General features: G+C 49.1%; 2 protein-coding genes across 2 annotated transcripts in view; one reads left to right on the forward strand and one right to left on the reverse strand.

The window, feature by feature from the left end:
• The first annotated feature begins 17,075 nt into the window (after positions 1 to 17,075).
• LOC143288235 (uncharacterized) lies at positions 17,076 to 54,635 on the forward strand. Its single transcript, XM_076596585.1, has 8 exons — positions 17,076 to 18,050; positions 32,898 to 34,796; positions 41,313 to 41,493; positions 44,453 to 44,645; positions 45,897 to 46,030; positions 48,366 to 48,469; positions 49,294 to 49,480; positions 54,343 to 54,635. The coding sequence occupies exons 2-8, from the start codon at positions 33,966 to 33,968 to the stop codon at positions 54,501 to 54,503; spliced, it is 1,791 nt and encodes a 596-aa protein (XP_076452700.1). The 5' UTR covers positions 17,076 to 18,050; positions 32,898 to 33,965; the 3' UTR covers positions 54,504 to 54,635.
• A 15,843-nt stretch (positions 54,636 to 70,478) lies between these two features.
• The window catches only part of LOC143288309 (RING-type E3 ubiquitin-protein ligase PPIL2-like), a 46,053-nt gene continuing 45,029 nt past the window's right edge, over positions 70,479 to 71,502 (reverse strand). Inside the window, exon 19 of the mRNA XM_076596664.1 lies at positions 70,479 to 71,502. This exon is cut by the window's right edge and continues 376 nt beyond it. The gene's annotated coding sequence lies outside the window, so the exon portion shown is untranslated.

Genomic DNA, 71,502 nt, shown 5'->3' on the forward strand with positions numbered 1-71,502 from the left:
TTTTTCTTCCCGTTCGTCAGATGGACACCCCAATCTCCACGATGAAGGCAGCTGTACACTGCAGGTCCTCCACACTGCTGTACACTGTACACTGCAAGTCCTCCACACTGCTGTATACTGTACACTGCAGGTCCTCCACACAGCTGTACACTGCAGGTCCTCCACACTGCTGTACACTGCAGGTCCTCCACACAGCTGTACACTGCAGGTCCTCCACACAGCTGTATACTGTACACTGCAGGTCCTCCACACAGCTGTATACTGTACACTGCAGGTCCTCCACACAGCTGTACACTGCAGGTCCTCCACACTGCTGTACACTGCAGGTCCTCCACACAGCTGTACACTGCAGGTCCTCCACACTGCTGTACACTGCAGGTCCTCCACACAGCTGTACACTGTACACTGCAGGTCCTCCACACTGCTGTACACTGCAGGTCCTCCACACAGCTGTACACTGCACACTGCAGGTCCTCCACACAGCTGTACACTGCAGGTCCTCCACACAGCTGTACACTGCAGGTCCTCCACACAGCTGTACACTGCACACTGCAGGTCCTCCACACAGCTGTACACTGCAGGTCCTCCACACAGCTGTACACTGCAGGTCCTCCACACAGCCATAGAGCTTCCGGGTCACTGGAGTTGGGTGGGGCCAGTACCTCTTCCTGAGCAACTCATGGAGGGGGCAGGACTGCAGCAGGTGATGTGTTGTCTGGCTGCCAGTCCTACAGGGGCACCGTGCTGAGTGACCAATGCAGGATTCAGTGTATAAGTGGTGGTTGACCAATGCAGGATTCAGTGTATAAGTGATGGTTGACCAATGCAGGATTCAGTGTATAAGTGGTGGTTGACCAATACAGGATTCAGTGTATAAGTGGTGGTTGACCAATACAGGATTCAGTGTATAAGTGGTGGTTGACCAATACAGGATTCAGTGTATAAGTGATGGTTGACCAATGCAGGATTCAGTGTATAAGTGATGGTTGACCAATGCAGGATTCAGTGTATAAGTGATGGTTGACCAATGCAGGATTCAGTGTATAAGTGATGGTTGACCAATGCAGGATTCAGTGTATAAGTGATGGTTGACCAATGCAGGATTCAGTGTATAAGTGATGGTTGACAGGATTCAGTGTATAAGTGGTGGTTGACCAGTGCAGGATTCAGTGTATAAGTGGTGGTTGACCAATGCAGGATTCAGTGTATAAGTGATGGTTGACCAATGCAGGATTCAGTGTATAAGTGATGGTTGACCAATGCAGGATTCAGTGTATAAGTGGTGGTTGACCAATGCAGGATTCAGTGTATAAGTGATGGTTGACCAATGCAGGATTCAGTGTATAAGTGGTGGTTGACCAATGCAGGATTCAGTGTATAAGTGATGGTTGACCAATGCAGGATTCAGTGTATAAGTGATGGTTGACCAATGCAGGATTCAGTGTATAAGTGGTGGTTGACCAATGCAGGATTCAGTGTATAAGTGGTGGTTGACCAATGCAGGATTCAGTGTATAAGTGATGGTTGACAGGATTCAGTGTATAAGTGATGGTTGACCAATGCAGGATTCAGTGTATAAGTGGTGGTTGACCAATGCAGGATTCAGTGTATAAGTGATGGTTGACCAATGCAGGATTCAGTGTATAAGTGGTGGTTGACCAATGCAGGATTCAGTGTATAAGTGATGGTTGACCAATGCAGGATTCAGTGTATAAGTGGTGGTTGACCAATGCAGGATTCAGTGTATAAGTGGTGGTTGACCAATGCAGGATTCAGTGTATAAGTGATGGTTGACCAATGCAGGATTCAGTGTATAAGTGGTGGTTGACCAATGCAGGATTCAGTGTATAAGTGATGGTTGACCAATGCAGGATTCAGTGTATAAGTGGTGGTTGACCAATGCAGGATTCAGTGTATAAGTGGTGGTTGACCAATGCAGGATTCAGTGTATAAGTGGTGGTTGACCAATGCAGGATTCAGTGTATAAGTGGTGGTTGACCAATGCAGGATTCAGTGTATAAGTGATGGTTGACCAATGCAGGATTCAGTGTATAAGTGATGGTTGACCAATGCAGGATTCAGTGTATAAGTGGTGGTTGACCAATGCAGGATTCAGTGTATAAGTGATGGTTGACAGGATTCAGTGTATAAGTGGTGGTTGACAGGATTCAGTGTATAAGTGGTGGTTGACGGGATTCAGTGTATAAGTGATGGTTGACAGGATTCAGTGTATAAGTGGTGGTTGACAGGATTCAGTGTATAAGTGATGGTTGACAGGATTCAGTGTATAAGTGGTGGTTGACAGGATTCAGTGTATAAGTGATGGTTGACCAGTGCAGGATTCAGTGTATAAGTGGTGGTTGACCAATGCAGGATTCAGTGTATAAGTGATGGTTGACAGGATTCAGTGTATAAGTGGTGGTTGACAGGATTCAGTGTATAAGTGATGGTTGACAGGATTCAGTGTATAAGTGGTGGTTGACCAGTGCAGGATTCAGTGTATAAGTGATGGTTGACAGGATTCAGTGTATAAGTGGTGGTTGACCAGTGCAGGATTCAGTGTATAAGTGATGGTTGACCAGTGCAGGATTCAGTGTATAAGTGGTGGTTGACAGGATTCAGTGTATAAGTGGTGGTTGACAGGATTCAGTGTATAAGTGATGGTTGACGGGATTCAGTGTATAAGTGATGGTTGACAGGATTCAGTGTATAAGTGGTGGTTGACAGGATTCAGTGTATAAGTGATGGTTGACAGGATTCAGTGAATAAGTGATGGTTGACAGGATTCAGTGTATAAGTGGTGGTTGACAGGATTCAGTGTATAAGTGGTGGTTGACCAGTGCAGGATTCAGTGTATAAGTGGTGGTTGACAGGATTCAGTGTATAAGTGGTGGTTGACCAGTGCAGGATTCAGTGTATAAGTGGTGGTTGACAGGATTCAGTGTATAAGTGATGGTTTACAGGATTCAGTGTATAAGTGGTGGTTGACAGGATTAAGTGTATAAGTGATGGTTGACAGGATTCAGTGTATAAGTGATGGTTGACAGGATTCAGTGTATAAGTGATGGTTGACAGGATTCAGTGTATAAGTGATGGTTGACAGGATTCAGTGTATAAGTGGTGGTTGACAGGATTCAGTGTATAAGTGGTGGTTGACCAGTGCAGGATTCAGTGTATAAGTGATGGTTGACAGGATTCAGTGTATAAGTGATGGTTGACAGGATTCAGTGTATAAGTGGTGGTTGACCAGTGCAGGATTCAGTGTATAAGTGGTGGTTGACAGGATTCAGTGTATAAGTGATGGTTTACAGGATTCAGTGTATAAGTGGTGGTTGACAGGATTCAGTGTATAAGTGATGGTTGACAGGATTCAGTGTATAAGTGATCGTTGACAGGATTCAGTGTATAAGTGGTGGTTGACCAATGCAGGATTCAGTGTATAAGTGATGGTTGACAGGATTCAGTGTATAAGTGGTGGTTGACCAGTGCAGGATTCAGTGTATAAGTGATGGTTGACAGGATTCAGTGTATAAGTGATGGTTGACAGGATTCAGTGTATAAGTGATGGTTGACCAGTGCAGGATTCAGTGTATAAGTGATGGTTGACAGAATTCAGTGTATAAGTGATGGTTGACAGGATTCAGTGTATAAGTGGTGGTTGACCAGTGCAGGATTCAGTGTATAAGTGATGGTTGACAGGATTCAGTGTATAAGTGATGGTTGACAGGATTCAGTGTATAAGTGATGGTTGACCAGTGCAGGATTCAGTGTATAAGTGATGGTTGACAGGATTCAGTGTATAAGTGATGGTTGACAGGATTCAGTGTATAAGTGATAAGTGATGGTTGACCAATGCAGGATTTACACACACACACTCACCCCCCCCCCCCCCACCCCCCACCCACCCCCCCACACACACACGCCTTTCGGACGCGACGTCAAGTGTTAATCGCTGAGGGACAAGCGACGTTTTAAGGACCCCGCCTCCCTGCAGGACCTCCCAGTGAAGTGTTGACGACAATCGAGGCACGCTGAAAGGCTCTGGTTCGTAGGAAACTGTTAGAATGGTGCGACGGGACAATTTAGATAGAAGGAAATTGCTTATTTCAGTAATTACAGGTGTTCGGGGGTGCGTGCACGCGCACAGACACATACATACACACACAGTCACACTCATCCACATGAACAGACACACACACACACACACACACACACACACACACACACACACACACACGCACCTTACGAACCAGAGCCCTTCAACCTTGTCACCCACCTTGAGGAAGCCCAAGTGGGACGACACCTCGCCACAGGCTGCAACACACGACACATGTTTCCCTGCACTGCACACCCCTGCACACAGAGAGAGAGAGAGAGAGAGAGGAGGGGGGAGGGGGCGAGAGAGAGGGGGGGGGGGGGGGGGAGCCGTGGGTGTCGACAGTTGGTGAATACCCGGGGTGCACGCACCCTGAGGGAGTTGGAGGGTGGGGGCTGGGGGTGGGAAGGACGTGGGGGTGGGTGGGGTGGAGAGCCTGCGTGTGTCCCAGATCCGCTCAGAAAGCGTTCACGAGTCAAACAGCGTGTCCCTCGTGTGTTAGTTTGGGGAAAAAAAAAGAGTAAATAAGTGGCGACTCTAGGCTGGACGAGAGTCAAAACAGTGTGAAGGCGTGTCCTCCCAGACGTAACCGACGTAACAGTGTGAAGGCGTGTCCTCCCAGACGTAACCGACGTAACAGTGTGAAGGCGTGTCCTCCCAGACGTTACCGACGTAACAGTGTGAAGGCGTGTCCTCCCAGACGTTACCGACGTAACAGTGTGAAGGCGTGTCCTCCCAGACGTTACCGACGTAACAGTGTGAAGGCGTGTCCTCCCAGACGTTACCGACGTAACAGTGTGAAGGCGTGTCCTCCCAGACGTTACCGACGTAACAGTGTGAAGGCGTGTCCTCCCAGACGTTACCGACGTAACAGTGTGAAGGCGTGTCCTCCCAGACGTTACCGACGTAACAGTGTGAAGGCGTGTCCTCCCAGACGTTACCGACGTAACAGTGAGTGGGCGTGTCCTCCAGACGTTACTGACGTAACAGTGTGAAGGCGTGTCCTCCCAGACGTTACCGACGTAACAGTGAGTGGGCGTGTCCTCCAGACGTTACTGACGTAACAGTGTGAAGGCGTGTCCTCCCAGACGTTACCGACGTAACAGCCATGGACAGGACGACGGTCTAACGAAAGGTATGGTTGTGGGCAGTGTGAGGGTGGGGGTAGGTGTTGTATGGGAGGAGGGAGGGGGGAGGGGACTGTAGTGTTGCATTGTTTTTTTGTTTGTGTGTGTGTGTGTGTGTGTGTGCACGCGCGTGTATGAGTGCGCCCGCATGTGTGTGTGTGTGTGTGCGTGTGCGCGCGCGTGTATGTGTGAGTGCGCCCGCATGTGTGTGTGTGTGTGTGTGTGTGAGTAAGCGCGCCCACATGTGTGTGTGTGTGTGTGTGTGTGTGTGTGTGTTGTGTGTGTGTGTGTGTGTGTGAGTGTGTGACGATGTTCACTCCATTGTGTTACTTCCTGGTCACGGCAGATCACTCTGTTCAGCACTGGGAAGTGTATGCCTCAGTACAATGCTTTCTTCTTCTGCGTGATCAACGTCGTTATCAGCGCCTCCTCCTCCTCCTCCTCCTTCTTCTTCTTCTGCATGATCAACGTCGTTATCAGCGCCTCCTTCTCCTCCTCCTCCTCTTTCTTCTTCTTCTGCATGATCAACGTCGTTATCAACACCTCCTCCTCCTCCTTCTTCTTCTACATGATCAACGTCGTTATCAACACCACCTCCTCCTCCTTCTTCTTCTGCATGATCAACGTCGTTATAAACACCCTCCTCCTCCTTTTTCTGCTGATCAACGTCGTTATCAACACCACCTCCTCCTCCTCCTCCTTCTTCTTTTCTGCATGATCAACGCGTTATCAACACCTTCCTCCTCCTTCTTCTTCTGCAGACACGTCGTTATCAACATCTCCTCCTCCTCCTTCTTCTGCATATCAACGTCGTTACCCAACACCACCTCCTCCTCCTTTCCCCCTTTCTTCTCATGATCAACGTCGTTATCAACACCACCTCCCCCCCTTTCCCTTTCTGCATATCAACGTCGTTATCAACACCCTCCTCCTCCTCCTTCTTCTGCATGATCAACGTCGTTATCAACACCACCTCCTCCTCCTCCCTCCTCTTCTTCTGCATGATCAACGTCTTTTATCAACACCACCTCCTCCCCCTTTCCTTCTTTTTCTGCATGATCAACGTCGTTATCAACACCACCTCCTCCTCCTCCTTCTTCTTCTGCATGATCAACGTCGTTATCAACACCACCTCCTCCTCCTCCTTCTTCTTCTGCATGATCAACGTCGTTATCAACACCTCCTCCTCCTCCTTCTTCTACATGATCAACGTCGTTATCAACACCTCCTCCTCCTCCTTCTTCTGCATGATCAACGTCGTTATCAACACCACCTCCTCCTCCTCCTCCTTCTTCTTCTACATGATCAACGTCGTTATCAACACCACCTCCTCCTCCTTCTTCTGCATGATCAACGTCGTTATCAACACCACCTCCTCCTCCTCCTCCTCCTTCTTCTGCATGATCAACGTCGTTATCAACACCTCCTCCTCCTCCTTCTTCTGCATGATCAACGTCGTTATCAACACCACCTCCTCCTCCTCCTTCTTCTTCTTCTGCATGATCAACGTCGTTATCAACACCTCCTCCTCCTCCTCCTTCTTCTTCTGCATGATCAACGTCGTTATCAACACTACCTTCTCCTCCACCTCCTCCTCCTTCTTCTGCATGATCAACGTCGTTATCAACACCACCTCCTCCTCCTCCTCCTTCTTCTGCATGATCAACGTCGTTATCAACACTACCTTCTTCTCCTCCTCCTCTTCTTCTATTCAGAGCCCAGTCTTGATTTTTGTAAACCATTAGCATAGGAAGGGCATAAAACCGTGAGATAAAACCAACAACAAAGGTTATGACATTGATATTCGTCATGTGCACATGTACGCCAGGAATCGTGAAAAAATGACGTCACTGGCAGACTGGTGGAATTATGATGTTGCGAGACTGCAAAGCATCTCTCTCTCTCTCTCTCTCTCTCTCTCGTTACAGACACAGGAAACCCAATGATAATGATTTGATTTGCCCTTTACGCCATAGGGAAAAAGAAGATGAAGTACATTTTGTGCTGAGCTGTCCAGCTCTGGGAGAGATGAAAGAAAAACAGGCACACACACACACACACACACACACACACAGAGACGCACATGCCGAGGTATTCACAAGAACGTGTAACTGGTGCCAGGAGCTGTGATTTGACTTCAACAAACCTCTGTGTGTGTCTGTGGACAGATGTAATATGCGTCATGTGTGTTTAGAAAGAGAAATGTCAGTGCTGGTGTCTATTTATGTGTTTGTTTATTTATGTATGTACATAAATTATGTATGTACGTATATATGTATCTATCTATCTATCTATGTATCTATCTGTCTATTTATTGATACACTCACAAATGTAGCTGCTCACACCAGGAACACACTGTGCCGGCCTCAAGGGCCAAAAAGCCTAGACTTCTTTCTTTCTTTTCAGTTATATCCTTTCCTTTTCCTCCCTCCCCCTCCCTCCTCTCTCCTCCCTCTCTCCTCACTCCTCCTCCCTCCCTTCCTTCCTTCCTTCTCTCCCTCCTCTCTCCTCACTCCTCCTCCCTCCCTTCCTTCCTTCCTTCTCTCCCTCCTCTCTCCTCACTCCTCCTCCCTCCCTTCCTTCCTTCCTTCTCTCCCTCCTCTCTCCTCACTCCTCCTCCCTCCCTTCCTTCCTTCCTTCTCTCCCTCCTCTCTCCTCACTCCTCCTCCCTCCCTTCCTTCCTTCCTTCCTTCTCTCCCTCCTCTCTCCTCCCTCCTCCCTCCCTTCCTTCCTTCTCTCCCTCCTCTCTCCTCCCTCTCCCTCCCTCCCTTCATTCCTTCTCTCCCTCCTCTCTCCTCCCTCTCTCCCTCCCTCCTTCTCTCCCTCCTCTCTCCTCCCTCCTCCCTCCCTTCCTTCCTTCTCTCCCTCCTCTCTCCTCCCTCTCCCTCCCTCCCTTCATTCCTTCTCTCCCTCCTCTCTCCTCCCTCCCTCCTCTCTCCCCCCTTCTCCCTCCCTCCCTTCATTCCTTCTCTCCCTCCTCTCTCCTCCCTCCCTCCTCTCTCCCTCCCTCCCTCCTCTCTCCTCCCTCCTCCTCTCTCCTCCCCCTCTCCCTCCCTCCCTCCTCTCTCCTCCCTCCTCCCTCCCTCCTCTCTCCTCCCACTCTCCCTCCCTCCCTCCTCTCTCCTCCCTCCTCCCTCCCTCCCTTCATTCCTTCTCCCTCTCTCCCTCCCTCCCTCCTCTCCTCCCTCTCTCCCTCTCTCCCTCCCTCCTCTCTCCTCCCTCCTCCCTCCCTCCATTCCTTCTCTCCCTCCTCTCTCCCTCCCTCCCTCCTCTCTCCTCCCTCCTCCCTCCCTCCCTCCTCTCTCCTCCCTCTCTCCCTCCCTCCTCTCTCCTCCCTCCTCCATCCCTCCCTTCATTCCTTCTCTCCCTCCTCTCTCCTCCCTCTCTCCCTCCCTCCCTCCTCTTTCCTCCCTCCCTCCCTCCTCTCTCCTCCCTCTCTCCCTCCCTCCCTCCTCTCTCCTCCCTCCTCCCTCCCTCCCTCCTCTCTCCTCCCTCTCTCCCTCCCTCCTCTCTCCTCCCTCTCTCCCTCCCTCCCTACTCTCTCCTGCCTCCTCCCTCCCTCCCTTCATTCCTTCTCTCCCTCCCTCCCTCCTCTCTCCTCCCTCTCTCCTCGCTCCCTCCTCTCTCCTCCCTACTCCCTCCCTCCCTTCATTCCTTCTCTCCTCCCTCCCTCCCTTCATTCCTTCTCTCCTCCCTCTCTCCCTCCCTCCCTCCTCTCTCCTCCTCTCACCCTCTCTCCCTCCCTCCCTCCCTTCATTCCTTCTCTCCTCCCTCCCTCCCTCCTCTCTCCTCCCTCCTCCCTCCCTCCCTCCTCTCTCCTCCCTCTCCCTCTCTCCCTCCCTCCCTCCTCTCTCCTCCCTCCCCCTCCCTCCTCCCTCCCTCCTCCCTCCTCTCTCCCCCTCCCTCCCTCCTCCTCCCTCCCCCTCCCTCCCTCCCTCCTCCCTCCCTCTCTTCATTCCTTCTCTCTTCCCTCTCTCCCTCCCTCCCTCCTGTCTCCTCCCTCTCTCCCTCCCTCCCTTCCTTCTCTCCTTCCTTCTCTCCTTCCTACCTCCTCCTCCCTTCCTTCTTCCCTCCCTCCCTTCCTACCTCCTCCTCCCTCCCTCCCTCCCTTCCTTCCTCCCTCCCTCCCTCCCTCCCTCCCTTCCTACCTCCTCCTTCCTTCCTTCCTTCCTCCCTTCCTTCCTCCCTCCCTCCCTCCCTCCCTTCCTTCCTCCCTCCTCCTTCCCTTCCTCCCTCCCTCCCTCCCTTCCTTCCTTCCTCCCTCCCTTCCTTCCATCCTTCCTCCCTCCCTCCTTCCCTTCCTTCCTTCCTCCCTCCCTCTGTTCCTTCCTTCCTTCCTAGCTTCCTCCTTCCCTTCCTTCCTCCCTCCCTCCTTCCCTTCCTTCCTCCCTCCCTCCCTTCCTCCCTCCTTCCCTTCCTTCCTCCCTCCCTCCCTCCTCCTTCCTCCCTCCCTCCCTTCCTACCTCCTCCTCCCTTCCTTCCTCCCTGCCTTCCTCCCTCCCTCCTCCTTCCTTCCTCCTTCCCTTCCTTCCTCCCTCCCTCCCTTCCTCCCTCCTTCCCTTCCTTCCTCCCTCCCTTCCTACCTCCTCCTTCCTTCCTTCCTTCCTTCCTCCCTTCCTCCTTCCTCCCTCCCTCCCTTCCTTCCTTCCTTCCTCCCTCCCTTCCTACCTCCTCCTTCCTTCCTTCCTCCCTTCCTTCCTCCCTCCCTCCCTCCATTCCTTCCTCCCTCCCTTCCTACCTCCCTTCCTTCCTTCCTTCCTCCTCCTTCCCTTCCTTCCTTCCTCCCTTCCTACCTCCCTTCCTCCCTTCCTACCTCCTCCTCCTTCCTTCCTTCCTCCCTTCCTCCCTTCCTACCTCCTCCTTCCCTTCCTTCCTCCCTTCCTTCCTCCCTCCCTCCCTTCCTACCTCCTCCTCCCTTCCTTCCTCCCTTCCTTCCTCCCTCCTTCCCTTCCTTCCTCCTTCCCTTCCTCCCTCCCTCCCTCCCTTCCTTCCTTCCTTCCTCCCTCCCTCCCTTCCTTCCTCCCTCCCTCCGTTCCTTCCTTCCTTCCTCCCTCCCTCCTTCCCTTCCTTCCTCCCTCCCTCCTTCCCTTCCTTCCTCCTCCTTCCTCCCTCCCTTCCTTCCTCCCTCCCTTCCTTCCTCCCTCCTTCCCTCCTTCCCTTCCTCCTTCCTTCCTCCCTCCCTCCCTCCTACCTCCTCCTCCCTTCCTTCCTCCCTTCCTTCCTCCCTCCTTCCCTTCCTTTCCTCCTTCCCTTCCTCCCTCCCTCCCTCCCTCCCTCCCTTCCTTCCTTCCTTCCTTCCTCCCTCCCTCCCTTCCTTCCTCCCTTCCTACCTCCTCCTCCCTTCCTTCCTCCCTCCCTCCTCCTTCCTCCCTCCCTTCCTCCTCCTTCCTTCCTCCCTTCCTCCCTCCCTCCTCCTTCCTTCCTCCTTCCCTTCCTTCCTTCCTCCCTTCCTCTCTCCTTCCCTTCCTTCCTCCCTCCCTCCTCCTTCCTTCCTCCTTCCCTTCCTTCCTCCCTCCTCCTTCCTCCCTTCCTACCTCCTCCTCCCTTCCTTACTTCCTCCTCCTTCCTTCCTCCCTTCCTCCCTCCCTCCTCCTTCCTCCCTCCCTCCCTTCCTTCCTCCCTCCTCCCTCCTCCTTCCTCCCTCCCTTCCTACCTCCTTCCCTCCCTTCCTCCTCCTTCCTTCCTCCCTCCCTTCCTTTCTTCCTCCCTCCCTTCCTTCCTTCCTCCCTCCTCCCTTCTCCCTCCCTTCCTACCTCCTTCCCTCCCTTCCTCCTCCCTTCCTTCCTTCCTTCCTCCTCCCTTCCTTCCTCCCTCCCTCCCTTCCTACCTACTCCTTCCTTCCTTGCTCCCTCTCTTCCTCCCTCCTCCTCCCTTCCTTCCTACCTCCTTCCCTCCCTTCCTCCTCCCTTCCTCCCTCCTCCTCCCTTCCTTCCTACCTCCCTCCCTTCCTACCTCCTCCCTTCCTCCCTCCCTCCCTCCCTCCTCCTTCCTCCCTCCCTCCCTCCCTTCCTCCCTCCCTCCTCCTTCCTTCCTCCCTCCCTCCCTCCTTCCCTTCCTTCCTTCTTTCCTCCCCCTTAGCATTTAAAAAACAACAAAAAACAACAAAACAAACAAACAAACAATTTCAAACACATGTTCATTATTATACAGGACATTTCTAAGGAAGCAGATGGAACTGCAGATTTTGTAAATGACGCAGGTAAATATGGTTTTAACTGTTCACAAATATAGATGATATGCACGGGGGTAATTTCATTGCCGCAAATGCAAGTCTCATTTGAAGTATATTTTGTTTTCATGGCATCCATTCGTAGTCTGTATATTAGACTGGTGAGCCTTCTGCTACTGTGATGTCTTTTTGTTTTAAAAGAAAACATGCGATCAATTTTTCGCGAGCTATTGTCAGTATTTTCTATGTCAGGATCAGACTCCTGTTTTAGTTTTTTGACATGGTTCCAGCAAGTTTTCTCCAGCAGAGAATAACCTTCTTCTAATGACTATGGAATACGAATTTCTATGGCATTGTAAATGTTCATTGCGCCTTCTTTCGCACAACGATCCACCCGCTCATTTCCCACGATCCCTTTGAAGGGATCCAACAAAAATTAATCTGTGTACCACGGATGATCAAAACATGAATTATATGACGAATTTCTGTTACGAGTTCTCCTCTTGTCTTAAGATCTTAATGTTTGTAATACAGATTTAGAATCGACACAAAATAACACTTGAAATATGGTAATGGGAAGATCTAGTAAGTGATTTAATCCCATCAATGTAGCCATAAGTTCTGCTGTGAATATAGAAAATTCTTTACCGATATGATAGTACTTCTCTACTTTAAATGACGGAATAATAAATGCTGCCCCTGCCTGTTTGTAATCAAGTAGTGAACCATCTGTAAGGTGATTTGGATCATTTTCTTGAATGTGAGATTTAACAAAAGCAGGGAGAGCAGGGCCTTCAGCTTTCTTTAAATCCAGTTAATTAATGTCAAATGTTGCGTTGTTCATCTCCCATTTAGGTATTGTCGTATATTGTCGAGGAAAACTGAAGTTCTCCACCAGCCAGCCCCAGGGAAACCCTACGTTGAGCCCAACATCACAGTACAACGGTCAGAGACTCAGTGCGGTGGAGCGGTTCACATACCTTGGCAGCACACTGTCACGAAATGCGACCATCGACGATGAAGTGAACGTCAGGATTGCAAGAGCAAGCGCAACTTTTGGTAGACTCAATGCAAATATCTGGAACAGAAGAGGCATTAGTCTTGAGACCAAGCTAAAGGTCTATAGAGCAGTAGTTCTCCCCACACTACTGTACGCCTGCGAAACTTGGACAGTGTACCAACGACATGCCAAGAAGCTGAACCACTTCCACACAACATGCCTCAGGAAGCTACTGAACATCAAGTGGCAAGACAGGTCCCCAGACACAGAGGTGCTCGCAAAAGCCACCCTTCCCAGCATCTTCACCAACCTGATGCAGTCCCAGCTTTGCTGGGCTGGAAACGTGGCGCACATGCCAGACTATCGGCTGCCCAAAAGGCTCTTCTATGGCGAGCTGCAACAAGGGAAGAGATCACACGGAGGTCAGAAGAAGCGCTTCAGAGATACTCTGAAAGTCTCTCTGAAAGCGTTTGATATCAGCCCTGACTCCTGGGAGGAATCTGCAGTAGACCGTGACAAATAGCGCGCTGCTGTGCACAAAGGCGCCAAGTTGTGCGAGGCCAACAGGACTGCTGCAGCTGTTCAGAAGAGGCAGGCCAGAAAGTCACGGGCAAACAAGCTCCCTGACAATGATATGCCTGTCTTTGTCTGCCCCAACTGTCAGCGAACATTTCGTGCGCAGATTGGACTATTCAGCCATCTGCACATTCACAGATAGATTCATGAGCATCCTCCCCCCCACCCCACCACCACCCTCCCCCCATCCCCCAGCTGGATGACAACGATGGTCATCATCAATTTCGATGGACACACCACCACCAGGTATTGTCGTATATGATAACCGAGGGGCTGTTTGATTTGGGTTCACTCCTGATGTTTCAAATATGCCAGAGGTATAAGCACCTATAGTCGTGAGGGAGTGAATAGACTGTGCTCTCTTTGGGAAATGAAGGTTTGATTTTAAACTGATCTCGGCAATATTGAAATTTGAACTGTAGAACTTCTCAAGATATTACTAGCTGATGCAAGTTTCATGTGTTCTTCAAAGTTGGAGGGGGCTACACCTTCTACTGCATTAGGAAGCCAGATGGCACCCCAAGAACCTCAGGCGTGGGCTTTGCCATACAAACCAAATTTGCACGACAGCTTGACAGCCTTCCACGTGGGATAAACGAGAGGCTGATGACCCTGCGTCTGAAGCTGTCCAAGGATCGCTTTTCCAGTCATCAGCTGCTATGCCCCGACGATGACCAACCCTGATGATATCAAAGAAGCTTTCTACGAGAAGCCCAGCCGCACCATTTCAGCGGTAGACAGAAAGGACAGGCTGATCATCCTTGGGGATTTCAATGCCCGCGTCGGCGTGGACTTCTCCTCGTGGCCAAAAGTCCTAGGACAGCACGGCACTGGCAAGTGCAACTCCAACGGACTGCATTTGCTCCCGCTCTGCTCGCAGCATGGACTGACCATCACCAACACCCTCTTCCAACAAGCGGACAAGTACAAGAACACATGGATGCACCCCCGCTCCAAGCAATGGCACATGCTGGACTACGTGATTGTCTGACAGAGGGACAGAGGTGATGTTTCCATTCCATTACACACTGCATGAGAGGAGCAGTCTGTTGGTCGGACCATCGCCTGGTACGCAGCAGGATGAACATCAGACTTGCACGCAAACTCCAACCAGCCAGGCAGAAACCCCCTAGGAAGCTGAACATCCACCGCCTCCCTATCACCAAGGATGTGCTGCAGCAGTAAATCCAAGCAGCTCTCCAAGACATTCCTGCATCTACTGATGTAGAAGAGGTATGGAGCACCTTCAGAGATGCAGCAGCTGACACACTCGGCTTTGTACAGAGGACCCACAAAGACTGGTTTGACGAGAACGACTCTGGAATCTCCAAGTTTCTGAACACACTGCATATACGGCATCAGGATCACATTTCCGATAAAGACTGTCAGTGGAAGAATAAGCAGTTCTTGCAAACCAAGCAACTCGTACAGAAGAGGCTGCGTGAGATGAAGAACACCTGGTCGGAGAGAAAGTCGGAAGAGCTTCAGTCCGCTGCTGATGCTCACGACATGAAGACCTTCCATGATGGTCTCCGAGCTGTGTATGGGCCGAGAGTCACAGGATCAACCCCTGTCCGAGCCTTGGACCAGACCACCCTCCTGACAGACAAGAAAGACGTCCTTGTCCGCCAGGCAGAGCACTTCAACACCCTTCTCAACAGGGACTCGTCCGTATCTGACGAGGCAATTGCAGCCCTCCCACAGCTACCAGTCAATGACTCATTAGCTACCCCTACCACCAAGGCTGAGACCTGGAAGGCCCTGACGCTGACAACATCAGGAAAAGCACCAGGAGCAGATGGAATCCAGGCTGACATCTACAAGTATGGAGGTGAGGTGCTGACAGACAAGCTGACCGCCCTGTTCCAGTCTATCTGGGAGAGAGGGGAGGTCCCCCAGGATTTCAAGGATGCTTCAATTGTCCATATTTACAAACGGAAGGGAGACAAAACATCCTGTGATAACCACTGTGGAATCTCTCTCCTCTGCATTGCCGGCAAGACCTTCGCCCGCATCATACTGAACAGACTTGTTGACCATGTCTCCAACACAGTCATCCCTGAAGCACAGTGCGGCTTCCGCTCAGGCAGGGGAACATGTGACATGGTGTTTGCCGTACGCCAGATGCAAGAGAAGTGCCGTGAGCAGAACAAGGAGCTCCACATGGTCTTTGTAGACCTGACTAAGGCCTTCGACACAGTGAACCGCCGTGGTCTGTGGAAGATCCTCCTAAAGTTCGGCTGCCCAGAGAGCCTAATCCAGCTGATTGCGTCATTCCACGATGGCATGCAGGAGAGAGTACAGGAAAATACTGACATGTCGGATCCGTTCCCTGTAGTAAATGGAGTGAAGCAGGGCTGCGTCCTGGCACCCACACTGTTCTCCATTCTTTTCTCTGCCATGCTGATTGACGCCTTCCAAGACTGACCGGGGCGTCTAAATTCAGTTTCGCACAGATGGCAAACTTGCGGCGACTCCATGCCAGGTCCAAGGTGTTTGAGGCACTGTTGAGACAGTTCCTCTTCGCTGATGACTGTGCACTTGCTGCACACACCCATGAGGACATGCAGTTCATTATGGACAGGTTCTCAACCTCCTGCAGGCGCTTTGGACTCACCATCAGCCTCAGCAAGACCGAGTCCATGTACCAGCCAGCTAGCTCACAGAACGCCAGTGCCTCCCCCACCCCTGTCGCTGGAGGACGCTGTGCTCTAGTGGCATAAAGACTTTTGAAAACAAGAGAACGCTGGCCATTAAGGAGAAGCGTGAGCGAAGGAAGCAGGGCTCAACTTCTGGAGACGTTTTCCCTTGCAACACCTGTGGGAAGTGCTGTGCATCCCTAATCGGCCTCGTCTCCCATATGAGGACACACACCGACAGATAAGCCTGCCTGCCTACTCATCCGTCGGACCAACGGGAGACTCCATCACAATACAATAGTGGAGATGCACATGGCGTTGGTGAGAGGAAATGTTCTTTACCAGAGGAAGCAAGACTGCATGTAATGCCTATGTCGTCAAGAATTGTTGGGGAGGGGAGAGGGGTGGGAGGATGTCGCAGGTTGAGAGAGAGAGAGAGAGAGGGGGGGGGGGGGGGGGTGAAGAGAGACAACTCGCACTGTAAGAAAACAAATAACTAGCGCATACACAACCTCATATCATATAGAGAACAGCAGGTTAAGCAAGTAAAACTGAAGTATCATGCATTGTAATCATTGAATCAAGATATGTTGACAGAAAGAGAGCGAGAGACAGAGAGAGAGAATGAAAATAAAGTATCATTCATTGTAATCATCAAATCAAGATATGTTTTCTCTCTCTCTCTCTCTCTCTCTCTCTCTCACACACACACACACACACACACACACACACACACACAGATAGTGTTCAACACAGGCATTGGTGTTGACGTGCCGTGAACGAGACAGCGACACGAGAGATTTCAGCCAGAACAGCCGACACCTGCCACAGTGAAGAAATTAAAGAACTTTGGAGGGGGTTGTGAAGGAAGGGGGGGAGAGGGAAGGGGGTGGACAGTGTGAAGAGTTCCCCCTCCACCTCGTACTACCCTTCCACTGCCGCCCCCCTCACCCTCAACCCCCCTCCCCCCCCCCCCCCCACACACACACCCACACACCCCTGATCACCCAATACCCCAGTACCCCACATGCGCAGTGTAGCGTGCAACTCGGCAAGGTGCTCGTGTGTGCAAAAGCTGTTCAGCTCGGCAGCGGCCACAGAGTGAACGCTTCCGTTTTGGTTTTGATACCGTCCTGTGTATGTGTAGGCCACTCTCCTCCTTCACCCCTTCCATGCCCCCCCTCCCCCCACTTCTTCTCACCCCATCCTCCCGCCCCTCCCCACACACACTCCCCACCTTCCCCCATCCCCTAACCACCACCACCACCACCACCACCACCTCCCTCCCCTGGGTTCACTGCTCTGTGATGTCAGGCTGACCCAGTGACTGATAGGAGTTCTCCCAATAAAACAGGCCTGTGTGTGCTCTGTGTTGTCTGTCCACGGGCTGGTCTTGGGTTGAACTGCCGCAGTCGGCAAGTGGGGACTCATCCCGGCTGTGCGTGGAGCGGTAGGCTAAGCTGTGGTCGGTCTGTTCCTTGGGGAAGCGAAAGGCCCCTGTGTTTTCAATAACGCCATGGTTGTGTTGTGATGGGTTGCCGTGTTGTGTTGTGTTGCTCTGTTGTGTTGCATAATATTACTCCTTTCTCTCAAGTATAATATTACTCCTTTCTCTCAAGTATAATATTACTCCTTTCTCTCAAGTATAATATTACTCCTTTTGTCTAGCTGAATTTGATGCACTGGTGACTCGAACACAGGAGTGCATTGCTGGCCTAAAGGACTGGATGACTCTCAACAAGCTGCAACTAAATGATGATAAGACTGAATTTATGATAACCTGTCAAAAGAAGTTTCGTCAACATCCTTCCTTTCCTGACTCTGTTCTGATCAATAGCATAGCACACCTGTTTCACTTTCTCCCTCTGTTCGCAGTCTTGGTGTAATCCTAGACCAGTCTCTTTCCTTCCAACAGCACATTTCGAATATATGTAAAGTTGTCTATTTGGAACTGAGTAGAATCAGCTCTACCCGCCACTATCTCTCAACCGATGCAACACTTGTATGCTCTCTGGTTCTCTCAAGACTGGATTACTGCAACTCTCTTTTGGCCGGCCTTCCCAAATATCTGTTTGACAGACTCCAACGAATTCAGAATAACGCTGCCAGGCTCATTTGCAGAGCTTCTAAATTTGACCATGTTTCTCCTCTCCTTCAGTCTCTCCACTGGTTGCCTGTTTCTGATTGAATAGACTATAAGCTATCCACTCTGACCTTTTCTGCGGTCAATGGATCTGGCCCCAAGTATCTTTCTGAACTCCTCCACATCTATACCCCGTCTCGCCAGCTCCGTTCTCAGGATACCTCACGTCAGAAGTAAGACCTATGGACACAGATCTTTTCAATCGCCCAAGACGTGGAACAAGCTCCCTGATAACCTCCGTCATTCTGATTCCCTCGCATCTTTTAAATCTCGTCGCAAAACTCACCTTTTCCCTCAGCAGTAAGTTCAATTGTGGCAGGTCCACTTCCTTTGCGTTAGCTGTGCTTGACTATGTATGTATACATATGTATGTGTACATAACTACATGCATGTATATGAATGTGTATTGTGTGTGCATGCGTTTATGTAAGTTTGTGCCTGCCTATGTGTGCGTATGTGCTAGGGTAGCTGTTAGATACATATGTATCGTTAAAATGTATATATGCAGTGTGTGTGTGTGTGTGTGTGTGTGTGTGTGTGTGTGTGTGTAGTCATATTTTGGTGTGTGTATGTAACATAGATGTAATGTTTTATGTTAACAAAGCGTTTTTGTAAAGCACCTAGAGCAGATTTCTGGATAGTGTGCTATATAAGTATCCATTATTATTATTATTATTAAACGGATTTCTCTGTGTGAAATTCGGGCTGCTCTCCGCAGGGAGAGCGCGTCGCTACACTGAACCCCACCGACATTCTCCTGCCTTAGCCGCTAGCGTATTTATTTTTCTTATCATTGTTTTCTACAGAATTTTGCCAGTGACAACACTTTTGTTGCCGTGAGTTCTTTTACGTGCGCTAAGTGCATGCTTCACACGGGACCAGGGTTTATAGTCTAAACCGAATGACCAGCGTCCAGACCACCACTTAACTCTCTCCGGACACAAAACGTATTCGGATTCGGACGATGGAATGGAATAGCATTCTCCGAAAGTAAAATTCCATCATGCACTGTACATGTGATTTTGTGATTAGCCAAGCAGAGTGCACTATTCTGGGTCACTCCACAATCGAACAATACGACTGGTCAGCCTGGGATGTGTGGCCTGTCTCGCACACACGCTGACAAAGTCACTGACCGGTCGTCTGCTCGCGTGCCAGCCTGTTGGCAAAGCGGGCTCTTCTCAGAATGTTGTGAAGCGAACAAGGCAGTGACGGCAACGTTTTAGGGTTGCCGAAGTACTTGAAATGCTACAAACTGAAGGGTCGGACATTGAAGAGGTGGATGATGACGAACAAGAAAGCGAATTTAATGCAGAAAGCGAGCATGGGTATGGTGATTTCAGGTGAAAAATTGGCAGTATTTTCTACATATGATAAAACTGTAAAAACAAGATGAGAAATTTGATGTTTTTTATATGTAATAGCTCAGCACGTAATAAACCAGTTCTGAAAGTTTCATTTTCTTACACATTATTTTGTATTTTTTGTAATTTTTTTTCCAAACCCTTACAAATGGGCCATCTGTGAGGAAAAGCAAGGGAGAAAACTTGTCGTCCCGAGTGAGTTAAGGACGAGTGGAGGGGGAGAAAATTGGTGATACTGGCGACTCGGGCTGTGGGATTCGAACCAGTGTGCTCAAATTCTCTGGCTTGCTAAGGGGACCCGTCAGCACAGGACCACCACTCCTCACATGCCTCGTTCTTTTCGTCGGCATCTCCTTCTTCTCCTTCTTCTTCTCCTCCTTATTCTTGTCCATGTTCTCCTCCTCCTCCTCCTACTTCTCTTTGCATCACTGTGTTTGTAACGCAACTTTTGGGCTGTACTGTATTATAAGATAACTTAAGATAAGACAAGAATAACTATTATCTCCAGATTAGAGAAATTGGGTCAGGTGCATTATCACAATATAGACAGTAAACAACATGGAGACCGTCACTTAAAAAAAAAAAAATTGCATTGAATCATGTCGTGTTGTAATGTGTTGTATTGAATTGTGTTGTGTTGTATTGTCGTGCATTGTACTGTATTGAATTGTGTTGCAATGTGTTTATTAAATTGTGTTGTGTCGTAATGTGCTGTATTGTATTGAATTGTGTTGTGCTGTAATGTGTTGTATTGAATTGTGTTGTGTTGTAATGTGTTGCATTGTACTGAATTATGTTGTATTGAATTGTCTTGTATTGAATTGTGCTGTGTTGTAATGTGTTGTATTGAATTGTGTTGTATTGAATTGTGTTGTGCTGTAATGCGTTGTATTGTATTGTGTTCTGCTGTAATGCGTTGTATTGTATTGTGTTCTGCTGTAATGTGTTCTGCTGTAATGTGTTGTGTTGTAATGTGTTGAATTGTGTTGTATTGAATTGTGTTGTGCTGCAATGTGTTGTATTGCATTGTGTTGTGTTGCAATGTGTTGTATTGAATTGTATTGTGTTGTATTGAATTGTGTTGTGTCACAACAGATTTATCTGAGAGAGAGCATCACTACAGTTAGAGCACCATCCCTTTTGTTGCCGTTGGTTCTTTTACGTGCGCCAAGTGCATGCTGCACATGGGACCTCGGTTTATCGTTTCATCCCAATGACGAGTGTCCAGACCACCACTCAAGGTCTAGTGTAGAGGGAGAAACAAGGTCCAGTGTAGAGGGAGAAACAAGGTCTAGTGTAGAGGGAGAAACAAGGTCCAGTCTAGAGGGAGAAACAAGGTCTAGTGTAGAGGGAGAAACAAGGTCTAGTGTAGAGAGAGAAACAAGGTCCAGTGTAAGAGGAGAAACAAGGTCTAGTGTAGAGGGAGAAACAAGGTCTAGTGTAGAGGGAGAAACAAGGTCCAGTGTAGAGGGAGAAACAAGGTCCAGTGTAGAGGGAGAAACAAGGTCCAGTGTAGAGGGAGAAACAAGGTCACAAGGTCCAGTGTAGAGGGAGAAACAAGGTCTAGTGTAGAGGGAGAAACAAGGTCCAGTGTAGAGGGAGAAACAAGGTCCAGTGTAGAGGGAGAAACAAGGTCACAAGGTCCAGTGTAGAGGGAGAAACAAGGTCTAGTGTAGAGGGAGAAACAAGGTCACAAGGTCCAGTGTAGAGGGAGAAACAAGGTCTAGTGTAGAGGGAGAAACAAGGTCACAAGGTCCAGTGTAGAGGGAGAAACAAGGTCTAGTGTAGAGGGAGAAACAAGGTCACAAGGTCTAGTGAGAGGGGACAAACAAGGTCAGTGTCGAAGGCGAAGAAACAAGGTCCCCGTGTAGAGGGAGAAACAAGGTGCTAGTGTAGAGCGTAGAAACAAGGTCCAGTGTAGAGGGAAGAAAACAAGGTCACAAGGTCCAGTGTAGAGGGGAAGAAAACAAGGTCCAGTGTAGAGGGAGAAACAAGGTCTAGTGTAGAGAGAGAAACAAGGTCCAGTGTAAGGGGGAGAAACAAGGTCCAGTGTAGAGGGGAGAAACAATGTCCAGTGTAGAGGGAGAAGAACACGGTCCAGTGTAAGGGGAGAAACAAGGTCCACGTGTAGAGTGGAAGAAAACAAGGTCTAGTGTAGAGGGAGAACAAGGTCTAGTGTAGAGGCAGAAACAAGGTCCAGTGTAGAGGGAGAGAAACAAGAGTCTAGTGTAGAGGGAGAAACAAAGGTCCAGGTGTAGAGGCAAGAAACAAGTTCCAGTGTCACAAGGTCTAGTGTAGCGGGAGAAACATGGATCAGTGTAGAGGAGAAACAAGGTCCAGTGTGAGGGAGAAACAAGGTCCAGTGTAGAGGGAGAAACAAGGTCCAGTGTAGAGGGAGAAACAAGGTCTAGTGTAGAGGGAGAAACAAGGTCCAGTGTAAGGGGAGAAACAAGGTCCAGTGTAGAGGGAGAAACAAGGTCTAGTGTAGAGGGAGAAACAAGGTCCAGTGTAGAGGGAGAAACAAGGTCCAGTGTAGAGGGAGAAACAAGGTCCAGTGTAGAGGGAGAAACAAGGTCTAGTGTAGAGGGAGAAACAAGGTCCAGTGTAGAGGGAGAAACAAGGTCCAGTGTAGAGGGAGAAACAAGGTCTAGTGTAGAGGGAGAAACAAGGTCCAGTGTAAGGGAGAAACAAGGTCCAGTGTAGAGGGAGAAACAAGGTCTAGTGTAGAGGGAGAAACAAGGTCCAGTGTAAGGGGAGAAACAAGGTCCAGTGTAGAGGGAGAAACAAGGTCCAGTGTAGAGGGAGAAACAAGGTCCAGTGTAAGGGGAGAAACAAGGTCCAGTGTAGAGGGAGAAACAAGGTCCAGTGTAGAGGGAGAAACAAGGTCACAAGGTCCAGTGTAGAGGGAGAAACAAGGTCCAGTGTAGAGGGAGAAACAAGGTCACAAGGTCCAGTATAGAGGGAGAAACAAGGTCTAGTGTAGAGGGAGAAACAAGGTCCAGTGTAGAGGGAGAAACAAGGTCTAGTGTAGAGGGAGAAACAAGGTCACAAGGTCCAGTGTAGAGGGAGAAACAAGGTCCAGTGTAGAGGGAGAAACAAGGTCTAGTGTAGAGGGAGAAACAAGGTCTAGTGTAGAGGGAGAAACAAGGTCTAGTGTAGAGGGAGAAACAAGGTCCAGTGTAGAGGCAGAAACAAGGTCCAGTGTCACAAGGTCTAGTGTAGAGGGAGAAACAAGGTCCAGTGTAGAGGGAGAAACAAGGTCTAGTGTAGAGGGAGAAACAAGGTCTAGTGTAGAGAGAGAAACAAGGTCTAGTGTAGAGGGAGAAACAAGGTCTAGTGTAGAGGGAGAAACAAGGTCCAGTGTAGAGGGAGAAACAAGGTCTAGTGTAGAGGGAGAAACAAGGTCTAGTGTAGAGGGAGAAACAAGGTCCAGTGTAGAGGGAGAAACAAGGTCCAGTGTAGAGGGAGAAACAAGGTCCAGTGTTGAGGGAGAAACAAGGTCTAGTGTAGAGGGAGAAACAAGGTCCAGTGTAGAGGGAGAAACAAGGTCTAGTGTAGAGGGAGAAACAAGGTCCAGTGTAGAGGGAGAAACAAGGTCCAGTGTAGAGGGAGAAACAAGGTCTAGTGTAGAGGGAGAAACAAGGTCACAAGGTCCAGTGTAGAGGGAGAAACAAGGTCTAGTGTAGAGGGAGAAACAAGGTCTAGTGTAGAGGCAGAAACAAGGTCCAGTGTAGAGGGAGAAACAAGGTCTAGTGTAGAGGGAGAAACAAGGTCCAGTGTAGAGGGAGAAACAAGGTCTAGTGTAGAGGAAGAAACAAGGTCTAGTGTAGAGGGAGAAACAAGGTCCAGTGTCACAAGGTCTAGTGTAGAGGGAGAAACAAGGTCCAGTGTAGAGGGAGAAACAAGGTCTAGTGTAGAGGGAGAAACAAGGTCTAGTGTAGAGGGAGAAACAAGGTCCAGTGTAGAGGGAGAAACAAGGTCTAGTGTAGAGGGAGAAACAAGGTCCAGTGTAGAGGGAGAAACAAGGTCTAGTGTAGAGGGAGAAACAAGGTCTAGTGTAGAGGGAGAAACAAGGTCCAGTGTAGAGGGAGAAACAAGGTCTAGTGTAGAGGGAGAAACAAGGTCCAGTGTCACAAGGTCTAGTGTAGAGGGAGAAACAAGGTCCAGTGTAGAGGGAGAAACAAGGTCTAGTGTAGAGGGAGAAACAAGGTCTAGTGTAGAGGGAGAAACAAGGTCCAGTGTAGAGGGAGAAACAAGGTCTAGTGTAGAGGGAGAAACAAGGTCCAGTGTAGAGGGAGAAACAAGGTCTAGTGTAGAGGGAGAAACAAGGTCTAGTGTAGAGGGAGAAACAAGGTCCAGTGTAGAGGGAGAAACAAGGTCTAGTGTAGAGGGAGAAACAAGGTCCAGTGTAGAGGGAGAAACAAGGTCTAGTGTAGAGGGAGAAACAAGGTCCAGTGTAGAGGGAGAAACAAGGTCCAGTGTAGAGGGAGAAACAAGGTCTAGTGTAGAGGGAGAAACAAGGTCCAGTGTAGAGGGAGAAACAAGGTCCAGTGTAGAGGGAGAAACAAGGTCCAGTGTAGAGGGAGAAACAAGGTCCAGTGTAGAGGGAGAAACAAGGTCTAGTGTAGAGGGAGAAACAAGGTCCAGTGTAGAGGGAGAACATTCTGGTGAATGTGGAAATGGAATCAGTGTGGCAGATTCTCTCTTTTCCAAGGCGGACGCGTTGCCACCTGGTCAACACCACATCATGTTATCAGACAAGAAACGTTCAACACGTTGTCCGTTAGGATCTGAGTTCGAATCCTGGTCTCACCCTTTTTCTGAACGTCTAGTCATTGAATTCAGTTACATCCCGTGTGCAGAATACACCGGGTACCCTTAGAAAGAACCCATGGCAATGCAGGTGTTGTCCTCTGGCAAAATTATGTACAAAAAAGTCCCTCTGATAGGTGGGCAGATATATATGCATGCACTCAAGACCCAACCAGGCTCTGTGTGTGTGTGTGTGTGTGTGTGTGTGTGTGTGTGTAAGCGTGGGAACATCAGAGTGAATATTCTGCCGTACTTAAAGCTCTGTTTCGATGATCCTGCCGGTGTGAATGGAAGTTGGACGCACATTATCACCAAAGTCACCAGTCAAACTTTCCGTCTTGTGTTCCCGCCCCGCCCCGCCCCCCCCCCCCCCCCCTCCCCCCGCCCCCACCCCCCTTCTCTCTCTCTCTCTCGCTCTATCTCTCTGTGCGTACTTGTTTCTTTACCATCTTAAGTTCTCCGCTTTCTGGGCCCACCCACCTCCCCCCACTGACCCTCTGACGAGCTCGTGCAAGCCTTGGGTCAGAGGTGATCACACTGGGCACCCTTTGGTCTCGGCAAACCATGGAGCTGTGCCTTGTGTTATGTGTCTGTGATGTGGGTGATGTGTCTGTACTGTGGGTGATGTGTCTGGTGATGTGGGTGATGTGTCTGTGCTGTGGGTGATGTGTCTGTGCTGTGGGTGACGTGTCTAGTGATGTGGGTGACGTGTCTAGTGATGTGGGTGATGTGTCTGTGCTGTGGGTGATGTGTCTGGTGATGTGGGTGATGTGTCTGGCGCACAGACGGTTGTGGCCGTTTGCAGGCTGCGACTCCCACGTTCACTCGTGTACCCGAGTGGGCTTTGACGTGTGTGACCGTTTTCATCCCCGCTGTGTAGGCAGCCATACTACTTTTGCTTGCGAAGGGCGAGGGGGTGGGGGATGCATGCCGGGTATGTTATTTCCTTATCCCACCGAACGCTGACATGGATTACAGGATCTTTAAGGTGTGTATTTGATGTTCTGCATGCGCATACACACGAAGGGGGGGCACTAGCAGGTGTGCACATAACTATGTTGACCCGGGAGATCGGAAAAATCTCCACCGTCTACCCACCAGTCCGCCGTGACAGGGATTCGACCCCGGAACCCTCAGATTGAAAGTCCAACGCTTTAACCACTGGACTGTTGCGCCCGTCGACGTGTACACTGAGCGCTTTGTGTTTTTCCTCCACTGCTTTTCAGTGGGACTGCGGAACCACACCGAATTGTTTTACTGACTTGCCGTTAACATGAAAAGGTCAAAGTAGAGGAGGGCTGTTGTGGGGAGAGGGGGGCTGTTGTGGGGAGAGGAGGGGAGAGGAGGGCTGTTGTGGGGAGAGGAGGGCTGTTGTGGGGAGAGGAGGGGAGAGGAGGGCTGTTGTGGGGAGAGGAGGGGAGAGGAGGGCTGTTGTGGGGAGAGGGGGAGATGAGGGCTGTTGTGGGGAGAGGAGGGGAGAGGAGGGCTGTTGTGAGGAGAGGGGGGGGAAGAGGGCTGTTGTGGGGAGAGGAGGGGGGGGGGGAGGAGGGCTGTTGTGGGGAGAGGAGGGGAGAGGAGGGCTGTTGTGGGGAGAGGGGGGGAGGAGGGCTGTTGTGGGGAGAGGAGGGGAGAGGAGGGCTGTTGTGGGGAGAGGAGGGGAGAGGAGGGCCTTTGTGGGGAGAGGGGGGGAGGAGGGCTGTTGTGGGGAGAGGGGGGAGAGGAGGGCTGTTGTGGGGAGAGGGGGGGAAGAGGGCTGTTGTGGGGAGAGGAGGGGGAGGGGAGGAGGGCTGTTGTGGGGAGAGGAGGGGAGGAGGGCTGTTGTGGGGAGAGGAGGGGAGGAGGGCTGTTGTGGGGAGAGGAGGGGAGAGGAGGGCTGTTGTGGGGAGAGGAGGGGAGAGGAGAGCCTTTGGTGGGGAGAGGGGGGGAGGAGGGCTGTTGTGGGGAGAGGGGGGGAGGAGGGCTGTTGTGGGGAGAGGGGGGGAGGAGGGCTGTTGTGGGGAGAGGAGGGCTGTTGTGGGGAGAGGAGGGGAGAGGAGGGCTGTTGTGGGGAGAGGAGGGCTGTTGTGGGGAGAGGAGGGCTGTTGTGGGGAGAGGAGGGGAGAGGAGGGCTGTTGTGGGGAGAGGAGGGGAGAGGAGGGCTGTTGTGGGGAGAGGAGGGCTGTTGTGGGGAGAGGAGGGCTGTTGTGGGGAGAGGGGGGGAGGAGGGCTGTTGTGGGGAGAGGAGGGCTGTTGTGGGGAGAGGGGGGGAGGAGGGCTGTTGTGGGGAGAGGGGGGGAGGAGGGCTGTTGTGGGGAGAGGGGGGGAGGAGGGCTGTTGTGGGGAGAGGGGGGGAGGAGGGCTGTTGTGGGGAGAGGGGGGGAGGAGGGCTGTTGTGGGGAGAGGAGGGGAGAGGAGGGCTGTTGTGGGGAGAGGAGGGCTGTTGTGGGGAGAGGAGGGCTGTTGTGGGGAGAGGAGGGGAGAGGAGGGCTGTTGTGGGGAGAGGAGGGCTGTTGTGGGGAGAGGAGGGCTGTTGTGGGGAGAGGGGGGGAGGAGGGCTGTTGTGGGGAGAGGGGGGGAGGAGGGCTGTTGTGGGGAGAGGGGGGGAGGAGGGCTGTTGTGGGGAGAGGGGGGGAGGAGGGCTGTTGTGGGGAGAGGAGGGCTGTTGTGGGGAGAGGAGGGGAGAGGAGGGCTGTTGTGGGGAGAGGAGGGCTGTTGTGGGGAGAGGGGGGGAGGAGGGCTGTTGTGGGGAGAGGAGGGGAGAGGAGGGCCTTTGTGGGGAGAGGGGGGGGAGGAGGGCTGTTGTGGGGAGAGGGGGGGAGGAGGGCTGTTGTGGGGAGAGGGGGGGAGGAGGGCTGTTGTGGGGAGAGGGGGGGAGGAGGGCTGTTGTGGGGAGAGGAGGGCTGTTGTGGGGAGAGGAGGGGAGAGGAGGGCTGTTGTGGGGAGAGGAGGGCTGTTGTGGGGAGAGGGGGGGAGGAGGGCTGTTGTGGGGAGAGGAGGGGAGAGGAGGGCCTTTGTGGGGAGAGGGGGGGAGGAGGGCTGTTGTGGGGAGAGGGGGGGAGGAGGGCTGTTGTGGGGAGAGGGGGGGAGGAGGGCTGTTGTGGGGAGAGGAGGGCTGTTGTGGGGAGAGGAGGGGAGAGGAGGGCTGTTGTGGGGAGAGGAGGGGAGAGGAGGGCTGTTGTGGGGAGAGGGGGGGAGGAGGGCTGTTGTGGGGAGAGGAGGGGAGAGGAGGGCTGTTGTGGGGAGAGGAGGGCTGTTGTGGGGAGAGGGGGGGAGGAGGGCTGTTGTGGGGAGAGGAGGGGAGAGGAGGGCCTTTGTGGGGAGAGGGGGGGAGGAGGGCTGTTGTGGGGAGAGGGGGGGAGGAGGGCTGTTGTGGGGAGAGGGGGGGAGGAGGGCTGTTGTGGGGAGAGGAGGGCTGTTGTGGGGAGAGGAGGGGAGAGGAGGGCTGTTGTGGGGAGAGGAGGGGAGAGGAGGGCTGTTGTGGGGAGAGGGGGGGAGGAGGGCTGTTGTGGGGAGAGGGGGGGGAGGAGGGCTGTTGTGGGGAGAGGAGGGGAGAGAAGGGCCTTTGTGGGGAGAGGGGGGAGGAGGGCTGTTGTGGGGAGAGGGGGGGAGGAGGGCTGTTGTGGGGAGAGGAGGGCCTTTGTGGGGAGAGGAGGGCTGTTGTGTGGAGAGGTGGGAGAGGGGGGCTGTTGAGAGGAGGGTGTGTGGGAAGAGGTTTTGACAGATAATTCTCTGCTTGTTGGCTCGCTGAATTTACCCAATGTACCCCCCACTCTCTCCTTCCCCGTTTGTGAGTGCGGCCTTCACAATTAAACCTGTGTCAGCGCCAGTGGCTCTCTCTGTAGCTTTTTATTCATTTATTTATGGATTTATTAATTTATATATGTGTGTGACGCAGCACGCGAAAACCCGGCTAAAGTTGCATCCAGCGATTCTTAGCTGTACACAAAAACAAGTAGTTAGGATCAATATTATGAAGATCGAGATTTTTTATAGATATCGCGTCTTCGAAGTCTTATCTTTGCTGTAGGTAAGTATCTTTACACAAAACAGCCTGGAACTGTAGTATTTTAAATGTTTTCATGTTCATGCCTGTCAAAACCATGCAGAAAAATGCTGCACTCTTTTGCCCTATTTCAGTTGCTGCTGAACGCAACGAAGACGGGAAAACTCCGGTCTGCGAAGTCATAAACAGAAATAAGCAGTGAACAGGCATTAATCGTCTCCCATAGCCTAGACCTCCTGAATCAAAACAGCGTATGAATGTAGTCGGTTTTCAACGGTTTTACTGGCTACCCTCCGTAAGTTGCGTTTTCATCCGGGTCCCATCGATTCTTCGAATTTAGCCAAGTTTCCGACTCAAAGTTGGAAAAAAAATTATTGAAAGCTGAGGCCTTCTGTGGAATGTTTTAATTGATGTTGTTTCCTTCTTTGGTGTGTGTGACTCACGAAAATTCATCGAAGGACCTATGTGTTCATGACGCAACGTGAAGTGAATAAATATGGCGTCTTCGAAAACATCATCTGCTAAGCGACTCGCAGCAATTCTCAACGAATCATACGGTTACTTTGTGAAGTGAAACCATGACCTTATGCACACATGAACTGTGACTCTATCTGAACATATACAGGCAATAGGCATCTTGACACTTTCCTCGTTTGGCTACAAATAGCTATGAATGTAGGGTACAAATAGCTGTGAATGTAGGTTACCCTTCACGCACTGCCCGCATCACTGTAACTGCAGATCTAAATGTTGTCTTTCCTTTGAGCATCACTTTTGATTTTCAAACGATCAGTGTGTCGTATTATATATATTATTTGTTTCAGACACATAGCTTAATAGATTTAGCACTAAAGATGTAATTTAGTCACAGTAAAACCAAACATCCAAAGGGACCTTGATAGTGTGCAAGACTGGTCGCATAAATGGAACTTGTATTTCAATGCCCCAAAATGTAAAGTACTGCATATAGGCAAGGCAAACCCCCAAACTGACTACACAATGAAAATGGGTGATTCAAATGAAATGATTCAAAAATGCTCAGAAGAAAAAAACCTTGGTGTTACCTTCGACTGCGATCTTAGTTTTGACCCACACATACAGAAAGCGATTAGTAAAGCTAATCAAATGACGGGGTTGATTAGACGATCTTTCTCCTTTATTGATAAAGACATGTTCCTGAAGCTATACAAAGCGCTTATCAGACCACACGTGGAGTACAGTAATGTTATCTGGTACCCCTTGCTTAAAAGACAATCTTCGTCGGTAGAAAAGGTACAGAGAAGAGCGACTAAGATATTGCCAGAATGCAGAAACATGACTTATGATGAAAGACTAAGATACCTTGGGTTACCATCTCTAAAAGCCAGAAGGGCGAGAGGAGACCTGATCCAAGCATACAAAATATTTCACCAAGTGGACGACATTGATTTCGACTCTCTATTTCATCTGACATCACAAGAGGCAATGCAGGCCAGTTGTTCCGTTTTCTAACACTAACCTGAGGAAACATTCATTTGCTATCAGAATGGTTGGCAAATGGAATTTTCTTCCCACTAACATTAAACTTACTAACACTCTTAACAGTTTTAAGAGCCTCCTTGATGCAGATGCAAATTTAAAGATATAGAATATGACTTTGATAACTGAGACTCTCCTCATACCAGTCTATATGAAATTCTATATGTAACTGTAACACGCTGCGCTAAACACATTGAAAAATACTGGCAAATCAATTGACGGAGCACAAGAAAGCCGCGAGGCTATATAAGCTCCTACCTACCTACCTACCTACCATAACCCTGACCGGCAAACCCTTTAACTCAAAATGTTTTGAAGCCAAATATGACATTTGTAGCCAGAGACAACTGAATGGAAATATGTGTTGCACACATGTACTGTGATGCTGTCTGAACATTTGGAGGCACATAGATCTACCAGCACTTTCTTCAAATGGCTAGATTTAGTCTTGAAATTAGGTCACTACACGCACTGACTGCATTACGGTAACTACTGTTCTAAACAGTGTGTTTGTTTATCGCACTACCTGTGACCATTCACACAAATACTGTGTTGCACTAGATCTGTATTAGCTAAATTCATAAACACTCTGATTACATGGAATCTGATTGAATTTGTTTTGTTTCAAGTCTATCAGTTGCACGTCAGTAGATATTAATTAAATCTGTAATTAGGTCGCAGCAAGATGTGATGGCCTAGACCAGCAAATCGATAATTAGGCCTGCAAGATTATCTCTTAATGCCTGAACAACAACATGTATTTTATTAGGTCGTGGTAACTGCGTATAATCTTGCTATTGTAATATAATGTGGGAAATACAGTGTGACCGCTCTCGTTTCAAATCATATTTGCTATGGTACTAAAAAACACAAAAAATGAAGTCCTCAGAAGTTAAAAAACTTGTAAATCTGCTTTTACCCATCAGCCACGGTCCTGTTCTTCCAGATTGTGCTCTAGTGACTGGTTTTGACTGGAAACGACTGATCCAATAACACACTTACATGATCAGATATATGACTGGCTGGCACAGTCTCATAACAAAAGTTTCAAAAGTGACCAGTCCAGTCCAGTCACAGCAACAGACCGGTTGCTGCATGCTTGCATCTACCTGTAGAACACCAGGCCATATCACAAAACTTGTAAAGGAGATCTGTAGCAGAGACTTATGGCTCTGAACAAATGTTAAGGTGGGGTTGTTGGGCGTTGATTCAGTCGTCACTCTCACGAGACATCAAAGGGCAATGGAAAGGGAGGGATGATAGTTTGGGGGTAGGGGTGGTGGACGGTTTCTTGAGATGAGAATCCCACTTGCATGTCGTCGGATGTGTGGTTACTAGAGTCACAAAGTGCATAATGTGCACTCTATAAAGCCAGATAAACAATTTTGATAGCTTCAGCTTGACTGAAAAACGAAAACATCAAGCTGGTATCACAAAGTGACTGAAAAACGAAAACATCAGGATGGTATCACAAAGTGACTGAAAAACCCTTCTCGACTGGTTGGGTTGTCTCATTCCAACTGGGCAATGTTTAGTCTTTGTGACAATCCCTGCCATATGTACACAATGATGTGCATTTTAAGTTGGTCTTGCAGCGTTTGCACCTTTCTCTGCACACCACTGTGCAGGAGCAGTGAATCAGTTCACATCAAGTTTTTTGAGCTTTTGGTAGAATGGTCCACAAAGGCTTTACCTTCTCCTGTTTGCAATCCCCGCCGTTCTACCTCCAGATGTAAGCACTCTTGGATAACTGCTCAGTGTGTGTGTCGTTCAAGAGCTGCTGATGTGGGTGTATATTTTCCAATGTTTTCTTTTCATTAGCCAGGAGAGGTTATCCATCATCATCAAGAAAGCATTAGTAGTTTGCTTACACAGTTCGTGTGTTCCATGCTTTTCCTTTGCTTCTTCCAGCAAGCAAAGCGATTATTTATGCGCGATTCCTGCTGAACAACAACAAAATCAAAAGTGACAAAGGGAGGCATTATTCAAATCTGTCAAAGTTTCAAACTTCCTCCATGTTTGTCGCGACTTTCCGGCTTTACTAACATGTAACAAAAGTGCCCCAAAGCAAATTCTGGTCAACTGTTTTCGGCAGTCACTCCGGGCAAGCCCATTTCTTTCGACAATTTGTGATTGGCGGATCAAACGCTCATTTCCACTCCGAAGAATACAAATTTTCTAGTGTTTGGGACCGTGCGGATTTGCCCACGGCCCTTATGTGTGTGGTTATGTGTTTGTGTGTGTGTGTCTTTGTGTCCGTGTGTGTGTGCACGCGCGTATGCGTTCATGCACACACAGTCACCATGCTTTTTTACACTTAAGGGAAAACACGTGCGCGCGATAACATACACACACACACGCACTTTACCATCACTCACATACACAAACTTATACACACAAACATTCATAAACTGCACACATAAACGTGGGCACATACACATACACAAAGGCACACACGCACACGTAAACATGCAAGCATGCACAAACACACAAACGCGCACACATATGTACATGAGCGCGCGCGCGGACGCACGCACTCTCACTCCCTCAACCACTTTCACACACGATCTCCATCCTTGTCAAGACGCTGGAGCTGTTGGTAATGCTGCATACAAACGACATGATCGTCACTTCAGTTGTAACATTCAGTGGATTTGGGCTTCGCTCCAGGCCATAGATACTAATCATTCAGTCTATGTCCCAGGCTGATTTCACGTCAGCTGATTATGTGGCAATACACGTCATGACTGCAGTTAGTAAACGTTAGTTTGATCTGGATCTAAGCCGAAGTTCCAAAGATTGACATCACTCCTCCACTTGCCATTCTTGTCTTTGAGTACAGAGAGAAAATAGGAATTTTCCTGTGCCTTTGACATATCGAAATCTAAAATTCACTTCATTCTGACTCGTCTGACACCACATGCATGTTCAGGAAAATTCTTGTTTTGAAGCTACAGGCAGACAAATATGTGGGGTTTTCCATGAGCTTATTGTGGCTGTAGAGTCTGTATTGCGTGACGTCACTCCTCCACTTGCAATACTTGTCTTCGTTTGAGTAGCACAGAGAGAAAATAGGAATTTTCCTGGGCCTTTTTCATATGGAAATTGAAAGTTTATTCAGTTCTGAATCTTTTTGACACCACATAAACATTCAGGATAATTCTTGTTTCTTAAGTCACAGGCACACAAATATGTGTTGTTTTTTCAAGAGCCGATTTCTCCATTTCTACTCTTCGGGCACACGAACTTAGAAAAAAATCTTAGAAAAAAAAACTATGACAGATAGATCATTTCTGTTTCTTCTAGCTTAATCTTTTATTTTTAAACTTTTAGAAGGTATACAAAAACAAAAAAAAATAATGATAAATTGCGACTTTTGCTGGGTTTTCGTGTGCTGCGTCACACACACACACACACACACACACACACAACACACATTCGTTCATTTAACTGATGTTTGGTTCCCAACAGGCACGTCATTTCCGCTGCAGACCGGCATCACAGGCCATGGTTGACACGAGCTGACTTGAGATCACGGACCTGTTTGAGCAACGACGTCTGTGTGGCCGCTGCTTCAGCTGTCCCCAGCCTACCGCCAGGACAGGCTGCAGTGCTCCTGAGCACACACAGTGGCCGCCCTTGGTGTGGGTGGCTGGTGAAGAGTCGTCTTGGTGAGGGTGTGTTCCGGCCGTGCTGAGAAGCAACAACACGTGGCGGGAAGAGGACACAGGAAACGAACGACGCGTGGCGGGAAGAGGACACAGGAAACGAAAGACGCGTGGCGGGGAGAGGACACAGGAAACGAACGACGCGTGGCGGGAAGAGGACACAGGAAACGGACGACGCGTGGCGGGAAGAGGACACAGGAAACGAACGAGGCGTGGCGGGAAGAGGACACAGGAAACGAACGACGCGTGGCGTGGAGAGGACACAGGAAACGAACGACGCGTGGCGGGAAGAGGACAAAAGGAAACGAACGACGCGTGGCGGGAAGAGGACACAGGAAACGAACGACGCGTGGCGGGAAGAGGACACAGGAAACAAACGACGCGTGGCGGGAAGAGGACACAGGGAACGAACGACGCGTGGCGGGAAGAGGACACAGGGAACGAACGACGCGTGGCGGGGAGAGGACAAAAGGAAACGAACGACGCGTGGCGGGAAGAGGACACAGGGAACGAACGACGCGTGGCGGGAAGAGGACACAGGGAACGAACGAGGCAGGCATGATGCTGGACGCCCTCAGCAAGCAAACACAAGATGAGTTCATATTGAAATAAAGTCATTCAATCAAGCAACACAGGCACGACAAAATCAGCACCAAGTCTGTGAAAGGTGTAAATAAACACAATATAGAAACCTTGTTTCGGGTCCAGTTTTCAATTTTCGTCGAAACGAAACACACACACACACACACACACACACACACACACACACACACAAGGCAAACGTTTTGAAGTGTCACTGATCCTACTGTTGAGCAGTCGCCCACAGTCACCGTCAGGTGCTGGGTTTGTCTGGCTGCTGAACACCGGCAACATGGGCTGTCTTCTCGCCAAAGGAATCCTCAAACACGATGAAGTCTGCCCAGTCAGCATTCGCCCCCTGCCCACCGCCACCAATGGGCAGACACTGAGACCAGACCCACACCCACAACTACCACAGCAGGTCGTTCTGACCAATGACAGTGCCGCTCCCAGCTCCACCAATCAAAATGGCTCTGTCAGTCTGACCAATCAGGAGCACGTATCCAGTCCCAGTGACACCGTTTCTCGGACCAGTGAGAGTGAGAAAGGCGGTCACAGTTGTGCAGAGGCTGCAACATGTGTGAGCAATGAGGAGAACGCGGCCGGTTCAACCAGTGAGGATGCAGCCAATAGCAGCAGCCATGACAGCCGTGCCACTGGACAGACCAATGACAACCGTGCCACCAATGACAACCGTGCCACCGACAGCCGTGCCACAGGACAGACCAATGACAGCCGTGCCACAGGACAGACCAATGACAGCCGTGCCACAGGACAGACCAATGACAACTGTGCCACCAATGACAACCGTGCCACCGACAACCGTGCCACCGACAGCCGTGCCACCGACAGCCGTGCCACAGGACAGACCAGTGACAACCGTGCCACTGGACAGACCAATGACAGCCGTGCCACTGGACAGACCAATGACAACCGTGCCACCAATGACAACCGTGCCACCGACAGCCGTGCCACTGGACAGACCAATGACAGCCGTGCCACAGGACAGACCAATGACAACCGTGCCACAGGACAGACCAATGACAACCGTGCCACCACTTCAAGCTGCCAGGATGACGCAGCTCTTTCCACCAATCAGAATCCAGAAAGTGCAGAAAGTGTGGTAAGTAATTCCTTGTCTTTGCAAAGTTGTGTCTACGTTTGTGTTGGGGTGGGGGTGTTGGGTGGGGGAGGGTGTTGGGGTGTGGTGGTTGGTGTGTTGGGTGGGGGGTGTTTGCTGGGGTGTGGTGGGGTTGGAGTGTTTGTTGGGGTGTGGTGGGGTGGGGTGGGGTGTGTTTGTTGGGGTGTTGTGGGGTGGGGTGTGTTTGTTGGGGTGTGGTGGGGTTGGAGTGTTTGTTGGGGTGTGGTGGGGTGGGGTGTGTTTGTTGGGGTGGGGTGTGTTTGTTGGGGTGGGGTTGGAGTGTCTTTTTGTATTTGTATTTGTGTTTGTATTCCTTTTTATCACAACAGATTTCTCTGTGTGAAATTCGGGCTGCTCTTCCCAGGGAGAGCACGTCGCTACACTTCAGCGCCACCCATTTAAAAAAATTTTTTTCCTGCGTGCAGTTTGTTTTGTTTTTCCTATTGAAGTGGATTTTTCGACATAATTTTGCCAGGAACAACCATTTTGTCGCCGTGGGTTCTTTTACGTGTGCTAAGTGCATGCTGCACACGGGACCTCGATTTATTGTCTCATCTGAATGACTAGCGTCCAGACCACCACTCAAGGTCTAGTGGAGGGGGAGAAAATATCGGCGGTCTAGCCGTGATTCGAACCAGCGCGTTCAGATTCTCGCTTCCTGGGCGGACGCGTTACCTCTAGGCCATCACTCCACTTGTTAGGGTGTGGTGTGTTTGTTGGGGTTGGGTGGGGTTGGAGTGTGTTTGTTGGGGTGGGATGTGTTTGTTGGGGTGGGGTGTGTTTGTTGGGGTGGGGTGGGGTTGGGGTGTGTTTGTTGGGGTGTGGTGTGGTGTGTTTGTTGTGGTGTGGTGTGTTTGTTGGGATGGGGTGTGTTTGTTGGGGTGTGGTGGGGTTGGAGTGTGTTGGTTGGCGTGTGGTGTGGTGTGTTTGTTAGGGTGGGGTGTGTTTGTTGGAGTGTGGTGTGTATGTTGGGGTGGGTGGGGTGTGTTAGTTGGGGCGGGGTGTGTTGGGTGGGGTGTGTTTGTTGGGCGGGGTGTGTTTGTTGGGGCGGGGTGTGTTGGGTGGGGTGTGTTTGTTGGGCGGGGTGTGTTTGCTGGGGCGGGGTGTGTTGGGTGGGGTGTGTTTGTTGGGCGGGGTGTGTTTGTTGGGGTGGGGTGTGTTTGTTGGGGCGGGTGGGGTGTGTTTGTTGGGGTGGGGTGTGTTTGTTGGGGCGGGTTGTGTTTGTTGGGGTGTGGTGGGGTTGGAGTGTGTTGGTTGGCGTGTGGTGTGGTGTGTTTGTTAGGGTGGGGTGTGTTTGTTGGGGTGGGGTGTGTTTGTTGGGGTGTGGTGTGTTTGGTGGTGTGGGGTGGGGTTGGAGTGTGTTTGTTGGGGTGTGGTGTGTTTGCTGGGGTGGGTGGGGTGTGTTTTTTGGGGTGTGGTGTGTTTGCTGGGGTGGGTGGGGTGTGTTTGTTGGGGTGGGGTGTGTATGTTGGGGCGGGGTGTGTTTGTTGGGGCGGGGTGTGTTTGTTGGGGCGGGGTGTGTTGTGGTGTGGTTGGAGTGTGTTGGTTGGCGTGTGGTGTGGTGTGTTTGTTGGGGTGGGGTGTGTTTGTTGGGGTGGGGTGTGTTTGTTGGGGTGGGGTGTGTTTGTTTGGGTGGGGTGTGTTTGTTGGGGTGGGGTGTGTTTGTTGGGGTGGGGTTGTGTTTGTTTGGGTGGGGTGTGTTTGTTTGGGTGGGGTGTGTTTGTTGGGGTGGGGTGTGTTTGTTGGGGTGGGGTGTGTTTGTTGGGGTGGGGTGTGTTTGTTGGGGTGGGGTGTGTTTGTTGGGGTGGGGTGTGTTTGTTAGGGTGGGGTGTGTTTGTTGGGGTGGGGTGTGTTTGTTGGGGTGGGGTGTGTTTGGTGTGTTTGTTGGGGTGGGGTGTGTTTGTTTGGGTGGGGTGTGTTTGTTGGGGTGGGGTGTGTTTGGTGTGTTTGTTGGGGTGGGGTGTGTTTGTTGGGGTGGGGTGTGTTTGTTGGGGCGGGGTGTGTTGGGGTGTGGTGTGGTTGGAGTGTGTTGGTTGGCGTGTGGTGTGGTGTGTTTGTTAGGGCGGGGTGTGTTTCTTTGGGTGTAGTGTGTCTGTTGGGGTGGGGTGTGTCTGTTGGGGTGGGGTGTGTTCGTTGGGTGGGGGTGTGTTTGTTGGGGTGGGGTGTGTTTGTTGGGGCGGGGTGTGTTGGGGTGTGGTGTGGTTGGAGTGTGTTCGTTGGGGTGTGGTGTGGTGTGTTTTTGGGGGTGGGGTGTGTTTGTTGGGGTGTGGTGTGTCTGTTGGGTTGGGGTGTGTTCGTTGGGTGGGGTGTGTTTGTTGGGGTGGGGTGTGTTCGTTGAGGTGTGGTGTGGTGTGTTTTTGGGGGTGGGGTGTGTTTGTTGGGGTGTGGTGGGGTATGGGATGTTCGTTGGGGTGGGGGGTGTTGGGGTGGGGGGTGATGGGGTGGGTGTGATGTAGTGGGGGTGGTGGGGTGAGGGGTGGTGGGGTTGGAGTGTTGGGGGTGGGGTGGGGTGGGGGGTGTTGGGGTGGGGTGGGGTGGGGGGTGTTGGGGTGGGGTGGGTGGCAGTCACTGTTCCGGAGCGGAAGCATCAGACAGAGTGCACCCCGTACACAGCGCGTGGCGGCGTGACGTCAACATTCCTGGGGATCAGGTGTCCCCGAAACACAGGTGTCCGGTCAACACTCCCCCCTCTCCCCCCTCCACTGTAACCTTGCCCGCTCCAGACTGACCTTTTTTTTAACCTGAAAAAGGTCACTGTGACACGGGGACTGAAATGAAAGAAGACAGAAAAATGGGGGTAGGGGTGGGGTGTGGGGGGGTCTGACCGAGTTTAGGGGGCGGGAGGAGTTGTAACTCACAGGATGAAGGGGGGCGGGGGTGAGGGGGGGGTTAGGAGAGGGGGGGCGGAGGGGGGGGTGACAGAGGGCTTCTTGTATTTCGCTAAGAGATCTTTTCTGTGGACCAAGGAGGGAGTGGGGAAAGGGGGAGCAGTGTGTGTATGTGTATGTGTGCGTATGTATGTGTGTGTGTGTGTGTGCGTATGTGTATGTGTGCGTATGTTTGTGCGTGTGTGTGTGTGTGTGTGTGTGTGTGTGTGGAAACAACACAACAATGAAACACACAGTTTGTTGTCAGTGGGCACGCCAAGATACATGTGTATGTGCCGACCTGTTCCACAATGGTTCATGCTAGGTTTCATCTTCCTCCGATTAGTAACACGTTCCTTTGTTTTGGGTCACGTGTGTGTTAATGCACAACTGGAATCTGAAATTATATCCGGTTGTGTCAGTTGTCCGTTTGTCCGTGCATTCGTGTGTATGTGTGTGTGTGTGTGTGTGAAACTGTTACCAAACCATTTTCTATGGAAATACTTTGCTTGTCAATACTAAATTTGATCAGACATGGATAAATAAAAAATCTAACCACTCATACCAATTATAGGTATAATTCTTCCGAGTTAATTCGGATTTCCGGATCGTGAGCGTATACTTTCGTTCAGTCTCTGCTTTCTTTGTCCGCTGTAACAAGAAAAGAAAGATAAGTTATGGACAGAAATTGTAATCTTGATTTTTGTTGTTGTTGTATCAACTTTGATAGGACAGGCAGGTAGTAGGGGACCTTCAGTCAGCGCTGTTCAGTGTTGGAGAACGCATTCAAAAGAACTGGACTGGTCTAGAGGGATTTTCTGGGGTGTATTATTTGCCCGAAAATGCGTCAGGCGATTTCGTTTGATTTATCAGAGCCGAAATGTCGTGGTGACAACAGGTTTTAACAGGCTTTGACAGATGAAAACAACGGAGAGGCTGGTCCACTGTGCGCTGTCGGAAATTGAACTGCTCCGTTTCCAGGGTACAGCGTTTGCTTCGACAACCACTCGGTTCTGGTAGTGAGCAAAAATAAGATTTGGACGGTTATGGGTGTGCACTGGTGCCCTCCCCCCCCACCGCCCCCCATGCCCCCACCCCCACCACAGCCCTTTCCCCCCCTTTTCTTCCCTTTCCCTCAGTTGTTGGTGTTATCGGTGTTGTTGACGTGCTGCAGGAATCAGACGTGGGCCATGAACGCTTTGCCTCTCGTTGGAAACATTTAGTGTTACATCTAGCTCTGAACAGTTATCATCACGCCAAGTTGTGAAGTTGTCGCTCTTCCAGTCTGTGCTTGGTGTCATCGTCATCAGTTCATTGGAAGTTCTCTTCCTGTCTGTGCTTGGTGTCATCGTCATCAGTTCATTGGAAGTTCTCTTCCAGTCTGTGCTTGGTGTCATCGTCATCAGTTCATTGGAAGTTCTCTTCCAACCTGTGCTTGGTGTCATCGTCATCAGTTCATTGGAAGTTCTCTTCCAGTCTGTGCTTGGTGTCATCGTCATCAGTTCATTGGAAGTTCTCTTCCAGTCTGTGCTTGGTGTCATCGTCATCAGTTCATTGGAAGTTCTCTTCCAACCTGTGCTTGGTGTCATCGTCATCAGTTCATTGGAAGTTCTCTTCCAGTCTGTGCTTGGTGTCATCGTCATCAGTTCATTGGAAGTTCTCTTCCAGTCTGTGCTTGGTGTCATCGTCATCAGTTCATTGGAAGTTCTGTTCCTGTGTGCTTGGTGTCATCGTCATCAGTTCATTGGAAGTTCTGTTAGACCTGAATCATCAGCGAACTTGACGAGTGGACAGGATTCTGCGCCATTTCTGCAGTCGGCAGTGCATGAAGTGGAAAAGAAATGGTGATAGTACAGTGCCCTGGGGAGCTCCAGTACTAGTGTATAAAACACTGGAAAAAAGATTGCTCTTTTATTTGTATTGTTATCACACACACACACACACACACACACACACACACACACACACACACACATATATATATATATATATATATATATATGATAGAGTCTCCCGACGGATGAGTAGGCAGGCAGGCTTATCTGTCGGTGTGTGTCCTCATATGTGAGAAGAGGCCGATTCTGGATGCTTAGCACTTCCCACAGGTGTTGCAAGGGAAACGTCTCCAGAAGTTGAACCCTGCTTCCTTCGCTCACGCTTCTCCTTAATGGCCATCGTTCTCTTGTTTTCAAACGTCTTTATGCCACTAGAGCACAGCATCCTCCAGCGAGAGCGGTCAAGGGCATCTGTTTCCCAAGAAGCGATGTCTATGTCATAGGCTTTGAGGTTTGTCTTCAAGGTGTTCTTGAAGCGCTTGCAGGGTCTTCCAATTTCGCGGTGGCCTTCCTTCAGCTGGCCATACAGTAGCATCTTCGGGATCCTGCTGTCTGTCATGCGGACAATGTGTCCTGTCCAGCGTAGCTGGCACTGGATCAGCAGGCTTTCGATGCTGGGCAGGCCGCTTCTCTCTAGGACCTGGAGGTTGGAGACCCTGTCTTGCCACTTTATGCCGAGGATCTTTCGTAGGCATCTCTGGTGAAACTGCTCAAGTTGTTGACTGTGACGGCGATACGTCGTCCATGTTTCACAGCAGTACAACAAGGTGGTCAACACAACAGCTCTGTAGGTTTTGATTTTGGTGCTGAGCCTGATGCCTTTGTTGTTCCACAGCCTGTTGTTGAGTCTGCCAAAGGCGGAGCTGGCCTTGGCGATGTGCAGCGTCACTTCTGCAGCAGGAGCTCCGCTGCTGCATAGGGTGCTGCCCAGGTAGCAAAACCTATCGACTGACTTGATCTCTGTGTCATCGATCTTGATTGCAGGTGGGGGAGGCACTGTCGTTCTGTGAGCTAGCTGGCTGGTACATGGACTTGGTCTTGCTGAGGCTGATGGTGAGTCCAAAGCGCCTGCTGGAGGTTGAGAACCTGTCCATAATGAACTGCATGCCCTCATGGGTGTGTGCAGCAAGCGCGCAGTCATCAGCGAAGAGGAACTCTATCAACAGTACCTCAAAGACCCTGGACCTGGCTTGGAGTCGCCGCAAGTTGAAAAGTTTGCCATCTGTGTGAAACTGAATGTAGATGCCCCGGTCACAGTCTTGGAAGGCGTCAATCAGCATGGCAGAGAAAAGAATGGAGAACAGTGTGGGTGCCAGGACGCAGCCCTCCTTCACTCCATTTACCACAGGGAACGGATCTGACATGTCAGTATTTTCCTGTACTCTTGCCTACATGCCATCGTGGAATGACGCAATCAGCTGGATTAGGCTCTCTGGGCAGCCGAACTTTAGGAGGATCTTCCACAGACCACGGCGGTTCCTGTGCTCTGGGGAGCTCCAGTACTAGTGTATAAAACACTGAAAAAAAGATTCCTCTTTTATTTGTATTGTTATTATATATTTTTTTTTCCTTTTTTCTTCTCCTTTTTTATCTCCAAATTGGGGTCTGTTCGTGAGGTTTTGTCAAAAATCCATAAGACAGTTGAGTAAAAGAATTAACTGTCAACTGTAAAAGTTTATTATCTAAAAGGTGGAGTTGAATAATACTCAAATATATAAGGTTGTCATGTGTGTGTGTGTGTGTGTGTGTGTGTGTGTGTGTGTGTGTGTTTCCGACCCCTCTCGTTTTTCTTGTAGTTTCGGATGCCCGACGTGGTGGTGGAGCAGGTGCCCGACGGTGAAGGATGCCCGATCACGCTGGGCATGCTGCTGGGCACGTGGACGGCGCCCTGGCCCTGGCTTCCGGAACAGATCCTGCGCGCGCAGCTCTTCTCCTTCCACGACAGTGACGTCATTCTCGTCGGCTACGCCAAGTCGGGTGAGCGTCGTTCAGTTTCGTTTCATGGTGCTGTGAAAGCGTGCGGCTGTGGCGGCGCTGACCCATACACGCGACACCACGTCTGCTGTCATGTTGAAGGGGTGGGCTGAGGGGCAGCATCAACAGCAGCGTGCTGGTCCGAAGCCTAGAGGGCCAGACAACCTTGGTAGTGTCAAACTGAGCATGGGATGACGTAGAAGGAATTAGACCAACAAATAACAAGAGAGGCAAGGCCTTCAAGACTCACTTGTGATACACTTAAAAAAAAAAAAAAAAAAAAAAAAAATCCAAGCTTTTTATGTATTGAGTATAATTTCAAAATGTAATGTTTAAGATGAGAAAGATCAGTTTAAAGCGAATTAAGTCCCCTAGCATTAATTACAGAGTAATTTCCTTTTTTACTATCTGCACCAAAACGTTTGCAAAATAAATAAAACTTCCATGCTAAGCAAAAGAAGTTGCTGTTTGAACAAAAAATGATAATAATGACTGCTCTTGTTGTTGGGTCAGAATATCAGATCAAAGTGCCAAGTTTAGAGAATACAAAAAATATAAATATAACAGTAAATGCAGTTTGCATATAATTAGGCTTCTTTTTTTTTTTTTTTGTGCCCATCCCAGAGGTGCAATATTGTTTTAAACAAGATGACTGGAAAGAACTGAATTTTTCCTATTTTTATGCCAAATTTGGTGTCAACTGACAAAGTATTTGCAGAGAAAATGTCAATGTTAAAGTTTACCACGGACACACAGACACATAGACACACGGACACACACACACACACACACACACACACACACAGAGACAACCGAACACCGGGTTAAAACATAGACTCACTTTGTTTACACAAGTGAGTCAAAAAGTGTCGGGTCTCCGGTTTTAAATTCTCGGACAGAGAAGGCTCCGTCCGTCCGTGTGTGTGTGTGTGTGTGTGTGTGTGTGTGTGTGTGTGTTGCACTCTTTGTCTGTCTCTCTCTCTCTGTCTCTCTCACTCTCTCTCTCTTATTCTCTCCCATCTCTGTTTTACACACACACACACACACACACATCAAACACACACACACGAGCTCACACACACACACACACACACAAACACACACACATGCATATCAAATGCACACACATATGAAACACACACACACACACACACACAATCACACAAAAATGCACACACACATATGAACGCGTGCGCGCGCGCGCGCGCGCACACACACACACACACACACACACACACACACACACACACACACACACACTCACACACACTTCTCTCTTTCATTCACTCACTCATTCACACAGACACCTTTCTATAAATCAACACTCGTAACCATTGACACCTATGATGAATCTGTGAGCATACTTTAATGCTGCCTTGAAACAGAAAGTGGGTGTAGCGTGGTGATGGCAGGCGCTCCTTGGTTGTAAACTGAAAGTGGGTGTGGCGTGGTGACAGGCACCCATTGGCTATAAACTGAAAGTGGGTGTGGTATGGTGACAGGCACCTATTGGTTGTAAACTGAAAGTGGGTGTGGCATGGTGACAGGCACCCATTGGCTATAAACTGAAAGTGGGTGTGGCGTGGTGACAGGCACCCATTGGCTATAAACTGAAAGTGGGTGTGGTATGGTGACAGGCACCTATTGGTTGTAAACTGAAAGTGGGTGTGGCATGGTGACAGGCACCCATTGGCTATAAACTGAAAGTGGGTGTGGCATGGTGACAGGCACCCGTCGGTTGTAAACTGAAAGTGGGTGTGGCATGGTGACAGGCACCCATTTGTTGTAAACTGAAAGTGGGTGTGGCGTGGTGATGGCAGGCGCTGCTTGGTTGTAAACTGAAAGTGGGTGTGGTATGGTGACAGGCACCTATTGGTTGTAAACTGAAAGTGGGTGTGGCATGGTGACAGGCACCCATTGGCTATAAACTGAAAGTGGGTGTGGCGTGGTGACAGGCACCCATTGGCTATAAACTGAAAGTGGGTGTGGTATGGTGACAGGCACCTATTGGTTGTAAACTGAAAGTGGGTGTGGCATGGTGACAGGCACCCATTGGCTATAAACTGAAAGTGGGTGTGGCATGGTGACAGGCACCCGTCGGTTGTAAACTGAAAGTGGGTGTGGCATGGTGACAGGCACCCATTGGTTGTAAACTGAAAGTGGGTGTGGCGTGGTGATGGCAGGCGCTGCTTGGTTGTAAACTGAAAGTGGGTGTGGCGTGGTGACAGGCACCCATTGGTTGTAAACTGAAAGTGGGTGTGGCATGGTGACAGGCACCCATTGGCTATGAACTGAAAGTGGGTGCAGTATGGTGACAGGCACCCCTTGGTTGTAAACTAAAAGTGGGTGTAGTATGGTGACAGGCACCCATTGGTTGTAAACTGAAATTGGGTGTGGTGTGGTGACAGGCACCCATTGGCTATAAACTGAAAATTGGTGTATCATGGTGGCAGGCACCCATTGGCTGTGAACTGAAAGTGGGTGTGGTGAGTGGTGGTTGGCAGGCACCCATTGGCTGTGAACTAAAAGTGGGTGTGGCGTGGTGGTTGGCAGGCACCCATTGGCTGTGAACTAAAAGTGGCTGTGAACTAAAAGTGGGTGTGGCGTGGTGGGTGGCAGGCACCCATTGGCTGTGAACTAAAAGTGGGTGTGGCTTGGTGGGTGGCAGGCACCCATTGGCTGTGAACTAAAAGTGGGTGTGGCTTGGTGGGTGGCAGGCACCCATTGGCTGTGAACTAAAAGTGGGTGTGGCTTGGTGGGTGGCAGGCACCCATTGGCTGTGAACTAAAAGTGGGTGTGGCTTGGTGGGTGGCAGGCACCCATTGGCTGTGAACTAAAAGTGGGTGTGGCTTGGTGGGTGGCAGGCACCCATTGGCTGTGAACTAAAAGTGGGTGTGGCTTGGTGGGTGGCAGGCACCCATTGGCTGTGAACTAAAAGTGGGTGTGGCTTGGTGGGTGGCAGGCACCCATTGGCTGTGGGAGATGCTGCACATGGTGATGACGGGTCGGCCGGAGCACTGCCGGACGCCCAAGGAGCGCCTGATGCTCAGCTTCAGCACCCAAGAGTTCTTCGACTCCCTGCCCCCTCCCCGCGTCTTCAACACGCACGCTCCCTTCTCGGGCCTCCCCGCCGCCATCAGGGACGGCAGCAACAAGTAATGATCACCACTGTCATTGTCGTCGTCATCATGATCATCATCATCATCGTCATGGTCATCTTGATCGACATTACTATCACTATCACTATCATCAAAATTTCGTCGTCATCATCACATCATCACCACCATCATTATCATCCTTATCACCACCACTATCACCATGATCATCATCTTTATTATTGTCATCAGCACCACCACCACCACCATCATAGTTTATTTCTGTACAACGCTATAATAAAAGCAGCAGCGTGCTCAAAGTGATTCACAAATAAAGTCTTCGATTAAATCGAGCAAACTTATGAGGTCAAGTAGAGACACAGATTTCATTATAAAAATGTCATTGTTTATCAAAATCTTTATAAAAAGAAAAAGAAGAAGAATGATTAAGATATAACACAGACGTACGATTGGCTCTCTCCCACACACAGAACCTAAATGACCTCCCATTTGCACTTTTCCAAGGATTCCCGTTTTACGTTCCTTTGAAGATACATTTCCTTTTCTAATCTTTGTGAAAATGTTTGTTTCCAACATGTGTTTTCCTATATATATATATATATATATATATATATATATATATATGTGTGTGTGTGTGTGTGTGTGTGTTTGATTTAAAAAAACAACAATAACAACGAAAGGCCACAGCAGAATTATACTCGTTTATTTCTCTGTCATCCCATTGTTTCTTTTGTTGTTGTTGTTTTCAATTGCTGTTTACATTTAATTTGGTTGTAAATATACCAACAGGTCCATCGCTCAGCTTATACCACAGATTGACAAAAGCTTACTTAAGCCGACAGTTGGGCCAACAGCAAAGTGAGAGCTGTATGATCAATGGTTTCTCTATTTCAATGGGAAGTCATTTACAGCTCAGTCTTTTGTGAAGGACTGCGACTCTCAAACTGGGAGGCAAGATAGTATTAGCTCCTAGTGCTGCAGCTTTAGGGGCAAGGTGGCCTGTGTGTTTGTGTGTGTGTGTGTGTGTGTAGACCGAGGGCAGTGGTAATTCGAGTTACCTGTTTCACGTATAGAATGATTCACCTGTTACAGGTACAAGATGACTCACTCTTACAGGTACAACATGATCCACGTATTACAGGTACAAGACGGCTTTCCTGTTAAGCTGCAAGATGATCCACCTGTTACAGCTGCAAGATGATCTTCCTGTTACAGCTGCAAGATTATCCACTTGTTACAGGTGTAAGATTACATACCTGACACAGCTGCAAGATGAACCACCTGTTACAGGTGCAAGATGATCTACCTGTTACGGAACCCAAAGGATGTGGCGGTGTCATACTACCATCACCTGATCAACCAGGTGGACTTCCAATACGAGGGCACTTTCCATGGCTACCTGGACCTGTTCCTGGAGGGGAAAGGTGAATGTGAGATGGTGCATGTGGGAGGGGGGGAGGGGCGTGTGTGTGTGGGGGTGTGTGTTTGTGCAGGGGGGGGGGGTGTGAACAGGGTGTGGATGCACGTTAAGATGGCCCTGGGGCCAGCACTTGAGGATATTATCTTGATCTCATCATCATCTTCACCCTCATCGTCGTCATGATCATCAGCAGCAATGCCATCAACTGCATCTGTATTTGTTTATGTGTGTATGAATGTATGTATGAATGTTTGTATGTATGTATGTGTGTATGTATGTATGTATGAATGTTTGTACTTACGTATAGCTGGTTAAATGGGAACTCCTCCCTGCTGTCAGGCCCTCCTGCTGTCAGCCCCTCCCTCCCTGCTGTCAGCCCCTCCCTCCCTGCTGTCAGGCCCTCCCTTCTGTCAGCCCCTCCCCTCCCTCCCTGCTGTCAACTCCTCCCTGCTGTCAGGCCCCTCCTGCTGTTAGCCCCTCCCTCCCTGCTGTCAGCCCCTCCCTCCCTGCTGTCAGGCCCTCCCTCTCTGCTGTTAGCCCCTCCCTCCCTGCTGTCAGCCCCTCCCTCCCTGCTGTTAGCCCCTCCCTCCCTGCTGTCAACTCCTCCCTGCTGTCAGGCCCCTCCTGCTGTTAGCCCCTCCCTCCCTGCTGTCAGCCCCTCCCTCCCTGCTGTCAGCCCCTCCCTCTCAGCTGTTAGCCCCTCCCTCCCTGCTGTCAACTCCTCCCTGCTGTCAGGCCCTCCTGCTGTTAGCCCCTCCCTCCCTGCTGTCAGCCCCTCCCTCCCTGCTGTCAGGCCCTCCCTCCCTGCTGTCAGCCCCTCCCTCCTGCTGTCAGCCCTCCCTCCCTGCTGTCAGGCCCTCCCTCCCTGCTGTCAGCCCCTCCCTGCTGTCAGCCCCTCCCTCCCTGCTGTCAGCCCCTCCCTTCTGTCAGCCCCTCCCTCCCTGCTGTCAGCCCCTCCCTGCTGTTAGCCGCTCCCTCCCTGCAGTCAGCCCCTCCCTCCCTGCAGTCAGCCCCTCCCTGCTGTTAGCCGCTCCCTCCCTGCAGTCAGCCCCTCCCTCCCTGCTGTCAGCCCCTCCCTGCTGTTAGCCCCTCCCTCCCTGCAGTCAGCCCCTCCCTCCCTGCTGTCAGCCCCTCCCTGCTGTCAGCCCCTCCCTCCCTGCTGTTAGCCCCTCCCTCCCTGCAGTCAGCCCCTCCCTCCCTGCTGTTAGCCCCTCCCTCCCTGCTGTCGGCCCCTCCCTCCCTGCTGTTAGCCGCTCCCTCCCTGCAGTCAGCCCCTCCCTCCCTGCTGTTAGCCCCTCCCCCCCCTGCTGTCGGCCCCTCCCTTCTGTCAGCACCTCCCTCCCTGCTGTCAACCCCTCCCTGCTATGCGGCTGTCAGACATGAACGACATACAGGAAAGAGACGAGAACACGGACCCCCAGCCCCCTGCCCCCAGCCCCCGATGCTTGGCTGGTTTTCTGGGCGCAGCGTGGGAAGACAGTTTCCAGCACAGAAGGGCTTCGTGGAGCAAAGATGGCTGGTTTTGAAGCGTTCATCGTGAAATCCCAGCTTCAGTGGGCTGGACATGCAGCCCGAATGGACGACACGTGATTGTCAAAGGTAGTCAGCTTCTTCTCCCAGCAGGCTGCTGGTGCCAGGAACACCGGAAGATCACAGAAACGTTTTCAGGCCAAAGAGAGACGGGTGGGAAACACTGACCACTGACCACAGCGCCTGGCCACTGGCTGTCTCAAAGGGAGTTCTGGCGTTTGAGGAGAGGCGTCTTCAGGCCCTCGACCAGAAGAGTCAATCCCGCAAAGAGAGGCTATTGACCTCCTGCAGTGTGGCTGTCGTTGGGGCGTTCTGCTGACCGGGGTCACTGACGTCATCATCGTTCGCCATGGACTCCGTGCTGCTCGTTGTTACTGATGTCATCATGATCATCATCATGGTCGTCATCATCATTGTCATCACCATCATCATTATCACCGCCATCACTACCATCACAACCACTACCACCAACACCATAATCACCACCATCATCACCACCACCATCACTACCATCACCACCACTACCACCACCACCACCATCACCACCACTACCACCACCACCACCATCACATATGACGGTGTGTGTCAGTGCCGGGGTGTGTGACATGATAACGGTGTGTGTCATGATGTGTGACATGATGACGGTGTGTGACATGATGATGGTGTGTCAGTGCCAGGGTGTGTGACATGATAACAGTGTGTGTCATGATGTGTGACATGATGACGGTGTGTGTCAGTGGCGGGGTGTGTGACATGATGACGATGTGTGTCAGTGGCGGGGTGTGTGACATGATGACGGTGTGTGTCAGTGCCGGGGGGGTCGTGGTGTGACTACGTGCTGGGCTGGGAGAACACCTTGAGGGAGAACCCCCACCTGCCCGTCCTAGTGCTTCACTATGAGGACGTCAAAGAGGTCAGTCACTGTTCTGTGTGTGTGTATTCAGTCTTCACTATCAGGACGTCAAAGAGGTCAGTCACTGTTCTGTGTGTGTGTGTTCAGTCTTCACTATCAGGACGTCAAAGAGGTCAGTCACTGTTCTGTGTGTGTATTCAGTCTTCACTATCAGGACGTCAAGGTCGGTCACTGTTCTGTGTGTGTGTATTCAGTCTTCACTATCAGGACGTCAAGGTCGGTCACTGCTCTGTGTGTGTATTCAGTCTTCAGTTTAGCGTCGTCTCACTGTTAATGATATTAGACGTTCTAATATCATCTTAGATGAACGGACTATAAATAGAGAAACAAACCAATGATATTAGATGATCAGAACAAACAAACAAAAACCCTTAAAATTGATATATGAAATTTAAAAAAAAAAAGACTGGGGGGTGGTGGGAGAGAAGAATAAAGGAAACAGAAAAGATAGAGGTGATGATGATGGTGGTGTTGATGCTGCTGCTGCTGACGATGATGATGATGATGATGATGGTGTTGATGCTGCTGCTGCTGACGATGATGATGATGATGATGATGGTGTTGATGCTGCTGCTGCTGACGATGATGATGATGATGATGATGGTGTTGATGCTGCTGCTGCTGCTGACGATGATGATGATGATGATGATGGTGTTGATGCTGCTGCTGCTGACGATGATGATGATGATGATGATGGTGTTGATGCTGCTGCTGCTGCTGCTGCTGACGATGATGATGATGATGGTGTTGATGCTGCTGCTGCTGCTGCTGACGATGATGATGAGGAGGAGGAGGAGGACGATGAATGTAGGGGTGTGGTGCAGGACACGGTGGCAGCTCTGCAGAAGGTTGGCCAGTTTCTGGGCGTGGATTGTGACGGACATCTGCTGGACCAGGTGGCAGAGCAGTGCACCATCGCCAGAATGAAGGCGGTGGACGAGGAACTGAAGGAACAAGGCCCGCAACACGTCAACCTGTCTAAGACCGGGAAAAACTTCATCTACCGGAAAGGTGTGTGTGTGTGTGTGTGTGTATGAGTGAGTGAGTGAGTGTGTGTGTGTGTTGTGGTGTTGTGTGTTGTGTGTGTGTGTGTGTGTGTGTGTGTGTACACGCGCGCGCCCGTAAAAGCTCACTTCTCTTCTATGTGTGTGTGTGTGAGCATATCTCTCTCCGTGTATACATGTGCGTGCATGTGTGATTGGGCGTGCACCCGATCGTGTAACGAAAAAAAGAAGTACCAAATCCTTCGCGGTGGATGGGAAGACATCTGTGTGTGTGTGTGTGTGTGTATGTGTGTGCGCGTGCGCGTGCGTGCGTACGTGCGCGAGCGCAACGCGCGTGTATTTGGGGTGTGAACTACGTGTGCTATAACGAGAGTGTGAGTGACGGAAACGGGTGCTGGGAAAATCAATAACAACAAGAGAGGCAAGGCCTTCAAGACTCACTTTTGATATGTATTGAGTATAATTTCAAAATGTAATGTTTAAGATGAGAAAGACCAGTTTAAAGCAAATTAAGTCCCCTAGCATTAATTACAGAGTAATTTCCCTTCTTTACTATCTGCACCAAAACGTTTGCAAAATAAATAAAAATTCCATGCTTAGCAAAAGAAGTTCCTGTTTGAACAAAGAAATGATAATAATGACTGCTCTTGCTATTGGGTCAGAATATCAGATCAAAGTGCCAAGTTTAGAGAATACAAAAAATATAAATATAACAGTAAATGCAGTTTGCATATAATTAGGCTTCATTTTATATTTTGTTTGTGCCCATCCCAGAGGTGCAATATTGTTTTAAACAAGATGACTGGAAAGAACTGAATTTTTCCTATTTTTATGCCAAATTTGGTGTCAACTGACAAAGTATTTGCAGAGAAAATGTCAATGTTAAAGTTTACCACAGACACACACACACACACACACACACACACACACACACCGGGTTAAAACATAGACTCACTTTGTTTACACAAGTGAGTCAAAAATAATAATAATGATGATAACAAGAAGAACGGTAATAGTGACAAGAAGAAGGAGAAATGATGTTTTCACTTGTACACAGGTGTAGGCTTTGGATATATCAGTAGACAAGAGAGGCAAGGCCTTCAAGACTCACTTGTGATAAATTAAGTCCCCTAGCATTAATTACAGAGTAATTTCCCTTTTTTACTATCTGCACCAAAACGTTTGCAAAATAAATAAAAATTCCATGCTTAGCAAAAGAAATTCCTGTTTGAACAAAAAATGAAAATAATGACTGCTCTTGTTGTTGGGTCAGAATATCAGATCACAGACACACACACACACACACACACACACACACACACAACCGAACACCGGGTTAAAACATAGACTCACTTTGTTTACACAAGTGAGTCAAAAATAATATTAATAATGATAACAAGAAGAACGGTAATAGTGACAAGAAGGAGGAGAAATGATGTTTTTACTTGTATACAGGTGTAGGCTTTGGATATATCAGTAGAAAAGGGGATCTGCTGATGGACGTCAGCGAGGAGATGTATCCAAGCGGGGATCTATCAGTGTGGAGATCTATGGAGAGGAGCCCAGTCCCATTCAGGCACGGAATGCCCTGACATGTCGGGCAGACGTGTGTGGGCACGCCAGGTTACTCGCCAGATGTGCTGAACTGGGCAGCAATGTTAAAGTTTACCACGGACACACAGACACACAGACAATCGAACACCGGGTTATAACATACTCAGTTTGTTTACACAAGTGAGTCAAAAAACAGGAGATGACTGATTATAGAATTTTGTTTGGAGTGTGTGTTGCGATTTGCGATTTATCGAAGCCGGAACTCCTTGTGAACACAAAGGAGGGGTGAAACTTGGAACTGGAGGTATGTTATGTGGAAGAATGTGTTCGATCCACCTGTCATGATTATCATGAAAGAACTGGATTTATCTGGAGTGAACAACCTGTTTGACGAATCTCTTACGGTTCATTGAAGCTAGAAGGGGAAGTTTGAAACTTTCATAGATTTGTGTCTTGGTCGTATGCTAATCAACGAGGGTGACCTTCGCGAAATGATGATAGCACGGTGTGGTGGTGAGGTGTCCCACAGATGGCACGGTGTGGTGGTGAGTGCCCCACAGATGGCACAGTGTGGTGAGGTGTCCCACAGATGGCACGGTGTGGTGAGGTGTCCCACAGATGGCACGGTGTGGTGAGGTGTCCCACAGATAGCACGGTGTGGTGGTGAGGTGTCCCACAGATGGCACAGTGTGTGGTGAGGTGTCCCACAGATGGCACAGTGTGGTGAGGTGTCCCACAGATAGCACGGTGTGGTGGTGAGTGCCCCACAGATGGCACAGTGTGGTGAGGTGTCCCACAGATGGCACAGTGTGAGGTGAGGTGTCCCACAGATGGCACAGTGTGTGGTGAGGTGTCCCACAGATGGCACAGTGTGAGGTGAGGTGTCCCACAGATGGCACAGTGTGGTGGTGTGTCCCACAGATGGCACAGTGTGGTGGTGAGTGCCCCACAGATGGCACGGTGTGGTGGTGAGGTGTCCCACAGATGGCACAGTGTGGTGAGGTGTCCCACAGATGGCACAGTGTGGTGAGGTGCCCCACAGATGGCACAGTGTGGTGAGGTGTCCCACAGATGGCACGGTGTGGTGAGGTGTCCCACAGATGGCACAGTGTGGTGAGGTGCCCCACAGATGGCACAGTGTGTGGTGAGGTGTCCCACAGATGGCACAGTGTGGTGAGGTGCCCCACAGATGGCACAGTGCGGTGAGGTGTCCCACAGATGGCACGGTGTGGTGAGGTGTCCCACAGATGGCACGGTGTGGTGGTGAGGTGTCCCACAGATGGCACAGTGTGGTGGTGAGGTGTCCCACAGATGGCACAGTGTGGTGAGGTGTCCCACAGATGGCACAGTGTGGTGAGGTGTCCCACAGATGGCACGGTGTGGTGGTGAGGTGTCCCACAGATGGCACAGTGTGGTGAGGTGTCCCACAGATGGCACGGTGTGGTGGTGAGGTGTCCCACAGATGGCACGGTGTGGTGGTGAGGTGTCCCACAGATGGCACAGTGTGGTGAGTGCCCCACAGATGGCACGGTGTGGTGGTGAGGTGTCCCACAGATGGCACAGTGTGGTGAGGTGTCCCACAGATGGCACAGTGTGGTGAGGTGTCCCACAGATGGCACAGTGTGGTGGTGAGGTGTCCCACAGATGGCACAGTGTGGTGGTGAGGTGTCCCACAGATAGCACGGTGTGTGGTGAGGTGTCCCACAGATGGCACAGTGAGGTGATGTGCCCCACAGATGGCACAGTGTGGTGAGGTGTCCCACAGATGGCACAGTGTGGTGAGTGCCCCACAGATGGCACAGTGTGGTGGTGAGGTGCCCCACAGATGGCACAGTGTGGTGAGTGCCCCACAGATGGCACAGTGTGTGGTGAGGTGTCCCACAGATGGCACAGTGTGGTGAGTGCCCCACAGATGGCACAGTGTGGTGGTGAGGTGCCCCACAGATGGCACAGTGTGTGGTGAGGTGCCCCACAGATGGCACAGTGTGGTGAGTGCCCCACAGATGGCACAGTGTGTGGTGAGGTGTCCCACAGATGGCACAGTGTGGTGAGGTGTCCCACAGATGGCACAGTGTGTGGTGAGGTGTCCCACAGATGGCACAGTGTGGTGAGGTGTCCCACAGATGGCACAGTGTGGTGAGGTGCCCCACAGATGGCACAGTGTGTGGTGAGGTGTCCCACAGTTTATGGTCATGGTGTCAAACTGGAGAGAGGCTGACGGTTTATGGTCATGGTGTCAAAATGGAGAGAGGCTGACGGTTTATGGTCATGGTGTCAAAATGGAGAGAGGCTGACGGTTTATGGTCATGGTGTCAAAATGGAGAGAGGCTGTCAAATTGGAGAGAGGGTGACGGTTTATGGTCATGGTGACAAATTGGAGAGAGGTAACGGTTTATGGTCATGGTGACAAGTTGGAGAGAGGTGACGGTTTATGGTCATGGTGTCAAATTGGAGAGAGGTGACGGTTTATGGTCATGGTGTCAAATTGGAGAGAGGTGACGGTTTATGGTCATGGTGACAAATTGGAGAGAGGTGACGGTTTATGGTCATGGTGTCAAAATGGAGAGAGGCTGACGGTTCATGGTCATGGTGTCAAATTGGAGACAGGTTGACAATTTATGGTCAGAGTGACAAATCAATCAGGGCGACAAAGGACAATTTAGGCTGATGGTTTATGGTCATGGTGACAAATTGGAGAGAGGGTGACGGTTTATGGTCATGGTGACAAATTGGAATGAGGGTGATGGTTTATGGTCATGGTGACAAATTGGAGAGAGGGTGACGGTTTATGGTCATGGTGACAAACTGGAGAGAGGCTGACGGTTTATGGTCATGGTGACAAATTGGAGAGAGGCTGACGGTTTATGGTCATGGTGACAAACTGGAGAGAGGGTGACAGTTTGTGGTCATGGTGACAAACTGGAGAGAGGGTGACGGTTTGTGGTCATGGTGACAAACTGGAGAGAGGCTGACAGTGTATGACTAGGGCCAGGGCGACAGAACAAAGCAGAGTGAGGTGGACAGATTATGGTCCGTGAGACAAATCAGTCAGGGGGACAAATTGGGGGGGGGGGGTGATCTCGGTTAGGGTTATTATTATTTATTGGATTTTAAAACATTTTGGTTTCTCTTGGACCTTTTTTTCTCAAAGAACTGACGGGTAGTCAGCCCTTGTGAAAAGACTCCATTCGGGTCGGCAGGGCTTTGGTTTAAGCAACATGATTTGGTTTGATTTGATTTGATTCTGACTGTGTGTGTGTGTGTGTGTGTGTGTGTGTGTGTGTGTGTGTGTGTGTGTGTGTGTGTGTGTCCCAGGAGAGGTAGGGGACTGGCAGAACTGGTTCACGGAGGAGGACGAGCGCCGCTTCATGGAGGTGATCGACGACAAGCTGCGGCACTCCCATCTGCGCTTCCGCTATCTTCTGGGGGGCAAGGAGGAGGGAGGAGCGGGGGGGACCGACTCCACTCGGCTCTAACTGCTCCTGCCGTCCCACCACCACCCCTCCCTCTGCCCACCACCACCACCCCTCCCTACCACCACCACCACCACCCCTCCCTCTGCCCACCACCACCACCCCTCCCTACCACCACCACCACCACCCCTCCCTCTGCCCACCACCACCACCCCTCCCTCTGCCCACCACCACCACCCCTCCCTACCACCACCACCCCTCCCTCTCCCCACCACCATCACCCCTCCCTACCACCACCACCACCCCTCCCTCTGCCCACCACCACCACCCCTCCCCTCTCCCCACCACCACCACCCTTCCCTCTCCCCACCCCCCCCCCCTCCCTCTCCCTACCGCCACCACCCCTCCCTACCACCACCAACCCACCTCCCCACCACCACCACCCCTCCCTCTGCCCACCACCACCACCCCTCCCTCTCCCCACCCCCCCCCCCTCCCTCTCCCTACCGCCACCACCCCTCCCTACCACCACCAACCCACCTCCCCACCACCACCACCCCTCCCTCTGCCCACCACCACCACCCTTCCCTCTCCCCACCCCCCCCCCTCCCTCTCCCTACCGCCACCACCCCTCCCTACCACCACCAACCCACCTCCCCACCACCACCACCCCTCCCTCTCCCCACCACCACCCCCCTCCCTCTCCCCACCACCACCACCCCTCCCTCTCCCCACCACCACCCCCCTCCCTCTGCCCACCACCACCACCCCTCCCTCTCCCCACCACCACCATCACCCCTCCCTCTCCCCACCACCCCCTCCCTCTCCCCACCTCCTCCCTCCCTCTCCCCACCACCCCCCTCCCTCTCCCCACCACCACCCCTCCCTCTCCCCACCACCCCCCTCCCTCTCCCCACCACCACCCCTCCCTCTCCCCACCTCCTCCCTCCCTCTCCCCACCACCCCCCTCCCTCTCCCCACCACCACCCCTCCCTCTCCCCACCACCCCCCTCCCTCTCCCCACCACCACCCCTCCCTCTGCCCACCACCATCACCACCACCTCAGACCCTAGTAGCTGAATCGCGTGTCTTAATCGCGGGCACGCTGGCGTCAGTGCTAGTGGCCAGAGAGCGAGTGGCGAGGCCGGGGAGTTCAAAGCACAGCGAAGCCAGTGCCAGGCAGGAAGAAGATTTTATCCTCACCTCGCGACAAAATTTGCAGTGAGGGCCACCTAGCCTTCACTCGCGAGAATCTAGCCACTCTTGCCGCGAGGTGGAAAAAAAAACAGTTACGCACCTTCCTCGCGAGTCTCGCGAGAGCCTTGCTGGATTAACCAGCGTGTAAGAAACACGCCTCTGGCCTCCTCTCGGAGCGGAAGAAAGAGAGAAGAGTTTCTTCAGGAAGGTCTTCAGTGCAGTGGCATCATCTTGTTCACATCCGTCTGCCTGTCTTGCTCACCTCTTGTGGTCCAGTCCCCACCCCCACCCCCTCCCAGTCCCCCCACCCCCACTCGCTGTCGTTTTCTTTCTACCTGTATATATATCTCTCTCCCTATCTGTCGGTACCCACGGGTGGAAGTATTTCCGTATTATCCGGATATCCGTACTGCCATTTTTTGTGATTTGTTTGTTTGTTTGTTTGTTTTTTATTTCTTCTCTTCCTTCTTTATTTTACTGCATTTCGGTATTAAGCTCATCAGAACTCCAACCCTCGGAGACGGAAACCGAGCCTGATCACCAACACCGTTACCCACGGGTGTATTTCCGTAATATGACGGATTTCCGTATTGGCACTTTTGTGTATTTTATGTGAGTGCTTTCTCCCTTCTTTATATTACTTAATTTCGGTATTAAGCTCCTCAGAACCCCACCCCCCTCGGACATGGAAACCTTGACAACACCCAGCAAGGAAAAACTGCACCATGATTAATTAAATCAAAGCAGCTGTGGAACACTCGGGGAGGGCGTTGTTCATCACCGTAGTTGGGGTTCGAAGCCCCGTTTCGGGCCAGTGACGTGTTGTGTCCGTGGGAAAGGCGCTTTGTTCCCCTTCACGTGGGTCCATCTGTCAGGTCATGGGGGACCCCACTTCGCCTGGAGTGACTGGAGGCTTAACTCTCTCCATACGAACGGCGAAAGAGACGACGTTAACAGCGTTTCACCCCAATTACCATCATCAAAATATTGCAAGCGGAAGGCTCTTATACTGAAGAGGTGAATGTTGACAAAGAACACCACAATTCTGACGACGGAAGCTAAAGGTTGGGTCATTCAGACACCCACTGGACATCCGAGGGGTCTGTGTAGAGGAGAAGAGAGGACTGGCCGTACTGAGCGAGTTAAAGGGACATCCGAGGGGTCTGTGTAGAGGAGAAGAGAGGACTGGCCGTACTGAGTGAGAGGAGAAGAGAGGGCTGGCCGTACTGAGTGAGAGGAGAAGAGAGGGCTGGCCGTACTGAGTGAGAGGAGAAGAGAGGGCTGGCCGTACTGAGTTAGAGGAGAAGAGAGGACTGGCCGTACTGAGTGAGAGGAGAAGAGAGGACTGGCCGTACTGAGTGAGAGGAGAAGAGAGGGCTGGTCGTACTGAGTGAGAGGAGAAGAGAGGACTGGCCGTACTGATGAGCGAGTTAAACAGCGACAGAAGGAGTGGGTAGGATTTCCGGCACTGCCCTGATTTTGTGTGTGTGTGTGTGTGTGTGTGTGTGTGTGTGTGTGGTGTGTGTGCGAGCTTGTTCTACGCCGTGCATGTAAATTTGATAAACAAGTTTTGTGTTTCCTGTTAATTGTCAGTTTTGCAACCGGTGCATATATGTGTGATGGATCAGTGCCAGTGATTATTTTCATTCGTTTATGTGTTGATTTTTCTTTCAAACAGTTATTTGCTACCAATGAAAATTAATAGTGTGTGTGTGTGTGTGTGTGTGTGTGTGTGTGTGTGTGATCTTTTTGATACATTATTACGTATTGCATACACTGCATGAGCATGTCTAATTTAAATTTGTTGTACAAAGACCTATTTTCTCTTTGTAAAAAACCACAACAAACAAACAAAAGAAAAACATTAGGCTATCGGAACGACACGTCTGGCTCGTGTTATTTGGAACCAGTTTTTCTTTAAAGATATGTATTGTTGCTTACGTGTGTGTGTGTGTGTGTGTGTGTCTCTCTCTCTCTCTCTCTCTCTCTCTCTCTCTCTCTCTATATATATATATATATATATATATATATATATATATATACTCACTTGACAGTTCTTCCGAACACGTATATCGAGATTTCGTTTATCAAGACTTACTATGCGCCGATCGGCTATCAGATTTTGACCGGAATTGGAAGTGATGGCAATGTGTTTTTCAGTGATCACCTCAGATGTTTCTCTGCCATATCTGTTGATATGTGTGTGTGGGGTTTTTTTGTTTTTCTTTTGTTTGTTTGTTTTTTGCTTGTTGTTGTTGTTGTTGTTTTAATCTCATCAGTGGTCTGCTTATGTCATTAACCGGGTGGTTGGCATTCCTGGCATTTTACCGTAATGCCAGCTGGATGCTTTAAAGCAGCAACAACAACAACAGCACTACTTCATCAAACCAAAGACTATATATATATATATATATATATATATATATATATATATATATAATAAAATCAAATCAAATCAGTGGGTTGACGTTTACTGACTTGCAGCCAGTGTCGTTCTCCACGTGTCTTTTCTGTTTGAATCTGTTTGATATCAAGGTGAAGGTCGCACGCCTAACAGGCTGAGTGATTCTAGCTCTCCGTATTTTTGTTTATTGTGTTGGTTGTGTTTGGTGTTGTGTGGTTAGGTTCTGCAGAGTGTTTCATTATGGATCCCTTCCAACAATGGATGTATGTGTGTGCCCCGCTCTACATAAGACTGGCTGTGTTTTGGATTTCTCTTTCTCCTTTCCTGTCAGTTTTGAACTGTGCCGGCCCGCCATTCATCTCTCCCTTCGACACGCCTGTACACATGCAAAACGTAACGTTCAGTGGTAGTGGACAGGTGGGCAACCTTTGTCAAGGTGAGCGCAACGTCCCTCCCTTTGATCTGTACTCGCGCGCTGAACTGTTTGCTATCAAACCTGCACCTTTGACCCCTGACCTAGTTGTGCGCCTGCGAGGAACAGGCATTGGCGCTTGCCTGCCGCGAAGACGAACTCGCCGAGCAGGAAAGAGAAAACAAAAGCCCATCAAAACTGTCGTTTCCGTACGGACCCCCAACAGCACTACTGACAGTACACCTGTGTGTGTTGACAGATCCACTTCATGCGGCGCTGTTTGTGCTGCTTCCAATCTCAACACACGTGTTCCTGCTAACATTTTTACTTTCCGTGACATTGTCCCCTCTGATGACAATATTCCGAACTGCAATGTATCCCCCGTGCCAGTGACAGCCTCTGCTCCGCTTCCTACTCCTGCCACACCTGTCTCAACTCCCGGACTTTTTTCTTCCTTCTCATTGTCCTCCACTGCTCAGTCACCATCTTCTTCTTCCACTGTCTGTCTGCCTGACTCACCTGCTTCACCATTAGATTCCTCTCTCCTTACCTCTGATCTCTTTCATGCCTGTCTGTTCAATGCTCAATCTGTCTGCCCTGATCAAAAGACTGACTATATTTCTGATTTTATTTTTGAAAAAAACTTTGATATCGTATTTCTTACCGAAACCTGGTTAAAGTCACAAGGTCACGAACCCAAACTTAAACAACTGACCCCCCCCCCCCCCCCCCCCCCTGGATATAAAACTATGTTACTTCCTCGATTGTCTCGTGGAGGTGGCATCGCCACCGTCTACAAAGATATCTTGGAGTCTTCCCTCTCCTTCTCCCATAACCACGCCTTTCCACATGATACCTTCGAAATGCTAGAAGTCACTCTCAGTGTTCTCGGTCACTCAATCATCTTCTGTTGTCTCTATCGTCCTCCTCCTAGTCGTAAAAATAACCTAACGTCTTCTCAGTTTCACGATGAGTTCCGAACACTACTTGATTACTACAACCTTCGTTCTGGCAAACTTATCATCCTCGGAGATTTCAATTTTCATTTCGACAACCAGACTTCCACTGATGTCAAACGCCTATGTCAATCTCTGTCCACTCATTCTCTCTCTCAGTTCGTTACAGAACCAACACACAGATCTGGCCATACGTTGGACTGGCTAATCGCACGTGAGTCTGATGCCATGGTTGCGTCAGTGACTGTAACTGACAAACTTTCTTCAGACCATTCTGCTGTTATATTCTTGCTTAATATTTCAAAACCTACCAGAAACAAAAAATCTGTTACTCGTCGCAACCTGAAATCCATCAACATTAACACTTTTTCTTCTCAAGGTCCTCAGAAAGAAAAGATCTGAGCACATCACTCCTCTTTTGCAACATCTCCACTGGCTCCCTGTCTCACACTGAATAAAGTACAAGATCAGCACTCTATGTTATAGATGCATTCACAAAACTGCCCCTTCCTATCTCTGTGGCTGCCTTCACCTCTACACTCCATCTCGCTCACTACGATCGGCCTCGGATCCACTCTGTTTACGCATACCCAGATTCAAACACTCGACTGTTGGCCGCCGTTCTTTCTCTGTTTCTGGACCTTGCGATTGGAATGAACTTCCTTTTTCGCTTCGTCAAGTCTCTACACTCAGCTCTTTCAAGTCTGGCCTTAAAACCCACCTCTTCCCAAAATAGCCTCCCTTGCCTGCCCTTCCTTGTCTTTAGTGTCTACAGTATTAGAGTTATGCATGCGTGTGAATGACTGGTGCGAAAGCGCTTTGATTTTTCTCTGCACAAGATCCAGCGCTATATAAATACCATTATTATTATTATTATTAATCTGGTTCACCAACACATTGTCAACAAATCGCTATTTCCGGTGGCTGATCGCATGATGAGTGACGGTACTTGATTTTCGGCACCAAATGAAGGGAGTGAAGTCTGAAATGTCCGTGGTCTGTTTCCCATTGACTCTGGAAGGTGCCTTGGATGATATCAATAACTGTTAGGTCAAGAAAGTGATTTTACTCCGTCTCCTGGGATTCTAACGCAGACTGTAACATTGCAAGCCCTCAGTCTGTGACACCAACCTCTGCAGCTGATGACAGAGATCCGTCCCGACGTGGCACTTGTTTCCTGTTATTTTGGTGCCCTGAAATCCTGGATCTGCACGAGACCCATTCAGACTCTGGACAGTCTACAGCCTCGGTGGATTTCCATACTGTGTTGATGCGAAAAAACACACACATGAAGTCATACTGGGGAGGGGGGAGGGGCTGTCTGAGCTAATCATAGAACGTTCTCTCCGTTCATCTGTCTTCCACGCCGTAAACAAAGTTTGGCTTTGTGAAAAAACGTGGGTCATTTCGCAGCGCTTGTTATTTTATTTTTTTTTATTTTTGTACGCTTATAGTTGACTTCATCAAGTTTTTGCGCCTTATAAATAGTAGTAGTAGTAGTAGTTCCTTTTTTATGTATTTATTTATTATTAATATATATATATTTTTTTTAATATTATTATTATCTCGGCGTTGGGTTATGCTGCTGGTCAGGCATCTGCTTGGCAGATGTGGTGTAGCATATATGGATTTTTCCGAACGCAGTGACGCCTTGAGCGACTGATACTGATACTGTTTAAGCTGAACACTTGATTTGAAGGGTGCATTGCACGCTGTCCGTCATTTCTCACGCCTGCACTGCTTAAAGCAGGAATATTTTACCGTTTGATTTAGTTCAAGAGCTTAGGATAACACGAAAGTTGTTTTTTAATCATAAAATCATGTCCGGAAGTAAGGACAGTAACACACACACACACACACACACACACACACACACACAACAATAACGGGAAATTTCCAGTTCATGTTGGATGATTAGAGTGAAACACTAACAACGTGCATTTAAAAATCGTGGAAAATTGATTTTCTGACACTTTCTTTCATGCCGAAGGGATGCAACTCTATTTTATTTTACTCATGGTGGAATGCAGCGCTTTTAAGGGAGATAATCGATTGAGGATGTGTGGGTGGGGTGGAAGAGAGGGCAGTGTGTGTGTGTGTGTGTGTGTGTGTGTGTGTGTGTGTGACAGAGAGTTGTCCTCACAGAAACATTCAATGTGAAATCCGAGTGACCGGGACGGCAATGATTTTGGTTGCTATTTTTCTAATGCGAACTTCTCCCGCCTACCGCCCACCCCCACTCTTTGCCATTTGTTTACCACAATGTACCGGAGTGACAGGAATTCATGCAGATTTTCAGTTATATGCAAACGTGTATGTATTGTTGTGATGGCTTTATTTTCATGTATTGTTATGGTTTCGACTTGTGAACTTTTTTTTAGATTTTATATAGCAGTATTTTTTTTCCATAATACTTGTGAACTTTTTTTTTATATATAGCAGTAATTTTTTTTTTCATAATACTGTTGCCGGTTGCTTTATTGTGACATTTGTTGTATGTTGAATATGTGTTAATGAAGACCTGTAATGTGGTGTATTATGATGGAATATATATACATATTTATATATATATATATATTTGTTTTATATATATATATATATATATATATATATATATATATAAAACTCTGTAAATAAAGAGCTATGCTCACACACACACACACACACACACACACACACACACACACACACACACACACACACACACACACACACACACACACACTTTTAATGAAATTATGAAAGAAATTGTGTTCCACAGTCATTAGCTAAATTTGCTGTTTTCTCCTCTCGCGACCTCGTTCTCTACCAATTTGCTGTTTTCTCCTCTCGCGACCTCGTTCTCTACCAATTTGCTGTTTTCTCTTCTCGAGACCTCGTTCTCTACCAATTTGCTGTTTTCTCTTCTCGCGACCTCGTTCTCTACCAATTTGCTGTTTTCTCTTCTCGCGACCTCGTTCTCTACCAATTTGCTGTTTTCTCTTCTCGAGACCTCGTTCTCTACCAATTTGCTGTTTTCTCTTCTCGCGACCTCGTTCTCTACCAATTTGCTGTTTTCTCTTCTCGCGACCTCGTTCTCTACCAATTTGCTGTTTTCTCTTCTCGCGACCTCGTTCTCTACCAATTTGCTGTTTTCTCTTCTCGCGACCTCGTTCTCTACCAATTTGCTAACACCAGTACCCACTGTCGTACTGTCCATTCCTTTTTGCTTTCCTCTTCTATATTTCTAAATACAGTATACAGTTAATAATACTTGGGTCGTTTTGCCTTTCTTAACATTTTGGCATACCAGTTTCCAGTATACTACCACGTCATCATTTTGTGTACCAATTTCGCTTTATCATGTGCACAGTTTCTATGATATACTACTAATATACTAGTAACCATGCCATTATTTTGTGACCAACTGTTTATCATGTGCACAGTTTCTATGATATACTACTAATATACTAGTAACCATGCCATTATTTTGTGACCAACTGTTTATCATGTGCACAGTTTCTATGATATACTACTAATATACTAGTAACCATGCCATTATTTTGTGACCAACTGTTTATCATGAACACAGTTTCTATGATATACTACTAATATACTAGTAACCATGCCATTATTTTGTGACCAACTGTTTATCATGTGCACAGTTTCTATGATATACTACTAATATACTAGTAACCATGCCATTATTTTGTGACCAACTGTCGCTTTATCATGTGCACAGTTTCTATGATATACTACTAATATACTAGTAACCATGCCATTATTTTGTGACCAACTGTTTATCATGTGCACAGTTTCTATGATATACTACTAATATACTAGTAACCATGCCATTATTTTGTGACCAACTGTCGCTTTATCATGTGCACAGTTTCTATGATATACTACTAATATACTAGTAACCATGCCATTATTTTGTGACCAACTGTTTATCATGAACACAGTTTCTATGATATACTACTAATATACTAGTAACCATGCCATTATTTTGTGACCAACTGTTTATCATGTGCACAGTTTCTATGATATACTACTAATATACTAGTAACCATGCCATTATTTTGTGACCAACTGTCGCTTTATCATGTGCACAGTTTCTATGATATACTACTAATATACTAGTAACCATGCCATTATTTTGTGACCAACTGTTGCTTTATCATGAACACAGTTTCTAATAAGTAATTTACTACCATGCCAGTCTTTTTCTGTACCACTTTCGCTTTATGTACTGTTTCTGATACAATATCATAGTGTCATGGTTTGGTGACCCACTTTTGTTTCATCATGTACACAGATCCCAATACACTGTCACTATTTTGTGACCTACTTTCGCTGTGTCATGCACACAGTTTCTTACCTATTATCATCATGTCACTGTTTTGTGACCAACTTTTGCTTTAATATGCACACAGTTTCTTATATTGATAAGAAGCTCTAGGGACAGCTGGACAGTACAAGGTCTTCAGAGAAGAAGCCCCCCTCAGTCAGGTGTTTCGGCCCTTAACTCCTTACACTCTAAGGGGGCCCAGGTCATGACTCCTGGATGCCCTTGTATTGCGGCTTTTTTTTTTCCCCCTGGTCCTCTGCAAGTTCGAACCCATGCCTCCAGGGTGGTCGCCAGCACTTCATGACTGAGTCACCTTTTCTGGCAGATGTTTTAACCACTGAGCCATCGTACGCCTAGTTTGAATAGGGAAAGTTAATCTTTATGAAGTTTACTTTCATTCCTCCTCGACCAGATCCAGCTGGAACTCTTTTCTGCTGCTTCTGCCTTGAGAGCCCGTGTCCTGTCTCTGCCATTGCCTTGAGAGACCCTGTCCTGTCTCTGCCATTGCCTTGAGAGACCCTGTCCTGTCTCTGCCATTGCCTTGAGAGACCCTGTCCTGTCTCTGCCATTGCCTTGAGAGCCCGTGTCCTCTCTCTGCCATTGCCTTGAGAGACCCTGTCCTGTCTCTGCCATTGCCTTGAGAGACCCTGTCCTGTCTCTGCCATTGCCTTGAGAGACCCTGTCCTCTCTCTGTTAGAAATCGACAGCTGTTTCATAATGCTGTAGGCAGATGCACCTACAAACCCTCTTGCACCAATCTCTATGGCGAGGACTTGGGCTTGGAAGCCAGATTCTCTCAGGCTGCTGGCTAGACTAGCATACTTCTCGGTCTGTCAGTATCTATATTATCATGTCAGTTTTTTGTGACCAACCTTTGCTCTGACATGTCCAAGACAAGTGCGGCCCTGAGTGTTTTGATGGCCGTAGATACAGAGCAGCTGACCCAAACCACGGCGTAGAAATCTCTGCCGATGTATCAAGTCTCCTGACCCTACAGTCTGCAGCCACATTGACAGTTTCTCCCCCCCCCCACCCCCCACCCCTACCCCCTCACCCCTCGCCACTATGTATCAATGTCCAGTCTCACTGTTCACAATCTCTCTCTGTGTCACACACACACATACACGCACACATGCACACGCACACACACACACACACATGCACACGCACACACACGCAGTCCGTAGCATGCCCACAAGCATACATTTTTCAGTACATATATATCTAATCTATGCACATTGTTTTCGCTTAAACACGTCAAGATAATAGCAACATAGCAACGCTGCCACTGTCAAATGCAATATGACAAGTATATTGCCCCCACCCCCACCCCCTCCCCTACACATGCGATCATGCGCACATGCTCACACACACACTTCCTCTCACAACCTGTTGAAGATTTCAAAGGTAGGCTACTGATAACACAAGCAAACCTACATGTCTGCATCAGATAACAGCACAGACCATTTGCACTGAAAGCTGATAATGTGCTGTATCTCAAAGTGTTACTGGCAACCTTTATATATATATATATTAATATATATTTACATACATACATAGATACATATATATATATATGTATGTATTACAGACATCCATTCAAATCTTTAAACTTTTTGCAACTAAACACAGCCACGTAAAATGAGTCAGCTCACCCACATTTTTAGAAACACACTCACACGCACATGTGCGCACGCACACACACACACACACACACACACACACACACACAGAGGAGAGAGGACAGAGACTCACAGCTATTGGCTTTGGCAGAAGTCGTATGCCTTTTGTATCATTTTAGTTTTAAAAAAAACAACAAAAAAATTAATGCTTTGTTTACCGCTTACTGCTTCATTTTCATGGGCTAATTAAGACTGGTTCAATTCACACTTAAGATAAATAATAATGATATTATTTAATATATAGCGCTGAATCTTGTGTAGAGACAAATCCAAGCGCTTTATACTTGAAGACTTGTATGCAACGGAAAAAGTGTTTTTTTCTTGTTTTTTTCCCCCTCATATATGGCGTCCAGAGACCGACTGGGAGGAAGAGCTGAGTTACTTGCTGCATGTTGTACCATCAGTGACGATTATCATTGGTTCTTTCTCTGGAAGGAAGAGCTGAGTTACTTGCTACATGTTCTACCATCAGTGACGATTATCAGCTTTGGTTCTTTCTTCTGCCTCCAACGCGTCCATTCATTAACAAACGACTGACTGATTCTGTGCTGATTTTCTTTCATTTTAGTTTGATGCTGTTCTTCGACGGGTGCAATAGCCGAGTGGTTAAAGCGTTGGACTTTCAATCTGAGGGTCCCGGGTTCGAATCACGGTGACGGCGCCTGGTGGGTAAAGGGTGGAGATTTTTACGATCTCCCAGGTCAACATATGTGCAGACCTGCTAGTGCCTGAACCCCCTTCGTGTGTATATGCAAGCAGAAGATCAAATACGCACGTTAAAGATCCTGTAATCCATGTCAGCGTTCGGTGGGTTATGGAAACAAGAACATTCCCATCATGCACACCCCCGAAAGCGGAGTATGGCTGCCTATATGGCGGGGTAAAAACGGTCATACACGTAAAAGCCCACTCGTGTGCATACGAACGCAGAAGAAGATGCTGTTCTTCATGCAGCATTTGGGGTTGGCTTCCGTGCCTTCACCAGCACACTGGGTCGGAGTACAATCTGGCATCAGCTTCCACGTTGATTTTCTGTGTATTTTTTTCAAAGCAGTGTGCTGTATGTTGATCAGCCTGCATGTCTTCACACCTCCTGGACACCCACCCACCACCCTTCACCTATCCCGTAGTCTTGTGGTCCGTTGGGGCGCCACAGGTGATCTGGCAACCAGCATCCTCCAGTCCTCCTGGACACTGAAACGCAGCTGATGTTAACAGCTTGGCGGGCCGAACAGCTGAGACTGCCGGTGGAAAGTGTTGTACTGTGAAGGTCCTGGGTTTGAATCCTGGTCCCCACGCCTGGCAGGGCAAGGGTGGAGAATCTTCTGATCTCTCGGGTCAGCAGATGTGCGGACCTGCTGGTGCATGGACCCCCAGTATGTGTTGACGCACGGACCCCCAGTATGTGTTGACGCACGGACCACCAGTATGTGTTGACGGACCCCCAGTATGTGTTGACGCATGGACCCCCAGTATGTGTTGACGCATGGACCCCCAGTATGTGCTGACGACCCCCAGTATGTGTTGACGCACGGACCCCCAGTATGTGTTGACGCACGGACCCCCAGTATGTGTTGACGCACGGACCCCCAGTATGTGTTGACGGACCCCCAGTATGTGTTGACGCATGGACCCCCAGTATGTGTTGACGCATGGACCCCCAGTATGTGTTGACGCATGGACCCCCAGTATGTGTTGACGCACGGACCCCCAGTATGTGTTGACGCACGGACCTCCAGTATGTGTTGACGCATGCAGAAGATCAAACGCACATGTTGAAGTCCTGTAATCCATGTCAGCATTCGGTGCGTTTTGGAAGCGAGAACATACCCAGAATGCACACCCCTGAAAAAGGGGTATGGCTGCCTACACCGGGGGTAAAAATGTCATACATGTAAAACATTGACTGGTACATACAAGTTAATGTGGCAGTTGTAGCTCATGAACACAGACGAAGAAATATAATATGGATACCTATATATGGCATATCCTCGGTCAGAGACCAAGCTCTAAGCGCTTTACATACACGGAGTCATCAGCACAACAGGCTGCCTGCATGGGTAGAGCCGACTGACATCTGCCGTTGGGCGCTCATCATTTGTTTCCTGTGTCGTTCAATCAGGTTTCAGTCATGCACTCTTAAAGACATGTAACATTTCATGTGTATGACGGTTTTGTTTATTTACCTCGCCATGTAGGCAGCCATACTCCGTTTTCAGGAGTGTGCGTGTTACTGAGATTCGAACCGGGCTCCTCAGATTGGAAGTTCAACACTTTAACCACTTGGCCGTTGCGCCCGTCAAGAACAAATAAGCAGCATGACAACAAGGAACTGGGCACCTCAGTCCACACACACAAATACGACAAACCTCAAACTTCATATACCATTCGTTCCTCCCTCTCTCCCTCGTGGCCTGACTGAGGGTGTTGGGTTATGCTGCCGGTCAGGCATCTGCTCAGCAGATGTGGTGTTGTGTATATATTTGTATTTGTATTCCTTTTTGTCACAACAGATTTCTCTGTGTGAAATTCGGGCTGCTCTCCCCAGGGAGAGCACGTCGCTACACTACAGCGCCACCCATTTTTTGGTATTTTTTCCTGCGTGCAGTTTTATTTGTTTTTCCTGTTGAAGTGGATTTTTCTACAGAATTTTGCCAGGAACAACCCTTTTGTTGCCGTGGGTTCTTTTACGTGCGCTAAATGCATGCTGCACATGGGACCTCGGTTTATCGTCTCATCCGAACGACTAGCGTCCAGACCACCACTCAAGGTCTAGTGGAGGGGGAGAAAATATCGGTGGCTGAGCTGTGATTCGAACCAGCGCCCTCAGATTCTCTCACTTCCTAGGCGGACGCGTTACCTCTAGGTCATCACTGGATTTGTCCTAACTCGGTGATGCCTGCTGGAGTACCTGAAGTGAACTCGCTATCTCTGTGTTTGTAACCACCCTCCACTCTCTGGCTGTCTTTTGTGCCGAGTGTCTTTTGAATACCTACATGAGATTACAATGATTTTGTGTTTCCCTGATTCAGCCGGTGAGCAAATCATTATTTTGCTGCAAACATGATATTATAAATGATTAACCAGGTGAGATCTTAGAACTGTGCCATTGTGTTTACTCACTCATTTATTTCCCATGTTTACAGAAATTGTTGAAATATATTATTTTGGAAAAAAAAAGTTAAAAGTTTTATTGCAGTGGGTGAAGATGTGTATTGTCATGGCAAACGCATGCGTGTGGACCATTCTCCTTCTCTAAAGGACAGTTTTTTTGCGTCTTGGAATGCATACAAATATTGTTCACAAACACCTATACTCGCGTGTATGAAAGGTTATCTCTAAGACCAACATAGTTAAATGCATACATGGACACATACACATAGTGCACACACACACAGGCACACACACACACACTCACAGAGGCAATGAGCTTTCCTTTGCCATGATAAACAGCAACAACATCAAAAAATAAAACATGCCCTTGTTCAAGAAACAACTGTCCAGTGAAAACGAGCATTTCTTCACAAAACATCTTTTTCCGAGAAAACAAGGTTTCCTGCATGAAACCAGTTCAATTTATATGAAAACATCAAGCATTTCTACAGGAAACAACTGAGAAATCATGCTATTCTACAGGAAACAACTGCTTTTCTGTGAAAAAAACAAGAAAAACCTCAAATTTATAGATTAAAAAATTGTAATATGACATATAATGTCATTAATCGTGTAATATGCCATCTCTCTCTTTTTCTCTGGCCCTCCCCCCTTTCTTTATCTCTATCTCACTTTTTCTCTCTTTCCTTTAATGTGTGTGGTGTGGTGTGGTGTGGTGTGTGTGTGTGTGTGTGGTGTGGTTTGGTGTGTTGTGTGGGTGTGGTGTGGTGTGGTGTGTTGTGTGGGTGTGGTGTGTTGTGTGGTGTGGTGTGTGTGTTGTGTGTGTGTGTGTGGTGTGGTGTGTTGTGTGTGCTGTGCTGTGCTGTGCTGTGCTGTGTGTGTGTGGTGTGTGGTGTGTGTGTGCTTGTCTTCCCTTTGTTTTGTTTGTTTAACAATCAAAGAAAAATCAATACGTGTACAACTTCAACTTTGATATTTATAACAATGATAATGATCTTCATTATCTGTGCTCTTTTTTCTTTTCTTTTTTCACATATTACACAAGTACTGTATGCTAAAAAAAAAAAAAGGGGGGGGGGGGGAGGGGGAATTTAGAGAAAAAAAAATTAAGGGAAAAAAAGTGATGTTACATCTTGGAAAAACAAGAAAAAAAAAAAAAACACGAAAAAAAACCCACACAAAATCACCTACAGAAAAATAAATGCTGCATGAACAGGACTTGAGTGGCAGCACGCTGACCGGCGGTGACAGCATATCAAACATTACTGGTTCCACACCCAGTGCAAACAAACACACCACCAGGTGCACTGAAACCAGGTGTTGGCTGAGTGGTAACTCATCCACGTAGGAAGTGAGACAATCTGAGCGCACTGTTCTTCTTCTTCTGCGTTCACTCGTATGCACACGAGTGGGCTTTTACGTGTATGACCGTTTTTACCCCGCCATGTAGGCAGCCATACTCCGTTTTCGGGGGTGTGCATGCTGGGTATGTTCTTGTTTCCATAACCCACCGAACGCTGACATGGATTACAGGATCTTTAACATGCGTGTTTGATCTTCTGCTTGCATATACACACGAAGGGGGTTCAGGCACTGGCAGGTCTGCACATATGTTGACCTGGGAGATCGTAAAAATCTCCACCCTTTACCCACCAGGCACCGTCACCATGATTCGAACCCGGGACCCTCAGATTGACAGTCCAATGCTTTAACCACTCGGCTATTGCGCCCGTCGAGCACACTGTTCGAATCCCACAGTTGCCCAGTATTTTCTCCCCTTCCACTGGACCTTAACTGGTGGTCTGGATACCAGTCAGTAGGAGGAGACGATAAACCGAGGTCTGCTTTGCTACAGCTACAAAAGGGTTGTCCCTGGTAAAATTCTGTAGAAAAATCCACTTCGATAGGAAAACAAATAAAATTGCAGGCAGAAAAAATACAAAAAAAGTGGATGGCACTCTCAGTGTAGTGAACGTGCTTTCCCTGGGGAGAGCAGCCCGAATTTCACACACAGAGATCTGTTGCAACAAAAGGGTAATAACAATAAATATGATACAATTCAATACAGTGCACTACAATACAATACACACTCCTATCATCTCCTCAGGCACCGCTGACTGCTCATTCCCTAATCACATGTCAACATAATTATAATTATTACAAAATTCACCATGTCAACATAATTATAATTACAAAATTCACCATGTCAACATAATTATAATTATTACATAGATTGTTTGTTCTTGGTCACACTTCACCGACAATCATAGATTGTTTGTTCTTGGTCACACTTCACCGACAATCATAGATTGTTTGTTCTTGGTCACACTTCACCGACAATCATAGATTGCTTGTTTTGGGTCACACCCACTTCAACAACAAAGCTGAACACTCGCATACACACGCACACACCCAAACACACGGATAGAGATTCATACACACGCACACACCCAAACACACGGATAGAGATTCATACACACGCACACACCCAAACACACGGATAGAGATTCATACACACGCACACACCCAAACACACGGATAGAGATTCATTCAGAACTTAGCTGTGAAGGAAGATGCTTCAAGCACATCTTCAGAACACTTGTGGAAACACAGTGGCGCCCTCTGCTACCAACGTCTTGCTGACAGGAAATGCAGACTCTATTCTCTCGACAAGCAGCACCCTAAAATTGTTCTGGAAAAGCTTCATCTATTTCTAAGAAAAATAATATTCATGGATACTTTTCACTTTGTTTGCATCAGGTGAACAATAGTTTTGTCGCTAAATTTATGTTCTGTGTGACTGATGATGCACTTAACCACTTCCCAAATACTCCCATGAGTAACAGGTCTGAAAGAGAAGAGAGAGACAAAGAGACAGAGAGAAAGACAGACAAACACACAGAGAGAAAGACAAAGAGAGAGAGACTGAAATAGTCACAGCTGAAAGAGAGGAGAAGAGAGAGACCG

This window comes from Babylonia areolata, chromosome 12 (genome assembly GCF_041734735.1).
Source record: "Babylonia areolata isolate BAREFJ2019XMU chromosome 12, ASM4173473v1, whole genome shotgun sequence".
Taxonomy (NCBI): Eukaryota; Metazoa; Mollusca; class Gastropoda; order Neogastropoda; family Buccinidae; genus Babylonia; species Babylonia areolata.

Excerpts from the sequence above, each read along its gene's own strand:
- LOC143288235 (XM_076596585.1), top strand. The coding sequence starts at position 33,966 with ATGGGCTGTCTTCTCGCCAAAGGAATCCTCAAACACGATGAAGTCTGC. Across the intron at positions 44,646-45,896 it reads ATCAGGGACGGCAGCAACAA|GTGCAAGATGATCTACCTGT; the intron begins GTAATGATCACC and ends CACCTGTTACAG. Across the intron at positions 46,031-48,365 it reads CCTGTTCCTGGAGGGGAAAG|TGCCGGGGGGGTCGTGGTGT; the intron begins GTGAATGTGAGA and ends GGTGTGTGTCAG.